The 72089-nt window shown below is 45.3% G+C and overlaps 1 protein-coding gene, 1 long non-coding RNA gene and 1 pseudogene across 3 annotated transcripts; 1 reads left to right on the top strand and 2 right to left on the bottom strand.

Moving 5' to 3' along the window:
• Positions 1-4486: 4486 nt before the first annotated feature.
• Positions 4487-5673, bottom strand: LOC142574336 (uncharacterized; annotated as a pseudogene).
• A 32399-nt stretch (positions 5674-38072) lies between these two features.
• Positions 38073-40875, top strand: LOC142576536 (uncharacterized). The gene is made up of 2 exons (XR_012826868.1): positions 38073-38609; positions 40744-40875. It is a non-coding gene; the product is annotated as an uncharacterized LOC142576536 (long non-coding RNA).
• Positions 40876-46047: 5172 nt separating this feature from the next.
• Positions 46048-51810, bottom strand: LOC142576535 (uncharacterized). Of its 2 annotated transcripts, XM_075686695.1 has the most exons (6): positions 49642-51810; positions 48888-49244; positions 47334-47554; positions 47105-47264; positions 46655-46751; positions 46048-46284 (listed from the first exon to the last, which is right to left on the bottom strand). In XM_075686695.1, the coding sequence occupies exons 3-6, from the start codon at positions 47550-47552 to the stop codon at positions 46257-46259; spliced, it is 504 nt and encodes a 167-aa protein (XP_075542810.1). In that variant the 5' UTR covers positions 47553-47554; positions 48888-49244; positions 49642-51810; the 3' UTR covers positions 46048-46256. The 2 variants fall into 2 exon arrangements, with proteins under 2 accessions (XP_075542810.1, XP_075542809.1); XM_075686694.1 differs by lacking the exon at positions 48888-49244.
• Between the last annotated feature and the right edge of the window lie 20279 nt (positions 51811-72089).

The following is a 72089-nucleotide window of genomic DNA, read 5'->3' as shown; positions in this document are numbered from 1 at the left end:
GCATTTCTCGAGAAACTGTTCGGCTAGGAGGAGGTCCTTGATTCCCTCGTAGGACTTCGGGGCCTGCGAGAGGTGGACCCATCTCTCCCAGTAATTTTCCAGCCGGGCGAAGAACTGCGATGGCATTTCGTCGTCCTGGGGTGCTTCCGTCCCCAATTTCTTCCAGAAGCCCTCTTCTGTCAGGCGGAAGCGACGTAGGAGGGCCCATTTAACTTTGTCGTAAGCCAACGCCTCCGACGCTGGCATGCGGCCGAACACGCTAAGCGCTTCTCCCGTCAGGCACGTACTGAGGGCGGTGGCCCATTGTTTCCTCGCCCATCCGTGGGCTTCGGCCACTCACTCAAAGCGCGTCAGGTATGCGTCCAGGTTGTCTGCCTTCTCGTTAAAGGGGGCCAGTAGTCTTTGGGGGCTGACCCCCGCAAACTGCGCTGTCACTAGGCTCCCATTGGGCAGGCATTGGGCATTGGGTGCTGTCACTAGGCTCCCATTGGGCAGGCTTCGCACAAAGAGTGATTGCGCAAGCAATCACTCTTTGTGCGAAGTAGCTCCATCTCCTTTTCTATTTCGAGGAGACGCCGGTTGCTCCGCGCCTTGTTGCGCGCATCGTCTTCACGTTTTCGCTGCTCCTGTTCTTTAAGGTGCTCGTGATGCACCGCTCATTCCTTGCGCAGAAATTCCTGAAGCGCTGTCCCTTCCAGGCCCAGCTGCTTCCCGACCGCAACAAATCGTTCCACTTCCTTGGCCATATTTCGGCCCCTTTACGCTTTTTGACAGAACGCGTTTGTTCTGCCCTCTATGCCTCGTGGTCACGGCAGATTGTGGTCAGCAAGTCCTGTCGCTGACGCCAGTTGTCAAGGATTGGTGGTGAGCTATTCGCACGCTCAGAACCAGAGGGGATGGGGCGACAACAAACCCACCCCGCGTGCGTTTACTGATGGTTCGACTGCTGACCGGCGATACGGTCCACGCCTGATCGACCGTGAACCAGAGGCATGAGACGGAAGGCGACGTACAACACACACACTCAATTTAATAAAATAAAATCATGTCCTAGACATAATGAAAAAACATACAAACTACAAGCAGTGGGTCCTAGCTCCCGTAAGGCGTGGGGGTCACACAACACAAGCCCACCACGTGAGAACTCCTAACACTCGCGAAATAAAAAAAAAATATGCGACACAAATACAAAATACACGCGACAATAAACGCGGCAGACGCTACCCTAACACGACATACAAGAATCAACACGCGATGAATAATTAAATGAAAGAATAAATGCTATTAAAAAAATACAGTCCGGCGGAAAGTTCTGAGAGCTGCTGAACACGTAGCGTAGGCTTACTGCGGAGTGTCAAGTAGGACGTCCGAGCTGGGGATGCGCCGGGATCCTGGGTCTGTCGTCACCGCACGTCGCTGCCGAAGATCGGAATGAACTTGGGGCCGTGTCTACGGAGGCTCCGGCTACGGGAACTCGGGCTGCCGTCCACACCTTGCCTGACGTCCAATTCACGTGCCGCTTGCCCCGCCGGTTCAACAACTCTGCCCGCTTGTCGCAGTTCACTCCACGCTCATTCTCTCTCTCTTCTTTCTCTCCTGCCGCATGCCGGCTGTCACGTAAGGAACCGGTCTGGATGCCGGCGGGATCTAGGGACAGTGCTCCCCGCGGCGGGGTCTCTTGGCGGCGGTGTGGTGACGCCGAAGAGTACATACACTTTTTGACAATCTTGAAGTGCCGAAGGTCAAAGGCTACGTTCAGAGGGTAGTCAGCGATTATTCCAACGAACGTAGTATTAAGTTCGGCCGCAAGGCAAAGTGAACACACCTAATGTTCTACAGTTTCGCAGCACCTTCCGCCTCCCTCGATCAGCCTGTAACCAGCTGGTCAAACAGTTCGAAGCAAACAGCCGCTGGAGGTGTAGGTGGCGACGGGGTGGTTCCATCGGAAGCCATGGCTGAGAAGACGACGGTGCGGCCGCTTTGGAGCTCCTTGGCGAGGATGGGGAACATTCCACCTCCACTACAATGTTATGCGAAGGATGAATCGGTAAGACTAGCAACTATTTACAGGTTATATTTACAACAGTGGTTGCAGCGCTGACCGGTTAGATTCATAGTGCGAGCTCAGTTCGTTTTTCCTCCTCTTTTCTCGAGTGATGGCACCCATGCGCCTCGTTCAAACAATCAAATACTACACGCGTGTAGCAATATATAGGCGCCTGCTGTGATCTCAATATAGGCCAAATAAGTCAGCTGTGAAGTTTGCACACACATGGAGTAGCTCCTCTTTGTTACCACATGTAGAACTGTATTAGATGCAGGGCACTTTTTTCTGCTAGCTGCTCTCTGTATTTTCATGTAAATTAAGCGTGACAATCTTTCCATGTAATGGTCAAGCATAACAACTCATGCAAATATTTTCTAGGTATCCTGTCAACAAGGCCTGAAGGAAGGAGGTTGATGTACTTTTCAGCATGGCAGAGTCCACGCAGTTTACAGTGATTGATAGGGCAACGTGGCAAGGAGTTAGCTGGAAAGAGTGCCACCTGCCTTGAGGCCGCCACGTGGTAAAGGCAGGAGCGCATGGATCAGTGCCCCTTATCAAGTCTGAATCATGCGGAAAAGGACAAAGGGATGCAGGGAGAGGTAGAAGAGAGTGAAATGGTGATTGTCGCCAGCGACTCAAACCTGAGTAGGTGCTCAGTAGCAATTGTGGACCAGAAATAATTGCACAAAGAATAAAGGGTTAGGGGAATGCATAAGTGCTGATATTAAGGGTTTCGGGAATGATGCTGAAATTATACTATTACGTGACATGAATGCCCACATACAGTATTTAGATGGCTATACCGACAACAACAGGAAGTCAGTGCTAGACCTTTATGAGCAACATAACCTCATTATCATGAATACAGGGCCTAAGTGTTAAGGGCAGATCACGTGGGAAACCGGCAATCCACCATTGATTACTGTCTGATGACAGAAGGAATTCATGATTAGGTTATATTCGACGTGTCCTTGAACTCGCTTCTCCAGCCACGAAACTGACTGCTCACAAAGTGCTCGTGCGCCCAATATTAGAATGTGTATGTGAAGTGTGGGATCTGTATTTGAAAGATTCACTGTCAAAACTGGAGCAAGTTCAAAGACGTGCATTGCAGTTAATTTATTCCCGATACTGCCGCCAAGACGCCGCAACACCACTTTACGCGAGGGCAAACCTGCCCCTACTTAATGTCAGGAGGAAGGAAAAACGACTTAGCCTTTTCTATTTAATCATTAATGAGCTGCTACTTGTTAAGTCTCGCTACATGAATGAATCTAAGACCCGCATAGTGCGAAATAAACATAGTAGACACGTTAAGGAAAATCGATTTCACAAGCATTGCTATAAATAGTCATTCTTCCTTTCGACAGCACGTGTCTGGATTTGTCTCCCTGCAAACATAGTAAACGCAGGGACCCGTGAGCAGTTTTCCGAACTTGTGTCCGAATATTTTCAGCAATAGGACATATATTGCTGTATCACTGTATCCTATTGTTCTTTTGACTGCTTGCTGTATGTTGATATATTGTTACCACTCCTGTCTTGGTCCTGATGTGGACTGACAGTATCTGTAAATAAAATAAAATAAATGAGTTGAGAGAAATGGTCATTGATGAAGAACGGTATAGCAGCATAGGGAGTGACCACAAACGGATCATCTTGAAGATGGGATATGTAGTTAGGAAAGAGAGAAAGGAGTGCAAAATGGCCAGTCCAAACTTGAATGCTGAACAAGTAAGTGTAGTCACTAGAGTCGAGGAAGAGCTTAGCAAATGGCCAAGTAAAGAGTGGGAATATAGTGAGCTTCTACATGTAATAATGACAGAAATACTGAAAGAGGAACATGTTCGTTGGAAAAGAAGAAAGAAACTGAAAAGCTGGTGGAACAGGGAGATACGAAAAGTGATCGCCGAATGACAGAAAACATCCCAAGAGCACAGGCAGGCAAAGAAGGCACAGGTACCACAGGATGAAGTAGCCAGTAAATGGGAGATATTCTGAGAGAAAAAGTCTATCGTTCAAATACTGGTGTAAAAGTAGGGAAACGGCAAAAAACGGAGATGTACAAAAGCAAAGTTCGCAATAGGTGATCAGAAAATTTGGTTGTAGCAGTTCATAGGTTTTTTTTTTTTCTTTTTTAACCTAGGTAGGACATTAGGCAGTATAATAGCAAGAGCTTGGTGGCGCAACCCACCACCCCGTTCCAAAGGGGACACTCATAACATCTGTCCATCCATCCTGTCCCAGAGCAGATGACGCGAGGATGCTGCTTGCGCGCGCACTCGTGGAGACACATTTGGCATTCGTATTTGACATGGAACTATAAAATAAAATTGCACATTGAATTGATGTTTGTACACAATGTTCATCGGAAGTAAGGAACGCAAAACGTGTAGAGCCAGCCCTTCACCAAAAAGCGCCTAACTGTGAGATCAGAGCTCACAGTTTGAGTGTCTTTCGTGACAGCTGTTTTATTTCAAACACTTTAGCCATGTCGTGTTTGTCTGTCGCCTTCATTGCAAAATTTGTGAATATTGGGCGAAAAAACTGTCAGCAACAGTTGCAGCAGGTTCTCTTGGTGACCTGGCATCAAGCACATCGAGGTTTTGCGCTTGCAGAGTATTGCAGTGCCATTATTCATAGCCTCCGTCAAAGGGTGATTCATGTGCCTTGTGAGAAGAACGCAGATAAATTTCTCTAATGTGTAGAGAATCGCTAAAAGTTGTCCAGTTGGGTAGACGAGTCCACTGTGGTCTGGGTGCTTTATCAGCGAGTCTGAGGGCGCCGAGGCATTTGGCTTCGTTAACAGGCTGACGCATTTCTCACAGTTGATCTTTTCTTGTACAGCTCTTGCCAAGTAGCCCCCGACCATAGCCAATGCTGCGACACATGGAGTCTGAAGCAGAGGCTGTCCTCGCTTGAGCCGTTCCATGAGCTCTCTACCTGCATCTGCAGGGAATTCCTTGCTGGTTCCTTCCCTTGTGTTTTTCTGTTGTGGCAACGTTGACAAGCAATTGCTGCCTTCTGCTGCCATTACGTTGCTCGTACTTGACGCCAACGCGATGCCAATCTTCAGAGTCTTCTCAATGCCTGAGAGAACAGCTCGGGCATCCATTTGATCATTTGAGCTTGGTGACTTCCTCAGCCAGCCAAAAACGACTCAGTTGGGTCAGACGACATTTTCCTCATTAAAACAAAGTAAAAGTACATCTCTTCAAGAAGATATCAAATGCACTCAACATCACCAGGCCTATCTAAGTCTCGTTGGTTAAGAAGTTCTTCCCTAGGCACTGGCTTTTGAGATCGGCCAGGTAGTCAAGGAAGCTCATTTCGAGCCATATTAGCCATTCATCGCTTGTACATTTGAACTGCTTGCAGTTGGCATTGTTCTGGTATATGTGCTGGGTACAATTGCTCATGTCCATGAATTCAACCATCGGTCCGACACTCGCAAAACTTGCGTCGCATGTGTGACCTGCTTGCTCTTGCAGGAGCTTCAGTGCAGCTGTCACGGCAGGAGACAAAACTTGAATTGCTCTTTTCATGTTCATTTTTTCAATATTTGTGGGGAACATATGTTTTCTCGTTAGAAATCGAACTGGCTTTACAAGGCTACCTTGCTGCATTTTGTGGAGACTCTTCAAGTGGTTCGCCGTTATTTCACCACCTTTTCCAATGTTACAGGACAAAAACTGCGATCACACATTTTTGACTTAGTGGCACTGATCGAGTGCTAAGAAAAGTTTTCGATTTGGTGTTCCTGGGTGCTCAATGCAATGCGTGAGGCTTCCGTTACATAGAAGTTGGAACGCTAAGACATTGAGTTTGTGGTTGTCGGTGACAATGCACATGACAAAAAATCCTGTCTTCAACTTCCTTCAGGACATGTTCCATGAGCATGTGCAGCTCGCGGCCAGTGACATTTCTCGTCAAAAAGTAGGCCATGGGTATTTTGAACGAAACTGAAAGGCCGTTGTGGACGAAGCACAGAGGTTGGCTAGCACACACTCATTTGTTGTTTCCTTAGGAATGTTCCCACCATAGTCTACTTCGCCGATGAAGGCATCCCTTTGTTTATGGTAAATAGCCTCTGTTTCACGCGCATTTCGTCTAGAATTAACGAGCACGCTCTAGCTTGCAATGAGGGATCAGAAGCGAGCTCGGTTGACAGCCTTTCCTTCACGAGTTCCGTCACGCCGACTTCTCCACGTGATAAGCCCATAAAACGCTCCAGAGTGCTTCGAATAAGCAACTGGAAAATGCCTGTAGTCCTTATATGCTCGTATGCGCAAGTCGAGAGGTTACGTAAAACCACAGCATATGGCGCACTGTCAGGTCAGACCACATGGGTTTCGTTTTCCCGAAATTCTTGACTTGTTTTACTAATGATGACGCAGCCAAGTCTTTCTCCTTCACTTTGTCGACAACTTAGAGGAAGGCATGAACAAAGCACTCTTCGTTGAGCTTTTGTATTTCCTGTTTGCAATTGTCGACGGTATTTTTGAGCCGCTCAATATGCGCATTTAAGTCTCGTTTTTTGCGTGTCCACTTTCGTTTGTCCACTGTCGAAACCGAGAATTGTGAGGACACCTGCACTGCTCTGTGCATCTGCACAGTCGCGGTAATGCAGCGCTCACTAGTGCCGTTTATTACAGGTGGCAACGGTTCGGTACAGGTGCAGTCAGTCCACAGGCGACAAATCTTCAAAGGCGACGTCGACAACCGTCAATTCGTCGAGCGGTTGCGGACACAACTCCATTTGGTTGTCATCAATGACTGCTCGTTGCTTCGGCGGTGGTGGGTTCACTAGCGCAGCAGCCTCACGCTTTTTCACTGATGCGTCACTTCTCTCTCTTTTTTTAGGAGGCTGCAAGTATGCCGGATATTCTTCAAAAATGCTGGGGATAGCGTCTTTTTAAGTCTCCGAATTTTACAACCTTCCGTGAAGTCAGATGAACTGAAGTGTCGGCTGCATGCAGTCCAATAGCACAACGTTGTATTCAGTACCCAGTTTTTACGAGAAATGTCTTTTAGCCATGTTACGCACAGTTCTGGATCGCTTGGTATTTCATGGAATGATATGCCCAGCGTCCGTTTTTTACTGCATGACTTGCAGCATGGCACACAGCAGTACGGCATCTTGTCGGGCGCAGGAGAACAGAACCGACTACACACTGCAGATAGACAACTGATTGGGTATAGAAAAGAAAGTAACGCAAAGAAACGATAAGAACTATGCATCGTAAATCACTGATTTTATAGTAGTAAAGCGATGTACGTTGCAATAGGCGCCAAAAACTAACACATGGTCCCGGAAAATCTAGTAAACAAACGGCCGCTTCATTTGTGTACAGCGCTCACAAGTTCGGTCATGCATCCCTGATATTTCGAGAGAAAGAAAAATATAGATTTGCTGCTGTCGCAAAATGCACACGCTTACCTGCAACCAACACGACAGAAATCGCACAACTCTTGCTTGACAGATCGGTTTGGGTGCTTTGATGGCCCTCGACGCGTAGCTATGTCTGTTATGCGAGAGCAAGTATATTAGCATGGAATGGATGGATGTTATGAGCATCCGCTTTGGAACGGTGGGTTGCACCACCAAGCTCTTGCTATTATACTGCGTAATGTGCTACCTAGGCTAAACAAAAAAAGGGAAAAAACTGAACTTCTGCAACCAAACTTTCTGACCCCCCTATTGTGAAATTTGCTTTTGTATGTCTCTGTTTTTTGTCGTCTCCTTACTTTTCTTCCACCAATCCCTATTGCGGACGTGTTTACTTTTCCACTCCTCTCGCTGAACCCAAGGGCTTCAAGGAGGCCAGTGGGGCCTAAATCGACCACTGGGCAGACGTCTTCACATTCTAATAAAACATGCTCCATAGCTTCCCTAGCTTTACCGCAGCAAGCACATGCTTGTTCTTCCTTCTTATATCTTGCTTTATAGCCGAGTGTTCTAAGGCATCCCGATCTCGCTTCGAAAAGTAATGACATACCTGCTAACCCTACCGATTCGCCCGGGAGACTCGATTTTTGACTGAACTTTCCTATTGTATGATCGCTGTCTTATGTCTCCCGAAAAGTGGTCGCTGTTTGCACAATAATGGTTTTTACAAAACTGGCACCGCGGAATCTACAGCCACATTGTAATCGTCAGCATCACCAACAACGGCCGCACTAGCACCATCGACTAAGCAGCAGACTACGTTGCCGATAGTAAGCCGACCAAAGCCAGAGTCACTGTAGCTCTTGGATTTCATGCATGCCTTCCTCCATGGTGCATCTTGTTGCTGCTGCTTGTGTGTTTGATTAGTGTTGGCTAGGCCGTGTGTGTGCGGTGCACCGTGTAAAGTTAGAATCCTCGTGTGTTTGATGCCATGGCACCATCAAAGCCCTAGAAAAGGTATTTGCAGAAGTTTTTGAGATCTTATACTTCTGAATTTCTGTGCTTTTTGACATCAAGAAAAGGAGAACATTTTGCATATTGTACAACGTGTGGATGCGACGTCAGCATGTCTCCCGGTGGCAGGGGTGAGTTGAAACTGCACGTTTCCATGGCGAAGCATCAAAGCTATGTTCGCACTGCTGAGCAGCAAGACAACATAGTGAACTTTCTCCGGAACAACTGTGACGACAGTGCCATACTTGTCGAGTGCCTGGTTACGGGATTCCTCATCGAACACAACCTACCCCTTAGTGTCAGCGGCCACGTTGGGCCTCTTCTAAGGAAAATGTTTCTGAAATGTGATGAGGCGAAGCGTTATGGATGTCGACACAACTCTGAAGTATGCAGAGGTGGCCAACCTGAAATTTATTTCACAGGCATCGCTCTCGAGTCTTCATTTTATTCAGTTTCCCTCAGCTGCTGCCCCGAGATTCCAACGAATCTGCTGAAGACGCTTTAGATGCTTCTCGAAGCTGAACTTATCCTTTATCCCCACTGCTGTTTATGATGCACATGGTGAGGACGGAGAGAGCACTAGAAGTAATATCGGCTTTAATCTCTCATACAAACAGGCGGGTACTGTAGTAGAGCAGCAGCTTCCAGGTTTATTTTATGCGGACGACATTGTGTTGCTAGCTAACAAGCAAAGTGATTTGCAACGTCTGGCTGATACCTGTGGGGAGGAAGGCAACAATTTAGGTTTGAAATTTAGTGTTACAAAATCAGGTGTTATGGTATTCAATGAAAACAGTGAACAGACAGTGGCGAAACAGGGCCAGAAAATACCTTGGTATAAGGATAAATGAAGGCAACAGATATATGGAAACACAAGAAAAAGCAATAACAGTGAAGGGGAAGAGGAATGGGCAGCCATAATGAAGCACAGAACGCTATGGGGATACAATAGGTACGAGGTCCTCCGAGGTATGCGGAAAGGTGTAATGGTTCCAGGACTCACTTTTGGAAATGCGGCTGTTTTCTTTGAATCATGGGTACAATCAGGACTCGACAGGAACCAAAGGTCAGTGGGCCACCTCGCATTGGGCGCACACGGGAAGACGGCAAATGAAGCTGTGCAGGGTGATATGGGCTGGACTAGTTTTGAAGTGAGGGAAGCTCGCAGTAAAATTGATCATGAAGAACGACTGAGGAATATGGAAGAAAGTAAATGGGTTGGGAGAGTGTTGAGGTATCTATACAGGAAAAGCATTGACTCACAGCGGAGGAAAAGAACTAGGAAGCTTACCAACAAGTATGCGGCCTGTAGGGTGGGCAACAGAGCAACACAGAACGTCAAGTGGAAGGTCTGAGAGGCTGAAATAATCTCATGGGTGGCAGCGATTGAAAAGAAACCTACCATGAGTAACTACTTAAGAAAAAAAAAAAACGAAATCAGGGAAGAAACAATTTACAACTTAAAGGGGCGCTCATCACATACCTGCCAACCTGGGTAGATAAAAAATCGGGAGACCTTTTATTTGCGCCAATGGGGGGGAGGGGGGCAGTTGCATTCACTGTTTCAACTACTGGTGGGACCGGGGCGGGCGGGTTCGTTCAAACTTTCAGACAGTGTTCATTGAGTCTTTTTGCAGGGACCTTGCAGTAGCAGACTTTGCTCACTTCCAAAATTTGTATGAGTAGCTTTGCTGAAAACATGGTCCAGATTGACATCCCTTCACTAGCAGCAGGTGTTGGAGGGTTGTGTTGCACATTGATGAGTGGAATTCAGTCTTAGTTTTTCGCGCCGTGCTAAAAATCCTCTCACACTTTGCGTTGCTATGCGGTATGATTAGTAAATCCAGCATCACTTTAGCAACTCGGTGAAACATGTTTTCCATCAGTGTTTTTCATTTTTCCAACCACAGACTGCTGCACGTTCAACCTTTGTTCATTCAGAATGTCCGTTGGAAGACTACGCCTGTAGTGTGGTAAGTTCAGCTTCGAGAAGCATCTAAAGCGTCTTCAGCAGATTCGTTGGAATCTCGGGGCAGCAGCTGAGGGAAACTGAATAAAATGAAGACTCGAGAGCGATGCCTGTGAAATAAATTTCAGGTTGGCCACCTCTGCATACTTCAGAGTTGTGTCGACATCCATAACGCTTCGCCTCATCACATTTCAGAAACATTTTCCTTAGAAGAGGCCCAACGTGGCCGCTGACACTAAGGGGTAGGTTGTGTTCGATGAGGAATCCCGTAACCAGGCACTCGACAAGTATGGCACTGTCGTCACAGTTGTTCCGGAGAAAGTTCACTATGTTGTCTTGCTGCTCAGCAGTGCGAACATAGCTTTGATGCTTCGCCATGGAAACGTGCAGTTTCAACTCACCCCTGCCACCGGGAGACATGCTGACGTCGCATCCACACGTTGTACAATATGCAAAATGTTCTCCTTTTCTTGATGTCAAAAAGCACAGAAATTCAGAAGTATAAGATCTCAAAAACTTCTGCAAATACCTTTTCTAGGGCTTTGATGGTGCCATGGCATCAAACACACGAGGATTCTAACTTTACACGGTGCACCGCACACACACGGCCTAGCCAACACTAATCAAACACACAAGCAGCAGCAACAAGATGCACCATGTCATAGTCCTTCGTTGATATGAACATTCTCTTCGCTCCTCATCCCTTCCCGTTCTACGTAAACAGTATTTTCTAGGTATCATCATCATCAGCCTGGTTACGCCCACTGCAGGGCAAAGGCCTCTCCCATATTTCTCCAACAACCCCGGTCATGTACTAATTGTGGCCATGCCATCCCTGCAAACTTCTTAATCTCATCCGCCCACCTAACTTTCTGCTGCCCCCTGCTACGCTTCCCTTCCCTTGGGATCCAGTCCATAACCCTTAATGACCATCGCTTATCTTCCCTCCTCATTACATGTCCTGCCCATGCCCATTTCTTTTTCTTGATTTCAACTAAGATGTCATTAACTCGCGTTTGTTCCCTCACCCAATCTGCTCTTTTCTTATCCCTTAACGTTACACCTATCATTCTTCTTTCCATAGCTCGTTGTGTCGTCCTCAATTTGAGTAGAACCCTTTTCGTAAGCCTCCAGGTTTCTGCCCCGTAGGTGAGTACTGGTAAGACACAGCTATTATATACTTTTCTCTTGAGGGATAACGGCAACCTGCTGTTCATGATTTGGGAATGCCTGCCAAACGCACTCCAGCCCATTCTTATTCTTCTAATTATTTCCGTCTCATGATCCGGATCCGCCGTCACTACCTGCCCTAAGTAGATGTATTCCCTTACGACTTCCAGTGCCTCGCTGCCTATTGTAAATTGCTGTTCTCTCCCGAGACTGTTAAGCATTACTTTAGTTTTCTGCATATTAATTTTTAGACCCACTCTTCTGCTTTGCCTCTCCAGGTCAGTGAGCATGCATTGCAATTGGTCCCCTGAGTTACTAAGCAAGGCAATATCATCAGCGAATCGCAAGTTACTAAGGTATTCTCCATTAACTTTTATCCCCAATTCTTCCCAATCCAGGTCTCTGAATACCTCCTGTAAACACGCTGTGAATAGCATTGGAGATATCGTATCTCCCTGCCTGACGCCTTTCTTTATTGGGATTTTGTTGCTTGCTTTATGGAGGACTACGGTGGCTGTGGAGCTGCTATAGATATCTTCCAGTATTTTTACATAAGGCTCATCTACACCCTGATTCCGTAATGCCTCCATGACTGCTGAGGTTTCGACTGAATCAAACGCTTTCTCGTAATCAATGAAAGCTATATATAAAGGTTGCTTATATTCTGCACATTTCTCTATCACTTGATTGATAGTGTGAATATGGTCTGTTGTTGAGTAGCCTTTACGGAATCCTGCCTGGTCCTTTGGTTGACAGAAGTCTAAGGTGTTCCTGATTCTATTTGCAATTACCTTAGTAAATACTTTGTAGGCAACAGACAGTAAGCTGATCGGTCTATAATTTTTCAAGTCTTTGGCGTCCCCTTTCTTATGGATTAGGATTATGTTAGCGTTCTTCCAAGATTCCGGTACGCTCGAGGTCATGAGGCATTGCGTATACAGGGTGGCCAGTTTCTCTAGAACAATCTGTCCACCATCCTTCAACAAATCTGCTGTTACCTGATCCTCCCCAGCTGCCTTCCCCCTTTGCATATCTCCTGAGGCTTTCTTTACTTCTTCCGGCGTTACCTTCGGGATTTCGAATTCCTCTAGACTATTTTCTTTTCCATTATCGTCTTGGGTGCCACTGGTACTGTATAAATCTCTATAGAACTCCTCAGCCACTTGAACTATCTCATCCATATTAGTAATGATATTGCCGGCTTTGTCTCTTAACGCATACATCTGATTCTTGCCAATTCCTAGTTTCTTCTTCACTGTTTTTAGGCTTCCTCCGTTCCTGAGAGCATGTTCAATTCTATCCATATTATACTTCCTTATGTCAGCTGTCTTACGCTTGTTGATTAACTTCGAAAGTTCTGCCAGTTCTATTCTAGCTGTAGGCTTAGATGCTTTCATACATTGGCGTTTCTTGATCAGATCTTTCGTCTCCTGGGATAGTTTGCTGGTATCCTGCCTAACGGAGTTACCACCGACTTCCATTGCACACTCCTTAATGATGCCCACAAGATTGTCGTTCATTGCTTCAACACTAAGGTGCTCTTCCTGAGTTAAAGCTGAATACCTGTTCTGTAGCTTGATCTGGAATTCCTCTACTTTCCCTCTTACCGCTAACTCATTGATCGGCTTCTTATGTACCAGTTTCTTCCGTTCCCTCCTCAGGTCTAGGCTAATTCGAGTTCTTACCATCCTGTGGTCACTGCAGCGCACCTTGCCGAGCACGTCCACATCTTGTATGATGCCAGGGTTAGCGCAGAGTATGAAGTCTATTTCATTTCTAGTCTCGCCGTTCGGGCTCCTCCACGTCCACTTTCGGCTATCCCGCTTGCGGAAGAAGGTATTCATTATCCTCATATTATTCTGTTCCGCAAACTCTACTAATAACTCTCCCCTGCTATTCCTAGTGCCTATGCCATATTCCCCCACTGCCTTGTCTCCAGCCTGCTTCTTGCCTACCTTGGCATTAAAGTCGCCCATTAGTATAGTGTATTTAGTTTTCACTCTACCCACAGCCGATTCCACGTCTTCATAGAAGCTTTCGACTTCCTGGTCATCATGACTGGATGTAGGGGCGTAGACCTGTACAATCTTCATTTTGTACCTCTTATTAAGTTTCACAACAAGACCTGCCACCCTCTCGTTAATGCTATAGAATTCCTGTATGTTACCAGCTATATTCTTATTAACCAGGAATCCGACTCCTAGTTCTCTTCTATCCGCTAAGCCCCGGTAGCAGATAGAAGAGAACTAGGAGTCGGATTCCTGGTATTCCTGGGATTTTCTAGGTAAATCTCTCGCAAAAGCTGTAGACAATTGTTACCTAAGCCTTCCCATTCCAGAATATCCCACAAAATGTTATGGTCTTCGTTGTCATAGGCTCCTGTAATGTCCAAAAAGGCCACATATAGCGGTCTCCTTTCTACTTTAGATATTTCAATGCACTGAGTAAGAACAATAAGTTATAATCTAAATGCCTACCTATTTTGAAGCCATTCTGTAGTTCTCCCAAAGTGCCATTATTCTCTGCCCATCCAGAGTCCAGGCACCCCCGCATCGACCTGGTCCCCAAGGAAACCAGACGAGCCCTGCAGCCTCACCCACGTGGACTGCAATCTCACATCTGCAAATCGCCTCCTGCCTTGCGGTGGATGCTCATTTTGCAAGCACGTTCCCAACGTGCTCCGTCGGCTGACTTGACGCGCTCCGCGCCGTCATGCCCGCCCACGCAAGTGAGTGCGACGCCATGCGCGCACACCCCATCTGTCCTGGAGACTCCCCTCCGCGCTTTCTGTTTTGATGCGCCGAATATGACAGACAGCGGCCACCTCGCTGCATCGTCCACTTCAGCGGACGCCACCGAGGAGGCCCCCACTTCGGCTGCCTCTACCGACAACTGTGCCAGCTCCCCGTCGACTGCTGACACCACCGAGAGTGCCGGAACTTTCTTCCTGACCACCGTCAGTATGATTGATGGCGACACCACACTCTCCCGCATAGACGGGACCAACTCGCCCGCCACAAGTCCTGTCCGGCCGGATTACCCATCGCTTTCGTCGCCAGCGGCCTGCTCGTCGCGCCCACTCAACAACACTGAGCCTACCGCACCTGCGGCGGAGGCTGCTCTCGTCGATGATGAGAATCCCGCCGACGGCCCCTCGTCCAACGGCAACTGGCCGAGTACGCCCACCACTGCCCCAGTTGCTGAGGGAACAGGGGAGCACATCCTGAGCAACTCTCCGCTGCCGCTCACGGCCGCCGAGGACGCCCAAGCCTGCCAGCCCGCAGCGGTACAGCCCAAAAACCCGCAACAAGGAGACGCCGTTTCCGACAGCTAGTGCACTTCGATCCGCAAACCCCACCCCTTGACGGCGGTATCGCTCATGATCCCACCGTCGCAATTTTATACCGGCCCATCGGGCGCAAAGCCACTTTCCTGGCCCTCTCGCCGGACACATCACCGCCCAGCTGTCCTCTATACCAGACGTGAGACGCGTTCGCGTCAATTCCTGTCAGAATGTGGTAGCCGCAGATGTGACGCGCGGTGCTGACTTGGCGCCCCTCCTCGAAGTGCGACATCGGCAACGTGGCGGTGCGCTCGAAGGCGCTCCAGCCTAGTGTCTTTATCACAGTCTATGCCGATTAACTCACTTCCCTTTCCATTCTCATCCATCCCCTCGTCTGCCTTGAGGGACCCTCGGCTCGCTGTCTGCTTTACCAGATTTCTTGCCATGTATTGCACGGCTTTTTCTAATGCAAATACTATAACAATGCAGAGCACGTGCCTTCTGGCAAAAACCGATACGCACAGGATCTAAATCCTTAAAATGTCGCAAAGTTGGTTGGTTGGTTAGTTGGGGTTTAATGGCTCAAAGGCAACTAAGGCCATGCTGCGCCAGTCACAAGACAAAAGGAAACGAAAGGTTAAAGCAGGCAAACCTGCATTGCATTATAGTTCGCGTAAATAACCAGTTGTCTCTAAAAAGTGGATTAGGTTAGTAAATGGCACTAGTGGGTCATCTGCCAGTAATAGGGCAGGGTGTAAAGGCATATTTAAATTATATAGGTTGTGTAAAAGCTTCCGTCGCTGTGTAGTTTCAAACTGTGGACATGTTATAAGGATATGTATTACTGTAAGAGGTTGATTGCATTTTTCGCAAGTCGGCGGGTTTTCTTTACGGAGGAGAAAGTTGTGTGTTAAATGTGTGTGTCCGATTCGAAGTCGACACAGGATAACCTCATAGAACCGTTGCTGGTGAGTGCATGACTTCCACTCACCAATTACGGGTTTAGTAAGATGTAGCTTGTTGCTTAAGCAATGGTCCCATTTCTGTTGCCATTTGGACGTCAAGCCTTTCCTAATAGCCATGATACTATCCCGATATGGAAGCGCCGTGTCTGTTATGTATTTGTGCACTGCCATTGATGCACACCTATCCGCTGCTTCATTTCCCGGTATACCGACATGGCTTGGTACCCAGCAAAACCTAATTGACCGTCCGTATTTGTTTAATGTTACCATTTTAAAATGTCCCCTATCGGGGGTTCACATTCGGATTTTGCGTGTAGAGCCCAGTGTGCTTAATGAATCAGTGTATATTACTGTGTTTTCGTGTTTGTCAGCGATGCTCTTTTTAACTACAGTCCATATTGCGTATACTTCGGCTGTGTAGACAGAGGCATGTTGTGGTAATCGAATACTTGTTTCCCAATTTTTCGTTATGGCCCCAACACCCACGTGATCTTTTGTTTTCGAGCCATCAGTGTAATATTGCATGTTATTTTGATATTTGTCCTGAAGTGCATGGAATTCTTGTATAATGTGTTCGTGTGGGATGTCTCTTTTCTTTAGATGTGTTAACGTCCAATCACATAAGTGTGTGAAATCATACCACGGGGCCAACCGTTGTGGTTTCTTGGCAACCTGAAGGACTTCGTGGGGAATGTCATAGTCCCGACAGTATTGCTCATACCGCAGGACAAGTGGCCTAATCGTGTTCGGTTTATTTGTGTAGTGTAAGCGTGTGTTGCATTGTGTGAGGATGTTGTAGCATATGTGTTGCGGTGATGACTGAATTCTGAGTACGTAGGAAAAAGTGAGTAATGCTCTGTGCTGATGTAATGAGGGTTCATTACATTCGACGTATAAACTTTCAAGGTTATGTACTGGATCAAGTCTTTGGATGTAGGATTGTCTGGCTGAGCCGTAAACAATGGAGCCGTAGTCTAAAAGGCTACACACAAGAGACCGGTAAACACGTAAAAGGCATGTTCGGTCGGAACCCCAGTGCTTATGAACCAAAATTTTAAGGATATTTAGAGCTTTATTTGCTTTAACCTTTAGTGCTTTTATGTGAGTTAGAAGTTAAGTTTGGTGTCAAAGGTTACTCCTAAAAACTTATGGTCTTGTTTCACCGGCAGTATGGTGTTGTTCAATTTTAGGACTGGATCGCTTGTAGCCCTCGTTTCTGAGAGAACAAAACAGTAACTGTTTTCTGTGTGGAGAAACGGAAGCCATTTTTGTTAGCCCATTGTGTAAGTTTATTTATTGTCATTTGAAGCTGTCTCTCACAGGTTGGCAAATTTGAGGCACGGCAAGCCACTTGGAGATCGTCTACATAAATAGAGTGCATAAGAGACGGCGGTATAATCTTATTAACTGAGTTCATTTTCACTATAAACAGTGTCGTGCTCAGAACACAGCCTTGCGGAACGCCATTTTCCTGAGTAAATGTATGAGAATGTACTGTACCCAGACGTACCTGAAATGTTCTGTTAGACATAAAATCAGCTAGGCAATTTAGCATTTTACCACGGATACCGAGGTCAGCCAGGTTTCTTAAGATTCCATATCTCCATGTGGTATCATAGGCTTTTTCTAAATCGAAGAAAACTGCAAGACAGTGTTGTTTGTGTAAAAATGCATACCGAATTTCATGTTCTAGGCAGACAAGATGGTCAGTAGTTGAACAACCCTTTCTATGTCCACACTGGTGGGGGTCTATGAGGTTTCTTGATTCTAAAATAAATGAGAGTCTTATATTTATAATTCTTTCATATGATTTTGCCAAACAGCTCGTGAGGGCAATGGGTCTGTAGCTGCTTGCGGATGTTGGGGATTTACCGGCTTTTAGAAATGGAACAACTATTGCTTTTTTCCACTCTTCGGGCATTATACCTGATTCCCAGATTATGTTGAAAAATTTAAGGAGAGCTTCTACAGATGCCTGCGATAGATGAGCCAGCATGGCGTAGTGAATACGGTCATGTCCTGGCGCTGTGTTTTTCCCTGCAGAAAGGACTCTGTTTATTTCTTGTTGTGTGAGGGGGGAATTGTATGGTTCATTTAACGCGCCAGTAGTGGGCAGCTTCTGTTTTTCAGCAGACTGTTTGTACTGTAGGAATTCCTTTGTATAATTCCCTGAACTGGATACATCACGGAAATGTTTGCCAAGTATATCTGCCTGTTCTTGTATTGTTGTTTGTGTGTCTGGACTTGTAAGTAACGGTTTTGTATAAGATGAGTAATCTCCCCGAAACTTTCTAACCTGTTCCCACATGCGTTTAGATGTGACTGAACTGTTTATGGAAGATACGTATTTCTTCCACGATGATTTTTTTGCCTGCCTTCTGATAAATCGTGCCTTGGCTTTGGCCTGTTTAAAGCATAAAAGGTTGGTATAGGTGGGGTGTCTTCGTAACATACCCCAGGCCCTATTTTGAAGCTTCTTTGTTTCTGTGCACTCGGGAGTCCACCAAGGGAAATGTTTCTTTCCCACAAGGCTGGATGTTTGAGGTATTAATTTTTCTGCCGCTGAAATTAAAACCGCAGTGAACTTCTCATTAATTTCATTTACGCTGAGTTCATTTAAAAGGACTTCTTCGGGTTTTGCATATTTCATAAAAAGCGGCCAGTCGGCAAGATGTGTTTTCCAGCGGCGTGGCTTAGAGTTTATGGTAGGTAATGGCGATGTTAGCTTGATAAATGCTGGCAAATGATCAATTCCATATGAAGTGTCGAAGACTTCCCACTTAAAATCGGTAAAAACAGACGATGAGCAGAAGGCTAAATCTAGACAGCTAAATTTGCATGAGCTTGGTGAGAAATATGTTGTTGAACCCGAGTTTAAAAGACATATGCTGTTAGACAAAATAAAATCTTCGATTACTTGCCCTCTTTGGTCTGTTCTATCGCTGCCCCAGAGGCTACAGTGGGCATTAAAATCTCCTACTAGAATAAAAGGCTCCGGCAACTGCTGTATTAGATTTTCCAGTTGTCTAGTAGTAAAATGAGTATGGGGTGGGATGTAAAATGAACAGATGGTGATGGTTTTATGCAATAGAAGGGTGACGGCAACAGCCTCGAAAGAAGTATTCAGCTGAACATTTCATGTAGGGGTGCCACCCTGAACGACTATGGCGACTCCTCCTGACAAATGGCTAGAGTGTTCGCGGTTCCTTCGAACAACGGTGAAACCTTTGAGAATGTTACTATTTTTTGGACCAAGATTCGTTTCCTGAAGACACACTGCAACTGGCGAAAAAGTGTTGATAATGTCTTTGATGTCACCTATATTGTGTATAAGACCTCTGCAATTCCAGTGTACAATGAAAGCGATGGTTGTAAAATGAGAAATGTACTGATGTTTGCGAACTTCTTAAAAGTTAAAGGTGACATGCGGTATGGGACAGTACACGTTTAATGGGCGGTCGCCGTTCAGGTTGCCTGTCCCTTTTTCTGTATAGTTATAAGGACCTTGTCTTTCTTGGAGCGCTCAGAAGAGCGCTGTTCCTTTGGCGTCAATGACGCCGGGGTTTTGGTGTCGACCACCATCGCCTTCTCCGAGGCGCTGGATGATCGAGAGCCAGGCGCCGAGACACGCGCCTCGGGCCTTGGCGTTCTGTTTAGTCTGGGGACCTGCGGAACAAGTGTCTGCAGGGCCGTCTTGGATGATGGTGGAGTAGCACTAGCTGCTGCCACCGAGGGGGCGGATGGAGTTGCTACAGGACCAGACTGTGACCTCTGTAGACTCCTGAGACCGATGTGGTGCTGCCCCCTACCGCGCCACATTGGCATAACTTATTTGAGGTAAGAGTGAGAGCCTCTTCCTTGCTTCGAAAAATGAAATCTTCTCTTTTACTGTGAGAGCAATCACTTCTCCTTCTTCATGATCATGATCGTGAATATGCTGGATGATCCCCTTTGCAGTTCACACAGCATGGGGGAGCGTTACAGTTTTCAGATGGGTGAACGTTGGCGCTGCATTTCGCACATGCTTCTTTGCCTCTACATGATTGTGATGCGTGGCCGAACCTCTGGCACTTAAAACACCGCCTTGTGTTCGGTATGTATGGTCTGACATTTATCTTTAGATATCCTGCGTCAAGAGAAGTGGGGAGAATGCTGGTACCAAATGTGAGGATTACATGTTTGGTGGGTAGTTGTTCGTTGTTCCTTCGTATTGTAATTCCTCGTACTTTATTGACATTCTGTTCTTGGAACCCCTCGAGGAGTTCCTCGTCACTCAAGCTGAGAAAATCTTCCTCTGAGATAACGCAGGCAGGTGTTTAGGGAGCGATGGGGAGAAATCGTGACTTTGATTTCACCAATACTGGCGAGTTCGGACAGCCTTGGCACTTGTTCTTTGTTTCACAATTCTATAAGTAGGTCACCACTGGTCATTTTCGAGGCTTTATAGTCTTTGCCAATTTTTTCTATGAGGCATTTCGCCACCAAGAAAGGGGATAGCTTACGCATACTTTGTGTTCCTTCACTATGCAAAACGTGGTAACATGGAAAGTTTTCTAGGTCGCTTCGGAGGGCGAATTGAAAAGGTGCATCGGTGCGGCCTCTTTTCAGAGGCCGATCCGGAAGTCGCGGAAAAGCTTCTGCCATAATATGGTTTAAAATTCGGCCGCGGTGGTAGCCACCCACCACCGAGCTCAACAAGGGGATGCTACAGGTTGTGAGCAACCTGCACACGCCAGCTATGCACCGCCACTATAACCTAATGCATATGACCAAGACTGGATATAATACACACGGTTAACCCTTGCTGCCAGGAAATTTGGAAGTAAGAAGAAGTGAAAAGAAGACAGGAAAGATGAAAAGGCTAGAGAGAAAGACGAAGATTGAAGAGGAGGACAGGAAAAGGCGACTGCCGATTTCCTCCAGGTGGGTCAGTCTGGAGGTGCCGTCTGCGTGAAGCAGAGGCCAAAGGGGTGTGTTGCCTCCACCGGGGGGCCTTAAAGGTCCAAACACCCGGCATCGGCTCAACCCCCAGGATCCCCGTTTCCCCGGACACGGCAAAGCCGCGCACGGCTACACGCGGGAGGGTCCAACCCTTGTGTGCTCGGGTAGGTGGTGTTGCAACACACCAAACGCCTGCTGACGCAGACGCCCCTGCGGGGAATGTCGCAAAGTGATTCTCACCAATGTTTAAGAGCAATCAATGCCACAGAGACTTAAGGTATGACACGTTTTTGCCTGTGTTTAACCATGCTGCCACGCTCTCACTTTCCTACCAACTCACGCACAGTAAAACCACTACTAGCTACAGTAGAATCCCGCTGTTACGTTCCTCACTGCTGCGTTTTCCCGGCTGCTACGTCATTTTCATCCGGTCCCGGCATAGCTTCCATAGGATCCAATGTATAAGGAACCCCGCTCTTACGTAGTAGCATTGAAAACGTTCCCGCGTGATACGTCGCAACTTAGCACCCCGAACCCGCCTGGGCTTAAGTAGGCAACACGCTCCAACCGCCATTTTGGCTTTTGACGAGTTTTGGCCAGGCTTGGCCGGGCTTGGCTATAGAACTGGCTGCAAGAAACCGCACGCCAGTTCGAGAAGCCGCCACTAATCATTGGTGAAAAATGCTCTCACTATCATCACTGTGATTACGGTCACCGCATGGTTTTTGGACGGGTCGACTCACGGAGGAAGGAAACTCGGGAGAGGCCCGACATCACTCTTTGTGAAGCTAAAGTGAAGCTGGAAGTTGGCGTTGCTCGTGGCGTTGCTCTGCCTATCAGGCCAGCTCTTCTCTCTTGTTTACATTTCTCGCGAAACCACGCCGCGCCGCGCACAACCGGGCTGCTCGAACGCGCGCCCTCCGCAGCAATACTAAACAATCGTTAGCACGTTAGCATGACTACGCCAAAGAGGGCAAAATTTCCTGCGGATATTCCTTTGTCCGTTGCCATTGCCGTGGAGCGGTGACAAAAAGGAGCACGAGCCGCATGATGGCGGGGAGTTGCCAAATCCTAGCTTTGGAGAAGCCGTCGCGGCTCTGGACCTCCTCCGCAGGTACGTCGCACCTCACAGTGACGCTGACAGCAACGCGGCCTTCCAGGTTATTGAGAAATGTGTGGTTATTTCTAGCTAGCGAAAGAAACGGCAAACCACCATTCTAGACTTTTTTAAGTCCTAAGCGCACTCTGTGAAAATAAATTGTCTATAGTTGAAGCTGCACTTTTTTCATTCATTTTCGGAGCTTTCCTCACTGTTGTGTTTTCCCGGCTGTTACGTCTTTTTTCCCCGGTCCGGTGAAAAACATTTGAACGGGGTTCCACTGTATTAATCTTGCCACTCCCAAGCTACTATTTAAAGGCTATAAAGACTCAACGTCCCACCCAGTTGCACATGCTGAAGCATGTGGCGTGAAAGGGTGCTCTGGCTATCCTGCAAAACCAAGTGTACATAAAACACACCCGCACACATGAAAAAGAGACAAAAAAGACAGAGAAAAGAAATAAAACTACCCAATTATTTAAAGGCCAAAAAAGTCAGCAAATCAAAAACAGAAGGAAGCTCAAGGCATGTACAAAAACTTATGATTTTGTCACCGCCACGGAGCCCTAAAAAGCACGTCCATCTGCCACAAAATCTCACCTGATCGATCAGTGCAAGTATGGGGTGCAAGCGCCTCTCGCAGAGACCGGAGGCGTAAATCAAGGAGGGAAGGAGAGTGCAACGGACGGTCTCTGCAGTACGTGCCAAATGGCTCTACACTGCGCATGCCCGGCCGTCGCCTAGCAACGGAGACAATGATTTCCAATGCATCTTTCACTTGCCATCTCCATGGCAGTAGCGATGTTGCAAACACAGTCTCAGGTGGGCTCGGTATCTGTCATGGCCAGCAACCAACAATGAACGGCCTCGGGATAAAGACCGGCTATCAGGCAGTCCCAAAGTTCTTGTTCCAGGAAGTTGCCGAAATCGCATGAGGCTGCCAGTTTCTTGAGCTGGACCACAAAGTTTGTGATACCTTCTTGAGGTACTTGCTTCCTTTGATGAAAGTGGTATCTTGCGCTCACGATTGAATGCCTTGGCGAGCAGTGCTTCCGCAGCATTGACACAACTTTCTTGTACGTCAATGTGCGAAGCTTTAAATGAAGATATCCAAGCTTACGCTGTCGAGATCAAATTCCAGTAGCTTGCCGACCACCGTTGCCATCTTCAGTTCTTGTTCAATCGCACCCTCATCGCCTGTTTGTTGTACCCATAGAGGTAGGCGTAGACTTAAAGAAACGACTGTATTGTCTGTGCTGCATACTGGCAGCATGAAAGCAACCATCTACAAGATTACAGTACATGAACAAGAATATATACACGCGAGGATGCACTTGTGCATGCACATGGTGACAGCACTATCACTTCATCATCTAACAACGGTAAATGCACATGCCGCATTCCAGATACCGACACAACAATGGGCACAAATTGCCAACCACATTTTGCCATTGCTCTAATGGCATTTTGCTTCTGGCACATTGTCCTTTATGCTTCTACTTAGGGCATGGACTCGCTTTGTTTTTTTTTTTTGTTGGTCGTCCGGCTGGGATCCGTCCTGAACCCCTTGGCAAGCCAGATCGACGCCTTGCAAGGCTTGTTGGCTGCACTTCAATTTTTTTGCCGTGTCTCTTTGTTGCCACAGCAGAAGCCTTCAATCTTAGCAGGAATTCGTGAATGGCACTTGTGGTTGTGATCCCATCCAAATGTGCACTCGCAGAGTGCAAATTTGTTGAATGATGACCGCTCGTACTGTTCTGCCAGGTCCTGCAAAGGATTTTTTTGTCAGCTATTGTCCATCCATTCTAGCACAAACCTGCTAGGTGTGAATTTGCCATGTGCTTAAAGATGTGGACACTCATAAGCCAAAACGCATCTTGCCTTTTTATAAGATAGCGGGCCGAGGAATTGGTCATGATGGCAAATTTCATTTTTTTATGTGCCCTAAGTTGTTGCAGATCTCAGAGAGCAGATGTTTGCAATTTGACCAGTAAATTATACTTCAGTATTCATCACATACATGCACTCGTAAATGAAAGTGTGTGTGTGTGGAAGACACTACAGGTAAAGCTACTAATTTAATCAGTTCTGTCCAGTCAACCAGCTTTCATCTGTAAATGCAGAAAAGTAATCTTGCAACAACAGCTATGCAATGGTGGGCAGCATGAGAAAACTCACCTGTATCAGGTTATCAGTGTGCTGAAACATGGAATGTAACACACCTCAGGCTGTAGGCTGGAGCCAGTATGTGGCTCTGGTGGACTGCGCAGTGGCTCACTGCAGTTGGCACTTTCTTGTGCAGCTGGCTCACTGGCCCCAGGAGAAAATGAAAGTGCCATGTCATCTTTCTGAGCAGTAAATGGCATGAAAAATTGCTCTGGGAGGCATCGATCCCCAATTGCCAGATGAGCCAGCTCTCTGCAGTCTCCTGGAGTAAGTCTGGGCTGTTTGGGAACAGCCCACCAAAGGCCCGCTGCACAACTGCTTGATACTTGCAGAAAGCTCCCTGGCTCCTCTTCCAGCAGCTGCAGACTCCTACATCAGCCCCTTACCTCATACATCACATTACCCAAAGAGTTGGACACATTGTAAACATTCTCTTCAACATGGACTATGGATTGTGATGGGATTTCAGGCATTATTTGGAGGAGGTGCTGGAAATCAATTTTGTGTGATTGTTCACGATAATTTGCATGATGCAGCAGCTGTGTTTCGATACACTTTTCCCAATTAGTCATTACAAATTCAGTTAGGGCTACTGCATTGTAAGCTTTGGTCCAGCTGAGAATGACGTCCTTGAGGATTCGGACAAATGCCTCAGAATAGTTGTTAGTATTCCGTCCTCTTGTGACAATCCCAGCACAGTACAAAAGCACCCACTCATATTCACATTGATGGAATGGCTCAACTCTTTGGACGTAGGATAGATGAGGCAGGGCATGTAGGTACGCTTTGGCTGCCTGAAGTTCACCTTGATCTTTTGCGTAAAGGATCTGAAACATAATATGAAACATAGACGTGCATGAGTTCGTTTTCAACATCCTCATTGTCTTCTAGTGGTGTTTGTCATATAGTTGATTGGGAATTTTAAAGAGCCCGCTTTTGCCAGAAATTTTAGTATGCAAGAAATAAGTTAGGCCAAATTATTGCTGTATCTTGTGCACATTGTGAATGTTATTTCTTTTGTTTTGGTTGAATAACTCCATTATTCAGTGGCTGTCAATTTGTGGCAAATGTCATGCATTATAATGATTGCATGTCTTATTTGTTAGAATTGTTTCATATAAGTGTTCTGAAAACATTTCCTTCACTATGTATTATGCAATAGTAACATAGCTAGCTAGCATGATATTAACACTAATGAATGAAAAAAATTGCCATGACAAATGGCACTCACTCGCACAGTGAATTAATCACTGTGCTAGCATTAAAGACCTGTGTTTCGCCTTGCTTGTTCGCATCCAAAATGGCCAGGAATTACTCATAACTGACACCACAGGGAATAAATCCGTGCACTTTAGAATAAGACCCTGATAAAAAATTCCAGACTTAGCAGTCACAGCCCTAGAAAGCACAAATGAGTAAAAGGAAGGTCAAATTGAAGATTTTCTTTATTTTGGAACCGAATGGCACTACAGATATAGAAGAATTTTACACCTCCAGACTAATCAATGAATCAGTCTTTTACCTGTGACATTCTTTGATGACTTCAAAACAATGTGCTTCACATGTGGCCAGTGATTGCCAAGCTTTGATGCTGCAGCATGACAGTGTCCCATGTCATGTGGCACTTTCTGTGGTGCAGTTTCTGGCACCACAAATAATCACATCAGTGACGACTGTGGAACCATGTCATCGCTGATCTGATTATCTGATCTGATCATTTGCAACTTTCGGAGAAAAAAGTACACATGAAATATGTATACTTTTTCACCGCAAGTTTCAAATCGATTCAGTGAAATGACATTTCTGGACCATGGACAGCATCCTCTAGCTCATGAAAGACCAAATTACTGTGACTCCACCAGATGCTTTCCAGTGCTTCCATATACTGAGTAGATGGAGCAGCTCTGAAAGCACATGATTTTGGAAAGAAGATTGTTTTTAAAGGAAATATCAATAGTGCACTGCTTACAAGCAGTTTGTCTGGTGGATACATGGAAGACTGGGCCAAGGAAGGAGGGTGGTCATCCCAAGCTGTGTGGTTCAGAGATTAAGAGAACTCCCTTCAAGAAGTGGACAATACACCAGTTACTTGCACCCATGATTGTCGTCCAGCAAATAAACACACAGATGTGAAATTGTCTTCGAACTGATTGCGAATTGAGACCAATTTACTTGGTACAGAATGTCAGTTGCACACTTTTCACTTTGGATTACTCAGTAATGTGGAGAACAGTTGATCTAAGAAAAATAAATAGGCTTGCAAATGCGCACCATCTAGCTGTACATCTTTGCAAGTATACAAATACATGTGCAATCTAGTCCCAGGCATTCATAGCGCCTCCTCTCTCCAGAGGATGCCACTGCGATAATTGTTTTGCATAGCACATGCCTCGAGGCCCTTGTGTTTCAAGGGCTCTAAGGAGGCAGCAGTGCTGTAGCATTTCTTATAATCTGATGTATTTTACCTATCGTACATTCTTTTTAAATGCATCTAAATGTTCATAGTACAAGTCATCTCTATAATTTTATTATACAGATTTTACGCACTTTAGAGCGTATATTTACGGCGCCTATACAGCCACGTCACACCAACTTCATAGTAATCATAATTACACTGCAAACTCATTACCACAGACATGGCACTCTTTGGCCATACCTGGCCCTTGCGCCATAAAACCCCATACATCATCATCATCATCACATGTGCAATCCTCTTCGGCAATGTGGAAACCGGTTTCCACAAAACATTATCCAAACAGCAATCCCGCAACAATTAATCACCCTGAAAAAAAGAAGTGCAGAAAAATACTTTGACAATACATTTTGCTTATATGCACAGAGGTGGGCTGCAAATCAGAAAAGAAAAAAAATCCTTGGGAGCTGTAGGTAGATTATAGTTTGCCATGGTCTTTTAAATAATGTGTTGGTCTCCGAGATGCATGACGGCACCTACCTCCTGCTTTGTGTGTTCGCATTCCACATACCACTTACCCATATCTGTACTTGTTCAACTGAAAGCTGCTCAATGTGGCTTTCAATGTCGCACAAGTTGCAGATTTAGTTTTATTTGCAGCCATTTGTGCAATATGACAAAGGGCAAGATTAGTCACCTTAGCACCTTGGCACAGCAAACCATGAGATGATAAAAAATACGCCTCATTTAGGCAATTCCACTTTCTCGCTGGTGTGTACTGGGAAGGAAATATGTTGCTGCAGGACACCGGATTTTTTCTCATCACTGTCCATCTTAGCACTACAAAAATAAATGGACCTCATTGGCGCAGTGATTTTTCACCTGGTCCATTGTCCAGGCTGAGAGTTTTATTATTAATGTGGCGTAAATGTCCTGGAAAGTTTGATCCCCTGAAAAAGCTGCCAACAACCAAAATCGTTTGTGTTGGTGGAGGCCATATCACAGAAGCACAGCTGTACTAGTTTCTCCCTACACGCCACACGCCACAAACTTCAGGCTGGTTGACTGGTTGCACATGCACCACTGCTTGATGCCACTCAATGATTGAATCGTTCTCTCCGTGCGGAAATAAGGGCGTTTTTGTCGACAGGCTCGAAGTGGCTAGACAACGTCGGTGGCACTGTAATGCTAGCCTGTCACATGGCTTCCTTGAAGGAGCTCGTCGCCATGCACTGCTCAACTGTGCAGTCCATGAGTTCTTTCACATAATCTGTAAGAAGAAATTCAGTTAATGTGTGTTGCAATTTGTAATGCACCGTCTAGTACCATATGTGCAAGCCTTCTTGATAGGTGCCAGCAACAGGCACTTTCGTGGACTTCGGATACTTCACCAGGTACCTGTGCTGGCCTTTGGTAGTGGCGTGTTCACGTGCACTATTTTCAATGTAGTGCAGTGCTGCAAGGAGAGTCCTGAAAAATAAACATGCCGTTGGCAAACACACCGCTCAGCTAGCATTTACGTACATGCCAGTATTTACCTTGCAGCCATGCTTTGGTAGTGGAAATGTATTGCTTTAGGAGCAAACCAGATTATTGTACTGTGGTATGCCTCAACTGCAAATGTCTGTACCGATGTAGACAACTTTGGAATGTCCTTCAAGAGAGCCTTGTTGAGGATAATGCTCTTAATCTTTTTGTGTGCTGGAGAGCCTGTGGTAATTTGCAAAGTAAACTTAGTAATAATCTTTTCTGTAACAAAATCGTGCAGACAGTAGTACCTTCTTTGAGCCGTTTCTTTTTTGACTGCACATCGTGTTGGCATTTTTCATGCAGGGGGTCATCGGGGCAGTGCAAATCAGCAATATAACATGCCAGCAAACCACTTCAGCAAAATCAAATCTGGTCTGCCTTCGCTTGATACTGCACACCAGTATACGTGGTTAATAATGCCTTTTATCCAAGGCTGAATGTCGTTATATTTATTTAGCTCACCAGCGGCAGTGAGCTTCTTCTTTAGCGCTGCGTGAATGCAGAGAAAAGCGTGAAACAAGCAGGTGAACTCTGAAACTGATATGTTCTCTGACGAATAAGTTTTTTTGTAATGCTTTGTATCAGAAATCTTACATTTAGCAATGTGTCAACAGTCATAGTTGTGATCAAAAGTTTCCTCTTTAGCAGCAAACGCCTTAATTTGGGAATGTCGGTCAGTCACCATGACATCAATCACCATGCCATTTGCTTCAAAAATGGTGAGAGCCCTTTAGGCCCTCGAGCTCCATGTTGCTGCTGCCCTTTGTTTCGTTAGACTGAAAAATTAAGAGAAAACAGTGAATGACTGCACCCATTCACCTCAGTGAACTGTTGAATGAACAAAATACTCATTTCAGTACAAAACGTTTCAACTGCAAAAAACAGTTCATCCAGAAATATGTAATTTCTAGCACTAAGCTGTTGACGCCTGTCTCCCCAGAACTGCTTCCTATGTAGTTCTGAAGAGTGCTTCTGCTTGGTAGTTTGAGCAGCAGCTCCCTCTTTGCAGGCTCATAGGCCTTTGTAGACAGGTGGCGCAGTGTCGCACATCTTCAGTCCATGCTGGGTTCTTGTGTCAGAAGTTAACAATTTGGTCCCCTTAGAACACTGCCGATATATGCTTATCTTCTGCCTGTTCGTGAATGTACTCTAGGTCACCAAAATGGCAGTCATTTTTCATTTTCTCAAGTTCCTTTTTGTAGCTATCAACTGTATGTCGAAGCCGTTCTATCTGCTTTTTCAAGTCTCCTTCTTTGCGCTTCCACTTTCCTGAAGCCTTAAAGGGACACTAAAGGTTACCAGAAAGTCAACGTGGACTGTTGAAATACCACCCCAGAAACCTCAAAACGCTTGTTTCGTGCCAAGGAGAGACTTATTTTAAGAGAAAATGCGTTCTGAAGCGTCCGCGTACCTCTAGCGCAGTTTAAATCGCCCGCCCTCCGATCCAGGAGTACTGACATCACGGTCTCATAGTGACGTTGCGCCGTCGGTGAGTAGAACGGCGTCCGCAGACGGCGCTACGGCTTTTCTGCGCAAAACGCAAACGCGCGTCCAGAAACGGAGCCAAGACAGAGCCAACAGCAGAGCGAAAGCAGTATGATGGCTAGCGGAACGAGAAACGCGCGACCATAAGCTGGTACTTCATTATATGACGCAAACTTCGACACTCGTCGCGATGGACCCTGACGACACATTGGCTCGCGATGCTGGGCTCAACTTCAGCGATTTGAGCACTGACGAGCGCGACCTGCTGCTGAGGGCTCGCGCTGCCGGCGTCGTTGCGTACTACGACGGCGCCCTCGACACCGGCTCTCCGGAGCAGGAAAGCATCGAGGGGAGCAGCGATGCGACCTCGGGCGAAGAAGACAGTCTGGACATGCCGTTGCGACTCTCAAGCACGGACTGGTACGTACAGATGCTTGTTATTACGTGCTGCATCGGTCGCTTAGAAACTTTACCTGCAATTCGCAATGCGCAGTTAAATCTAACCGAAACCTGCTCGTTTTCTCCTTCGCGGCCAGCTATGACGCGGCGTGTCATTTTCGTGTTTTAACAATTGAAAGCATTTCAGGGCCAAGCCCTAAACAAGCACGGTGCCTGTAGCTTCGTGTTGGATGGACCTATGAGTCGAGCTGTCAACAGTTCCGGACGCAACATTGCGAATTGCGTGTGTAATCTGTACCGGCTTCTGGTTCGTGCATTACTGTTACTTTTACATTACACATTACAGGTGCGAATGTGGACACTGCCAGGTGCTCGCGAACTTCCTTGAGCACGAGTGTCTGTGCTGTCGCGAGATGGGTGCACCCGTAAGTCTCGCGCAACCGCAGGGTTGCATCACGGAACATCCAGACTTCAGTATTCTGTGTCTGAACATTGCCGTGCTCCGTGTGGCCTACCTGGAACTTCGTTCATGGGGGCACACCATGGACGATGAAATGCACAAGTAAGTTCTTGTTCTTGCACAGCTTTCTTTGGACCAATGAATTAAACGTGCATTGCTAAAACACATAGCTTATTAAACAAGCAAACACGTCAACTTTTTTAAATGCTGTTCGCCTACTCGGGTTGTTTTGGAAGGGACAAACAGAGAACATGAAGTATTCCTTTCAGTATGTTAACAGAATTAGTTTGCAAACACAGCAAGGTCAAGACTTCCAGTCGACAATTGTTGGCATCAGAAATGAAAATTTTGTGCACATCAAATCTCTAGGTGTGTGTAGGGCAGGAGAGCATACATCAGGCACGTACCCAAGGAGGGGACCGGGGGGGGGGGTGCCCCCCTTTCTCCTCCCGGCCACGCCTAAAGCACCGCCAAATCAATCTTGAGACTTGCCAGCTATTCCGTGGTCAACACTGGGCTGCTGTTACAGTATTGTTATGGCCAAAGCATAGAAGCGATCCCTGATCAGGTCAAGGGAAAGGTAAATGTCACTGAACTGAGGGCGTGAAATAGACTGATATTCTCCCACCTAAAGAATGGCGGAATGTTTTCGCCTTTCTCATTATTTCGATGTTTGTTTCGAAATCTGAAGGTGCTGCCATTAGAAAGGCCCCATTGATATATTTTCAACGATCTACATTTCCTAGTCATCCCTAAAAATTTCAAAATTTGAATCAAACCTTGCAATAACTTGAACCCATAAGCAATATGAATGTCACCCGTTACCTCGTCTGGTTTTTCCCTTAAATGTAGAGTATTTTTCGTGGAAAAGTGGCAACGGGAAACAAGAGTTGCAAAAATGGAAAAATTAAGCCGTTGTTTATGAAAATATTTATGGATGAAAATCTTTTTATTTGAAAAGGAAGTAGAGAAAACGCCGCCGGAAGTGGAGAATGATTCCGTGTGTTTTGAATTGCGCTTCTGCAGTTATCAGTCAAGCCGCCCAATGTAGGCACTTATTTGCTGTGCCTATGTGGGCGCTTTTCTAACCTTCCACGGCGTGCCTCATAATCAGAAAGTGGATTTGGCACATAAAAACCCCATAATAATAACCTTCCACGGTGGGCGCAGTATGTCTAGAACCATAGCGTCCTGTGCTCCACACGGTTGTATGGGACTAGCGGCCACGCATCATTACACAACTTCCCAAATAACACTACGAGTCGGTTTTGACATAGAGTTTCGAACAATAAGTAACTCTGGTGCTTCAATTGTTGAGCCACCATGGAAATGATGGGAAGTACACGTATTTGTCTGATCTTCGTGCTTGTGGATTTGTTTACCACGCCTTGTATGCATTCATTGTTATAAATTTCAAAGCAATGTATACTTTTCCAAGTGCAGAAGACGCTACAAATGCAAACAATCACTGCTAATTGCAACGGTTCAGCTTGTCGAGGTGGCCAAATCGAAACGCGCCTAGCATCTCAAAGTACTGGCGTGCCCGCAATAAATTCATAAGGGCGTTGTCACGTGTCGACGCAGGCGACCGCAGCATAATGATTTCAGTATCGGACGTCTATGCCTAGCGGTCCTGTGTTTGAGTCCTGCGGTCGGACAATTTTAATAATGTTTGTTTGTTTAATTATTTACTGTGCGGTACATTGTTAAAAATGATGAGTTTGCAAAGCCGTATGAAGCCGAAAGAATGAAGTTTAGACAAATCCGTGTACTTCCCATAATTGCCATGCTGGCTCAACTGCTCCCATTGCAGCTCCCTTAGACACTACCGCCAGAGTTCCATCTAGTAATTATTGTATGAAACTCCAAGGGCCTTAGTACTTCACTTGGTAGAGCAGGAAACGAGGGACCTAAAAGAACTGTGATTGTTCTGCAAACACATCTTTCACTATAATTCATCCAGAGCTACATAGAAAAACACTACTAGAAATCTTCATTTTGCTTGTTCTTGGCAGTGCCCTTTCTGTGCCTCTTTCCTGCGTGAGTCAATGTGATGTGGTTCCTTGTTTGCTTGCCAATTAAAGCAGAGGTGTATACCACAGGCGTACTTGTCAGATGCACCTTGTTTCTTTTCCATTTTGTGGGTTTGCGACGCGCCTTTATAGTGAGCGATGGAAAATTTTTAAGTTTGTACTAGTAAAAGTCGACCCGCCCCCGATTTTGCATAGAAACCTTGGGGGTTGCCCCCCACTCCCCCCCCCCCTACGGTAAAAGAAAATTCCGGTTATGTGCCTGGCATACATATAGTTTGATCAAGCTGATGCTCATCCAGGAGGCCGCAGGTACCATCGGCGAGACGTTTATAGTTTTTTGTTGTAAAGTTGATCTTCCAAATGAATCCAAATATGTTTTCGATGCTTTTAATGCAATTCATATTGCATACAGTTGTTACACCCAGATTGTTACTCCTCTGGTGCACCTAATTTCAGCATTGGTTAAGAAACAGCTGCACATCAAAGCATTGTCTCATTTATAATGGTCATGCATACTGTTTTGTTAACATTATTTGCCATAGTGGCCTCATCACACACTTTGGAATTGTCAAACGTTCACTCAGGAATACTTAGTCGGTTTGTCTGTAGGCATCATTTTTCTATTTTCTTTTTAGCCAGCCTTCTCATTGTGACATTGTGCCACTAAGCCTCTTGATGTACACATACTGCATGACATATCCCAACAGCAAAGCTAATAGATGTTGAAACAGCTGTTTGGCAAAACACTTTGTTTATTCATGCAGTGATGGAAGCAGTTCAGGATGGTTAGGAATTAAGAAGGAATCCAACAAACAGCAGATAAGTCTGTATTTATTTACAAGGACTATTGATCTAGAATGACAGTTACAATGCTAGATATACAAAATAAAAATACAAATGGACAGTTGAGTATGCTCATTCATAAAGTAATGTAGCAAAAGAGGTCAAGGTTTATGCGTACAAAATATCTTTGGGTTGAAAGTGGCAAAATGGGTGGCAGCAAGATGTAGTGGATGGGTAGAAGAATAGGTAGTTCGTGTTTTTAAAAAATTACTAATACACATGGTTGACATGGATGGATTCACTGACACCAACAGGAACCTCCTAATACATCTGTGAGCAACAAATTCATGTTATAGTAAACATACAAACAATGAAACACTGATATCACATTGGATTTGTACACTGGCTGTCGACTGCTACCTAATGTTGAAGTAAAGTTATGGCACATTATGTAAGGTAATATATGAGCAGGGAACTAGCTGCTTAAAAAGACATTATAAATGTATTACATTGAACATGGAGCAGTTTTATGTAAAAAAATAATTGTAGGGAGAGAGCACCCCCAGCTAGGCTTGTGAAGTAAAGCCACTATAGTCCAGCTGGTTGACGAATAGATCTACAACTGTGCTTGTTTACTTTCAGTGCCTGGTGGGCACTTATTTAACATGGGATGCAAGTTTAACTGAGGCCACAAAAAAATTGTCTTAATAATATCAATACAAACATGCTTGGGGGCCATAGCCTGCAGCCTCTTCCACAGAGGCTACTCACAGCATCAATCCATCCAACCAAGTGAAGTGCCTTCAATTCACTCAATGTTTCTAAATGCAAGTGTGTAATAATTGTTTTTTTTTTCTTTACAGAAGGTACCGGTACACAGCATACAGGCAATTTGTGCGCTGGCTGTGGGGGCGGCTTCGAAAAGGCGAACGTTTTGTGTTGCCATCGTGTGCTGTCGTGAAAATTCGGGTGACGTTCCCCACAGAAACACCCACAGGGTTCAAGTACCCCGAGTCTTAGAGGGAAAGAAAATTGTGGAAGCAGCGCAGTGTCATTGATAAATCGCCGTGCACATTTGAGTTCCTCATCAGATATCGAAAAATGTTCTGCTTACCTGTCAGCAGGTATCACTAGTCACAAGGTTGTCAGTTTTTTAAAGCTAAAGTGCTGAGCAGTAAAACATTCTGTATTCTTGTTGATGATGTGTTTCGTCACTGAAGACATAATGGAAAAGTTAGTGATGACTAGAATGCCAGCGATATGGCAGAGTAGGAAGAATCATGTGTGCATGTTTAACTCTTTTCTTACCAGGACTTAGGAAATCAAGCAATTTGACATATTGTTTACACGTTGCATCAGAACAGGAAATAATGTTCTCTTCTGTCTGGCCGTTTCCTTTGTTTTTGGTTTTGGCATTGTTTTGGTCCCTTTGTTTTGGCATTGTTTTCTAAAGCGACACAACAAAGTCATTTCTTACAACCACACTAACGGTGCACTCGCTCAAAGTGAAGCTAAATTTGCCCGTCTAACTAGCATATAAGCTAACATTTTTGTATCGTATGGGTTGCGGCTAGTGCTTTTTGAAATGAAATGATCACTTTGAAAATGAGCACATTGTTAACGGTCAGGGAAGAGTCAAGAAAATGTGTGATGCCGATCTCTGCACCACATCAGAACTTGAGGAACCGTGCTTTGTGTGCAGCTACAAGGTCTCTCTTGGGCACTCTTTGGTCATCCCGAGATGAGAATGCAGCTGGAACACTTTCCTCCACTTGTGCAAGTGCTTTGGAGAATGTTTCATACTGTGCGCACAGCCCCATCACTTTCTTGTGCAGGTCTTTCATATAGTCTGAAAAAAGAAAAGTTGAACAGATTATTGCATTTCTTCCCTTTCATACCTGCACACACCTAAAAGGGGGGATGTCCTATGACATATACAAACACTCCATATACTAGAGTTGATCCAGAAATAAGGTTACCATCAATTTCACAAAGAGACAACATTGTTTAATCTCATAAAAATTAACATCATTGGAAAAGTGAAACTTTTCTCTATTTTTCTATATAATCGCCATCTTTTTTCTACGTATTCTTGTAGACTGCTCCAATTTCTGTACCCCAATGTCATAGACCTCCGCCGCCAGCCCGTTGAGGAAGCGTTTCACCTCTTTGACTTCATCGTCGCTCCGGAGGCATTGGCCATTCAAATGTTCCACGTTCTGTATCGTGGAGTGTCTGTCATTGCACCCTTTCAGTGAGACATCTCTATGATGTATAGCTTTTGGCAGTACATGGCAATCTTGAGCAAAATTCCACTGATCTGGCAAAATGTCTTCATTGGACAGGCTGTCATGAAGGTTCAGAAAATGTCTGAAAAACAGCTGTCGCAGTGACTTCACTCTCCATTGCAAAAGATATCGATGCTTTTGGTAGACAGTACAGGAGGACTAAAACATTCCCTTTTTTACAAACACTGCTGCATAACATATTGCAATAATAGGCAAAGCATAGCACAGCAAGTATTTTCAAATTGACTTGCCAAATGTGGGAGCTTCCTTGAGTGCACATGCTGTCGAGGTACTTTGCCTGACCTTGGAGGACTTTATGCGCCACTGTTCTGCACCATCACAGCTCCTTGCTTGCTCTCGCTGGGAGTTCTCGTTGAAGTGGAGCGCAGCAATCAGTGTGCTAGAAAATTATTTTGTCTCAGCATTAATAATCCACTGTAGTTTCATTGCTAGAACATCAGCTTATGCAAACTCACCGGGCCTTCATGCCTTCATATGTGAATGCAGTCGACTTTGGGGCAAAACCATTTAGAACACTGTGGAAGGACTCCAGGCTGTATGTCTGAACAGATGGTGACAACTGGTGGATGTCTTTCAGCAACAGTGGTGCTGCCACAATGCGCTCAATTTGCTTGTAGGCTGGAGAGTCTGACAAGAAAGGGAATTATAAATACAGCTCTTTTATGCACTTTATCTTGGTGCTCTTTGGTTATTTATGCCTACCAGCAGTGAGCCATTGCATGCGGCGGGATTGTCCGTGAAGACAGCGGGGGTACAGGCCACCATGTCCTTCATGTCTGTTCTTAATGTGGTTCAGCATGCTACTCCATGCCGCCACCAGCATGTCCCCGTTGCCACCGCAAGCGCATGCACACCAGTACAGGTGGTTGGTGATGGCTTGTGTCCATTCCGTAATGGCACTGCATCCAGCCCTTCGTGAAGCTGCAGTCAGCTTTTTCCTGATGCCTGCAACAAGGCAACAGCACAATACACTATTGCTCCATATCAGGTGTATCTGCACTTTGCGTACCATAAGCCTCGTAAAGATATAGCAGCACTGGTAGGCATTGTACAAACCAAGGTTGCAAGCAAACTCATTAAAGGAATCATCTGCCTAAGAATCTAACCAAGGCTGATACAGCTTGAATACTAAAGAGGTATGAACAGAGGAGCCAGGAGGGCAGTGAATAGCCTACCGTGATAAAAGCCATAACACTCCTTCAAAATCCCAAATCAACTTCCTGTAGGAGCTGAACGAACAATGCGCACACAACAGACATGTAGTAGTATTTATTTATGGACTAGTTCAGTTTCAGGAAATTTTAATATAGTGTAAAGAACAACGCAGACAAATGGGCCAAGTGCTGAATAAGAAGTATGACTTCTTACAAAGCACAATTGTTCCTCCTTATCCGAAATCCTTTTCTGGTAAAATTTGACATGCTAAAGAATTTATGCTTCGTGCTGAAATTTGTTTCATCACCAGGGTTAGCCATGATCATGATCGCATGACAAGTGTATGACGACACTCATGAGACATGGACGATGAAATTATGAATAATGATGCCGATGGAATGATGAAGGCAGTACAATGAAAGTATGATCACGATGGGGTGACGAAAGCAGTATAATGAGCATATTACGACAAACATGACCATGTTGCAATAACCATCACAGCAGTGGCATGATCGTGATTGTATGAATTTCCTTGTCTTAGCATACGTATCCACTGAACAATCCATTATACAATTGCATGTCCATTCAGTAAGTGCACTAGGGTACACACAGGCCATCTGTTGCAGGCGAACAACATGAATTTCTTCGTACCCTTTGCAACATGCCACACATCGAAGTGATGATTGATCTCCGGACGTTGCAGCCGCATGTGCTTCTTAATTCCCGAGTGGCGGTCCGTAGTCAATGAGCTCACAGACATGCCTTGCTCAGAAAGAAATTTGAGACCTCTTACGAGGCCCTCTTTTTCCATCTGGGCACTTGCCTGCACTTGTTCACTCTGCAAAACAGGAATGCACAGAAAGCACCGCTGGTATTGATATCATCATCAGCCTGGCTATGCCCACTGCAGGGAAAAGGCCTCTCCTATACTTCAACCACCCCGGTCATGTACTAATTGTGGCCATGTTGTCCCTGCAAACTTCTTAATCCCATCTGCCCACCTAACTTTCTGCTGCCCCCTGCTTTGGAGTCTTTGGAGTCCCCTTTCTTACGGATTAATATTATGTTGGCGTCCTTTCAAGATTCTGGTACACTTGAGGTCATGAGGCATTGCGTATACAGGGTGGCCAGTTTTTGTAGAACAATCTGCCCACCAACCTTCAACAAATCCGCTGTTACCTGATCCTCCACAGCTGCCTTCCCCCTTTGCATAGCTCCCAAGGCTTTCTTTACTTCTTCCGGCGTTACTTGTGGGATTTCAAATTACTCTAGACTACTCTCTCTTCCATTATCATCGTGGGTACCACTGGTACTGTATAAATCTCTATAGAACTCCTCAGCCACTTGAACTATCTCATCCATATTAGTAATGATATTGCCGGCTTTGTCTCTTAACGCATACATCTTATTCTTGCCTATTCCTAGTTTCTTCTTCACTGCTTTTAGGCTTACTCCGTTCTTGAGAGCATCTTCAATTCTATCCATATTACACTTCCTTATGTCAGCTGTCTTTCGCTTGTTGATTAACTTGGAAAGTTCTGCTAGTTCTTTTCTAGCTGTAGGGTTAGAGGCTTTCATACATTGGTGTTTCTTATTCAGACCTTGGTATTTCAGGTATTATTATACAGCCTGAAAAATATAATCGTAGCAATACCCAGTTTAGAAATCTCGAAAGAAGGACCACCTCTTTACTGCGATAAGCCACTGAACGGCTCGGATTGCATGTCAACGTTGCATGCCATATTTTAGTTGGCTGGGGTAAATATTGCTTGCATAATAAGACCTATCATGAAAGCATCTGAACTGCTCCTTGCTTGACTTACCTCCTTCACTTGAACTTGCTCTTTGTGTATGATTTTTCTCTTTTCAGGGCACAGGAAGGAGCACGAGAGGAACTTGGCGCAGTGGCCAGGGAAATCACATCGCCCATCCCCGCAAAGCTGCAGGCTGGTATCGCTGAGCTCTGTCAGCAAAGTTTTCTGATGCTCATCCCAGACCTGTAAGGAATTCACGAGTAGAGTTCAAGCACAAAAGTGGCACAGGGGACAGAGAGATTTGCTAAAAGAATTCACGCTGTTAATGAGCATGGGAAGGTTAAAACTGCGCAAAAAAACAAATACAAGTAGAAGGAACACACAATACATCACGAATGCAGACTTGTGTATTCCTTTGCTTCCCCTAGTTTTTTCATGCAGTTTTAACCTTCCTTCAAGTGTGAACCAACTAGTTAGCAAGAATGTCCTAATGAGTGTGCTTCAGAGTGATTCAAAATGTGACTGGGGACGAGGACATAAATAGATGCTTGAAAGAACGGAACATTGGGCAAGTTGGTTGCATTCATGGTAACGGGCAGGTCGTACGATGAGGACAAAGAACTGCGCAGGATGAGCACTGAACTTCAACTGCACTTTATTCACAGAAATTGCTTGTTTTAATAGAAAAGAAGATACACGAACCCAGCTATGACACGATGATAACGACAGTAGAAAGAGATACAAACCTTGAGGATAACACAGACTTATAAATGCAACAAAACTTATCAGGTACATTAAAAAGTGACACACTAGTTAAAAATCATTGCTTGTCAAAAACTATGCAAGGTTACTTGCTTTCTAGATGTGATACCGATGTCTGCCTGATGCACGCGATCCCTCTTTTATGTATGTGCTATGCCTCGACTAGTTCACATGCGAATTTTTAGTGATGCTGATGTGATTTTGCAGCACGGAAATCAGAGGACCCACAAGCTGGCAGAGGCATGCAACATAAAGAAAAGAGGAATCATGCGTGTCAGCCAGACATCAATGTCAGTTTTACAATCCAAAGTAACCTTGTCGCACAAGGACTGGTCAGGTGCATAGTTTTTGAGAATGTGATTTTCAACTAGTCTCTCACATTTTCATGTACCTGGTGTCCACACATAAGTTATTTATATCTTTAAATCCGTGTTGTCCTTGCGGTTTGTTTCTTTATATCTTTAAATCCGTGTTGTCCTTGCGGTTTGTTTCCATCTGTCTTTTTGTTCATCTTGTGTAATAGCTGGATTTACTTCTTGTGTAATAGCTGGGTTTACTAACTTTTTGTTTGTATTCCAACAGGCGTTTTCTGGGAATTAAATGTAGTTATATCAGGGATCATTCCGCACAGTTTGTTGTCCTCATCGTTTGTGCTGCACATTACCATAAGTCGACAAGCAGAGAAGGCCATCCTGTGACATTACATTGAGACGGTCTATTACAAACGAGAGTGTAAATGCATTGTACACTGGAAACAAAGGAATAATGAAGTGCAGCACAGATAAATTAAGCACCAGTGAAAACATGACTTGCTATTGCCTGCACAGCGTGCCCATGATCGTCGAACACAGCATTTATTTCTGCAGTAATGAGATAGGTGGATTGCTCATTCACAGTGTGCCTTCCCACACTATCTGGGCTTCTTCAAAGATTGCACCCCACAGGCATGACAACGATTCACTAAAATGCCTAGTTCATCATTGTGCACATTGTTATTCTGCTCATGCAGAGAGTCATTTAAACATAATGCATCTGCTGCTTGGCAACACATTTGCATTTTCTTTTATGTTGCATTGGAAATATAGTGTTCATGCGGGATGGAGGAAGGTAACTATTTGCACTCCTACATGCTGTTCGATATTTCTTTAAGGCAGGAAACAAGATGCATGTAGGGTGTTAGTAATACCTTGTCATACTTGCAAGTTACCCTTTCCGCCTAACAACCAGAAACATAAGCTTGTCATGTTTTCATTGGTGTTCTATCTATGCTGCACTTCTTCAATTCTTTGTTTCTAGCATACGGCATGCACATATGTAGCACATGTATAATACAGAGACCCATCAGAAAGGCAGTGCCTGTCCTCGCCTACTCATTGATTTTTGTTCTTGTCCCAAGTAGTGCAGTTACATTTTCAATTATGCAGGACAAACTTGCTGAATTTCTGACGTTACGAAGTTACATTCTTCAGCCATACTCATCTGAGCCACCAATGCATTACATTAGCTTACACAGTACTACGAGGACCAGTTTTCACCGAATAGCCTTATGAAAAAAATATATCCTTTGGCTGAAGGAAATACTTTCCTGCAACAATCAACACTTACAATTTTTTTCAGTTACATTCCTGGCAGCAATAAAAGAAAGGAAAAAAATTGATGTTGGTTCCCTTGGCGTGGAATGCCGAAGTCTGTAAAAGCTGTAATGTCAGCGATGTAGAGGTTCTGAATAAAATGAAAATGGCAACCCAATTTACTGTTCTTTCATTACTGATGCAATGAACTGCACAACATCATAATAATGTATGTTCACATTGGTGAAAGTAATACGCAACCGTACGTTAAAACACTGGACCCAACCAGATCGACGACACAAGCGATTACACAAATGGGACCAAATGAAATTTCGTATGCCTCACAAGTTCAAAAAAAGCCACACGAGCATGGTGCACCGGATTCGCGTTGGTGTCGCATTCACCAACTGTTATAGACATACGATAGGTGCCAGTGATACTAGCAAACTGAATACTGCGCGGTGCCAGAAACACTTGAACATATATTTTGTTTGCGTGTGTCCCGCGTACACGCAAGAACGACAGCAACTTGTCTCTTCCATTGCAGCGATCCATAAGAGACCGCTATCAGACGAGTTTCTTTTAGGTCCTTGGCCTAATGCAAACAGCGCAGCCGTGGTAACAAGTGCCGCTATAGCTTTTCTCCAAGCCACTGAGCTGGACCCACAGCTTTAGAGATGCCACAACTCTGTGAATTTGTCTATACGCATCTCTTCCTTATACCATCATCACTCATCAGCCCTTTCCCTTCCCGTCCCTTCTCCCCAGTGTAGAGTAGCAGGCCAGAGCAAGTTATAGCTCAGGCCGACCTCTCTACCTTTCTGTAAATAAATTTCTCTCTCTCTCTCTTGGTGAAAGTAAGCACAGAACTAATACTCAGGTTCGAAATAAAGTGCCTTTTGAGCATATTTGAATGGTGCCAGAGGTACTGCAGGTTGGCATTATGAAAAGTGGAAGCTGTGCAATTACCATGGTGACTGAAGGAAGAAGGTATGCCTTCTGGTAATTGAAGAAAGCCTGGTCGCTCATGACTTGCACACCCATCAGCCGCATCATCCTGAGAGCACTACTAGAACCTGAGCCAGAAAAAAGCTGAGCCGTTGCCAGGTCAATGTTGCCTCTCGGCTTGGTTCCAACAAGTGGCTGGCTGGACCACGTATGCACATGTGCGTGTGGACATTCAGTTTCTGCTGTAATGCGTGTGCCAGTGTAAAACAGCTTCACTGTGCATGAAGCTGACAAACAAGTGCGGCACTGACTCAGAAGGGTGACCAGGCAGGTGCTGTGGACAAGGAAGTAGTCCTTCCGGTTTGCATGCGCATCTTCGTCGCTTCTGGAAAAGGAAGTGCTCACTGTCAGGTTTCACAAATATATGCATTTGACAATATACACTGTTTACACCATGATTAATAAATTGCCTCACTATATCTGGGAGGTACTGTTCCATAAGTTATGCTGCACCAATCACGCCAGAAAACACTTCTTGTGATGACACTCATAATAGAAAGCGCTAGAAATAATTTTGTGAAAGTTTCATCCAGATTGTGAGGTTTTTTTTCCTTATAAATTCTAACGGTAATCTTGAACCTTGCTCTCTAATTTGTGTTGATTAAAGTTGCAGAAAACACTGTCCAAAGTCAAGCTCCAAGACTTATGGCATTTGAGCTCGTTTTTGCAAAGGGGAATGGTTCTAAGAAACGGAATTAGTGTCGGGAGTTGCTACTCCATGTCTTTATCATTGCATGTCACTATTTTTGAGCATGGCTTCCTATGTAGTAAAATATGAGTCCTGCTCACTCATCAGCTAATGTTGCATCCAAGGTACAAGTCGAGTTGTCTGGCTCATATGTCGTGTCATGCCTGTCAGCTTTGCAAGCTACCGGTGATGCATCAGGTGAGGCGAGAAAGCTGGCCTCCTGTCTAGATGTTTGTCGCCGTCGTTTGGCTCCATCAGCTCTTCGAGCACTACAACGCCTCTTCACAGGTGTTGATGTCACGGGCTTCCTTCTCCTGCAAACCTGCGTTCCCTTTTCCTTTGTTTCCTTCATTGTTGTGTTAACTTGAACTCCTGCAATAAAATTCACGTTGGAAAAAAGCTATTCAACTGACCATTGTAGGTGAGGATTGCTTTAAATATTACTGTAAATGGAAATGAGACTACCTGTGATCAAAATGAACATTCCTTGAATTTAAGTGCTGATGCCAACATTACCAGAAGCAAACTCACCAATGCTCGTGCCGGGCAGACGAACTTGTACAGATTTCGTATTTCCAACGCTACTGCAACTTTGTTCGGCAGTGCTCGACGAGAGGCTTGCATCTGTCCCCGCGTCACGAGTCGCCTAGAAAATAACGCACACGTCAGGTGCAACAAGTTTGTGCAGTGACTTCTGTAAGTGCAGTCATCGAGCGAGAGCGCCAGTAATAGCCAGTTTTCGCGCATTTTGCGTACCTGTACGTCGCTTTTGTAGGAGGTGTCGACTGTCGAAGCGCTGGCTTGCGATTCGCTACGTTCAGCCTGAAAATACAAGCAACTTTATGTCATGGCTGTACATATTCGCACATTTGTAGCTTTTCCTTCGTGGAAACAAAATGCCGCACTCACCGCCCCGTCTTCGTCCTGCAGTTGTTCTTGCGCTTCGGAGAATGCAGGCAAGACCGACGGAACAGCGCTACGGGAAAGCATTGCTCTGATAGGCACTCCAGACGACTTCAGTAAGTCGGCGTTCAACTCGTAATTCTCTGGACGAAAGTGCAGCGAGCACACTACGCGATTTTTCGGCTCTTTGCCAACGAACGAGTTGTAGCAGAGGTACGGCACTTAACCACTTCGAACGGAGAGGTTCACTCCTTGGCACACAGTGATAAGTAACGTTGGATTCGCCGCTGCGACTGCCCTTGGCCAAGTTCCGCGGACCGTTCGGGCATCCCACGACATCACATGGACGTGGCATTCTCGCTGCTTGTTCCAAATGAAAGTTTCACGAGCCAGCAGAACCCGCACAGCACGACGCGATAACGAAACTACTGAAACTCCGAAGCGTGCGCGGCGCAGAGTCGTCCCTAGTAGCACGCTTTGTTGCCTCAGTGTGGCCACAACGTTAGCTTCTAACATTGCCTTAACGTGGCTAGCGTCCTCTTTTTGCAACGTTAACGCAACATACATAAGACAACGTTGAGACAATATTGCTCCAATGTTACATCAACTTTCAGTCAATGTTAAAGCAACTTCTGGAGACAATATAAATGCAACATTGCTACAACTTTTTATTTGCACACACGCAACGTTCCCACGACAATGTCACTGCAATATTGCCGCAATGCTGTCATAACATTTCAGAAACTTTGAGACCGCATTCTAAATCACTGAAATATTTCAGCTATCAATGGTTGCTGGTCAATAAAATAATCTCGTGAAAGGCTAAACAGTCTGCAATGGTATCCTCATACCACAACGGTTACGGCAGTTTAAGGTCGCAAGAATGAGCAACTGACCATTACTCCTTGCTACACAGTGATGCGGTGCTGTGCTATAGAATACAAATACTTACAAGGCTGCACAGCACAACACATTGTTTTTCCATACTTTTCAGACCGCTTACTCTAAACAAGTTCTTTATGTAATATTCATCAGCTCTCTACTAGTGCTCTTGATCATCTAGATGCTACAAGCTGCCGTAACCTGAAGATACCACTGCACGTGGTTATTCTGACAATTAGAATGATTTATATATATGGGTGCACATCACAAGTAGCCATCATTTGTTTCTGATAACGCTATTTTATTTGTCAAGAACTGAATCAACTACACTAGCATCAAGCTTCAGACTGCTGTATAACTGCACTTTAGCTTGGCATACAGCTAGTTTCACAAATATAACTTAGAAAAAGGAAGCAGACATATAATACACTTAATATTACATGAACACATTAGCACAGCTTGAAAAATGTGCCATGTGAGCTTACATTTCACTAATATGATTTATATTATTTAATTACTTTATAAATATGATTATATTATTTAATTACTTTACAAAGAAACTTGCAACAATCTACAAAACAGCACACATGCAGCCTATTTTGGCTACTCAGGAACAAAAACCATAGCTAATGTTTTGAACAGTTACTAGGCGCATTATCATAGCATGAAAACACACACACCTCTGAACTTGCATGTTACAAATATCAAACACTTCAGTAAACTATTTACACAACAAGAATAGCATACCTTGAAAATATGCAGTACCTAGACTTTGTATTTCACAATATAAGGAATTCATTACGTGCAGAAACTTGCAAAAAATATACAAAGTAGGAGTGCAACCTAGTTGGCCATTCAGAAACAAGCAGGGGTATTATGAACAATACAGTTAATTGTTGGGCTAGTTAACATCCTAAATTTAAGTTTATAGTTTTCCAGCACTACGGCATACACAACACATGAGCCGCCACGGTGGTTCAGTGGTTATGGTGCTCGGCTGCTGGCCCGTAAGATGCGGGCTCTAACCTGGCTGAGGCGGTCACGTTTCGATGGAGGCAAAATGCTAGAGGCCCGCAAATGCAATCTGCACACAAGAAATCTAAAGAATGAAGGCAGGTTCCAAATTTGTCGAGCACTGCAGTGACTGCACACAGATTTTCAAGTGTGAAAATCATTAGCAGAAGCAGACCACAAACCACATGTGAAGTGACAGAGGCGCATTATATTAAAAATGCTGGTTCACAATATGTGAGCAATACTTCAGTTGCATTATATAACATAGAAATAGTGTTTCTTTAACGTTTTTTTTGTGATAAAGTTGTGATATGTTCCTTTTTCCTTGTACGGTGTGCGCCTGCGCTGGACTGAGGGCATTTAAGTAGTGTCTGCATCATTAAATAACCAGTTGTCAGTGAGCGCCATGTTTTATCCTTCTTCCCAACTTAAGTAAAACGGCGAGATAAGCGAATTTGTACATACTTGAAGAAAACAGTGCAGCAACAGGGACAAGACAGAAGACTGTACAGGTGCTGACTAGCAACTGAAGGTTTATTGAAAAGGAAAACATAAAATATACTCCCTTTACAACCTAGAGCACGCATGGTCTACACCAACAACTCTGATAAGCTGTCAACTTCAGTCATGGTGGTCAGCTACAACAGGTAACAGTCATGAACGAGGACGGATGGGGTGATTACGCATGTGTTGCGGACCCCATCCGTCCTCGTTCATCACTGCGAACTGTTGTAGCTGACCACCAAAACTGAAGCTGACAGCTTATCAGAGTTGTTGGTGTAGACCATGCGTGCTCTAGGTTGTAAAGGGAGTATATTTTATGTTTTCCTTTTCAATAAACCTTCAGTTGCTAGTCAGCACCTGTACAGTCTTCTGTCTTGTCCCTGTTGCTGCACTGTTTTCTTCCAAGTCTCCTTCATCCCTTGTTTGGCCATGTGCCGTTGCACTGGAAAACTACAAATTTAAAGTACTGTCAACATTTGCCTCAAAAATTCAGCACATCTAGAAACTTCTTGTCCCCTTGTCCCCTGGTGGCCTCCAGCTGCTCATGATGATGGTCTGATTCATGACATCAAAGGCGAAGCTGCATCCCTGCAAAAAAATAAATAAATATGTAAAGAACCAAAAATTTTCTATCATAAGCATCTTGGTGGACACACTTCCAATAGCAAAACCTCTAACAACAAAAAGTGCAACATTAAGTGCAGGTTGCTGACACTGCTCAAAAATATGGATCAAGGATGAGGAAAAGTAAAATAACATATATACTTGCACTAAGATATCTTCCAAATTAACAAAACACTTCCTATTTTGTCTGCCCCCAACTTAAAACCAGAGGTTATTTAAACTCCAGTAATGCATGCAATAAAATGCACATATTTATTAGGAAATATTTAGTGTTGGCGCCTCTAAATTGCTGATCTATAACTGCCAATCATTAAAGTACTGAACTGTCTCTTACCGTTTCTTCTGTCTTGATGGTGCATAACGGAGCCATTCGGCAATCGAAAGATGTATTTGTGACTCCGTGGCCTGTGCGAAATTGCTTTTCAGCGTTTCTGAAAAACAAATGAAAAAAAAAAAGAGAATGAATCATCAAAGACAAGGCTACATTGGTTGGCTTGGAGAAGAGGGTTAAAGTAAGATAAGAGAAAGCCTCATGGCTTGTGCTGAACAACGGCCTCATCACCCTTCGCTATAATAGGCAAAGCAGAAAACCAGCAGGGTGATGGCATGCCAGGAAAAGCCCATGCTATCAGTATAAAAAAATATACTGCTTATGTTCCTTACACAGGAAATGCATTCAGTGCTTCAAGCCTATGCATTGTTAACTGACAGCTAAAAATCATGGCATGCTGAAATGCGAATGTGCGTATGCATGCTACACATGAGAGATATATAAATATAGCACCTGTGAGGACTTGGAGCAGGTATAGCCCAATAAATGGCCTTTTTCCTTTTCTCCCAGTCAGAGAAAAGTCCTGGGCCAACGTGTCACACATGCATCTCCGCATAATTTTGCGTACAGAATCTTGCACTGATGTGCCACCGATTCGCGATAAATGGGCCATCTAGAAAAAAAAAAGACATCCACATAAAATTTCATGCATGTGTACTTGCAGAGCAAAAATTTAACTTACGAGGTCTGTCCTGTTTTTTTCATCATGAAGCTGCCACTCCAATTCTTCCAGCCTCTGATGAGTTGCCAGGGGAAGCAGTTCAAGAATGGCACTGCTGACAGGTTGTGCACACGGTTGTTTATTTTCTGTGATGGCTTGCTCTATCCTTTGGATGGATTTTTCCAGGCCATCTACCTGAGCTCTTATTCCCTTCACCTCCTTGAGCAACTTTCCAAGCATGGCTAAAACAAAGAAGAGAAAAGTAACTTGACCAAGCTAAAACATTTCACTGTAATGGTTTTAATCTTATGTAAGCAGTAACCTAAGTATGTCTTCATTCTTTCTACAAGCAAAGCAATCCACCTAAGAAATAGTAGTAACAGTTAAATAAAGGATTCCTGCCATTTCTTTCTTTAACCAATAATCTGCAAAGGGCCTAACTTAAGTTGCATGAATAACACTTTGCATTTCCAATACAAGAACACCATGCAGAAACATGCACACGTAACTTCACAGGATCCTTAACACAGCCAGAGTACTCGTGCTGCAATGAAAGGTATAAGAAATGCAGATATAAAACAAATTATTCAACAGTCAGACTTAAAAATGGTGAATTAAACATATGCAAATATTCTACTGTTAACATAAGTGCGTTTTCCCAAAAAGTATTGACTAAATTTAGGGGATCTACAATAACAGTGAACATATTTGCTTGTAAACGCACTGAAATAAATTAAAGACCTATTGCACTTTGAAGACTTACTATTTACATTCCACTCCCACTTTTGCTATAGCTCCACATGGAGCTGTAGAATATTTAAGTAAATGAATAAAATTAAATAAGATTAACTTATGGCAATGACCAATATGTGATCATGTGGCTGCTACAACTGAACAGACCAACTTTTCCATGCTAAATTGTAACACCATGGTTGGATGCAACCTAAGTGCAGTGAAGCTCCGCCCACATTTGGGACCCCCACACCGAATTCCACTGCAAAAAAATGTAGTCAACTGTTAAAGCTTTTGTGACCTAAACAAGAAGCTAATCACCAGACGAAATGATAAGACCAAGAATTTTGATGCTCATGCTTGCTTGATAAATTAAAACACTAAAAGCTGCTCTCATTTACTGTACTGATTGGCCAGCAGAGTAATATAGAGAATGTGAACCATGGCCCAGTGTTACCAACTTCTTTTTAAAATTGTATCCTACTACGGTAAAGCTCACAAATGCGGCAGGCACCTGCATATGACACCAACAGATGCATCACCAAAATTAAACACATTCAGTAAGGCAATGTTAGAGCAACACTGTCTATAAAGTGCCTAATGTAGAAACATTCGCATGATCATGCAACCTGCACCTTCCCTGTATGGCGGCCAGAAATAAAGGTTTGCTGTCGTCTATCTATACGCTCCACTTATGAAATAATCAACTATAGCCCTTCTATAACCTTTACAGAATTAAAAAGCACCTGACCAGACTGTACATAAAGTTGGACAAATTCTTGCGACCTGCAACTCATGTCGCAAGCATAATAAATGATTCCAAAGGCTGACAGCAGCCCCTACCATTTTGGTCAAGCTTCCTTTTTTCAGCAAAAGAATCGCCATCATCTAAAGCCACTTCCCGGCTAGGTGGGGCCTTTTGTATCTGGGGATCCTGTGAAGCAAGTGACTGGGGCTTGAACCGTGAAAATTTCACAATTTTTGGCGGTGGTGGTCGTGAAACAAACTTCGCAGTTTGTTGCGAAGAATTAAAGCACTGTCCTCGTAGAGGAACAGGAAAGTCGATGCTCTCTTCATCTGAAGACTCCAGGCGCGCTGGTGGCCGCCTCTTCCGCCTTTGCTGAATTGTTTCAACATCTGAGGCCAAATCTGATGTGAATTCTGCTTGCTGCTCTTTTTGTCTAGCACTTTCATAGCTGCCTAAAAAGAATGAATGTAATATTTATTGCCCAAAAAGAAATGAAATGCAAAGCACTAGTTTTAAAAAGACAAACAAAAAAATTTATAGAACTGTTGAACACTGAGTGGTGAAAGAAATAACAGCATAATATAAAAATGACATGTCCAAATTAATATGTTTAGTATATTCATCTACTCAAAATTTGCCACCTTCACTAGTTTCAATACAAAAGCAACCAGTTCTGGTACTAAGAGTAAACAAATTGTAGATACCTTAATTATAAGGTTCAACGAAGATAACTTTCAAGCTCAAAGTTTAGCTAACAATACTGCCAAAAATTTACCGATCTTACTGATAGTACACGAACTTAAGCTACCAACTTGAACATGTTTTTAGAAACTTGGGCAAGAAGCTTACCACATGTCCACAACACTCGACATCTGTAGCTAGTCCAGTCGCTTGATGGTGGTTGTTGCTCTTTGATGGCAGTAGTTATCTTTGCGGTGCTCTTAAATGGTGGCCACCTAACTGTGTTTTCTGAAATCCACGAAGTGGGCACGACGGAAACTTCATCTTCATCTTCAAAAAGAACGATGCTGTATGTCTTCCCCCCTGAAATTATAAAACAAAGAAAACTGAATTAATGCGATGGAATCCTAGCCACGGTGGGTGCAGTTTGATGAAGGTGAAATGTGAAAAACATGTATGTGGCGAGTGATGTCAGTGCAGATTAAAGAACCGCTGGTGGTTAAAATTTATCAGCAGCCCTCCACTATATGCCTCTCGCCCGCCTTTAAACTCACGTCATTGTGAATCAATTCATGTGCCTTATCTACCCTGATAGGCAAGTTTTATATTTTACGAAATCAACCAGTGATCCCCGAAAATATTGCCTTTCCTATTATTCAGCAATGCAACTGCTACACTTGTACTGCAGGTAATGATATGGTGGAATGAGAGGTTTAACATTTCGAAGCTGCACATGGATTTTTTAGAACACAAAAGCGGAAGGCTGCCAATTAATTTTTGACCACTCAGTGTTCTTTATAACATGCACTGACATCACACACATTTTCACTCCATCAAAATGTAGCCACTGTGGCAAGGATTCAATCTCATGACCTTGAGAAGAGCAGGTCCAATGAAATGAACAGTTTAAATTAGCAAGTATACCAGCACAGGCTATACTTGTCTCATTTAGTCCATTCATTTCAGTGGACCAAACCATGGCATGTGTGCAATAGAGGAAATACTGCATAATTATCTCCTCCGCTTGGCAAGCACATGCATTTATTTCTAATTTCATCAACAGGCCACACAGAAAGATCTTGTGAAAGGTCTTTAGCAGCAAAAACCAGGAGCTCTGAAGACGGCAATGGTTGCGAATACAAGTCAGCCAAAGTTGTGAAATAGTGCCCACAGATGCTGGCCCCCGACACCGATTGCAACATATTAGTTACTAATACAATGTGACCTTCTTTAAGCTGGACACAATTATCCAGCCTGCCAAGCTTTAGCACAGTTCCTTCAAACTCTAGCAAAGAGTACTGTCTGCCTTGAAACCCTGGTGGCACAGGTCCATTAGAGTGCTCTCCTGACAGTCTTGGGTATGAATTGAGAGAACCTGTGGAAACATTACTAAGAAAGCGTTTCTCACTGAGGCGCTTGATAACCTGCTGAAGAGCTCGAGCCTTCGTCCTTACTAGGGTCTTAAGTTTATAAAGGAAGTTTTCAAAAACGAAGGCTGAAAAGTCATCAAGAGGGCCAAATCTTCTGGCATCGTCAGCTAGATGCAACAATGAGTGCACGTTATAGACATAGATCCCCTTTCCATATAGGGAGCCAGCCTCAGCTACAAACTCTTGAAGAAGGTGCTCCGCCAAGTCCACGTTGTGCACTGCGTAATCTGGGCATGCAAGGATAGCAATAGCAGCACTAAGCTTCATAAAATGGTCGTAAAACTTTCTTTCCAAATTTCCTTGGAGGACAAGTGGTCCATAGTACAGTAGAAAGTTCCTAAACTCAACCGCTTTCCACTGCTCCAAAAATTGCAGTGATCGTGGCCTGCGCTTCATGTCACTTGGAACATACAAGTTAAAACTAGCAAGCATCGTGGATACATGAAGCTTTGACTGTGATGACATTTTTGAAGCTGATGGCTTTTTAGAAGCCCAATAACAAATGAGTAGTTTCTTCATTACTCCCAAACAAACCAGGTGCATATAGTCTAGTGGGAACTGTGTGACCATCCCAACACCAAAACACTGCAGCGGAGACTCGCTATGGTGGTGATGTTCTTGGGCAAAGCTCCTGAAATCTTCATCAGTGCGCAAGGGACTGTCATGGGAATCAAAAATGATTTTCCTGTCAAGTGCAGAGTATGCACCCTTTTGAGTGCACCTTTCACATCCAAAATAGGCTGTATGGCCCTTAATGCATTTGATGTAAGCCCTTGCTGGGGCATCACACACAAATGCATGGATTTTCACAGCATAGACCTTGCCATTGTACATAAGGCCCTCCTCAAGCAGCTTCCTTATTTCGGAGACAAAATCACTTAAGTACAAGGTCACATCTCCAGGCTTGCTGTCACCTTCATCCGATAAACAAGTCCGAAATATCTCCCCTTTTCTAGTTTCCAAGTCCTTAACTGATGTCCTTGGTCCAGGCTACAAGGTATCAAGGCTGGCAAGTGGTGATCTCCTGTTAGAGCTCCATGATCAGAAACAGTACGATAAGTTGCCCAGTCTAGTATCATTTGGAGATGTTCCATTAACAGTGACTCCACACCGCACTCTCAACACCACCCGCGGCGTTGTCTGGGATGACGATTTGCTCCAGCTGACAGAGGCTGAGCTCCTGGAGGGCTTCAGTGATCAGAATGTTGTCAATGTGAGAAGAATTAAGATAAGAAGGGATGGAAAAGAAATTCAAACAAAGCACCTGATACTCACATTCGGTTCAAGTATTCTCCCCGAGTCTGTAGAGGCCGGGTACATAAAGCTCCGTGTCAGACCATATGTGCCAAATCCCCTAAGATGCTTCAAATGCCAGCGTTTTGGCCACAGCTCGCAGAGCTGCCGAGGCCGCCAAACATGCGCCAAATGCAGTGCCCTTGAACACGCCACTGAAGCTTGTGCGAACACTCTCCACTGTGTAAACTGTGATGGGGAGCACGCCGCGTACTCGCGGTCGTGCCCATCGTGGAAAAAAGAAAAGGAAATTGTAACAATAAAAGTAAAGGAAAATATAAGTTTCAAGGAGGCACGTAGGCGGGTATCGTACCTGCCCAGGAAAACCTTTGCCGATGTGGCGCGTCAGGGGGCCGCGTCACAACGGCCTCCGGCGGCTGTTCGACCCACAGTCAGTGATTCGGCAGTCACGCCATCTGCCCCCACGGTGGTTGCAGCTAGCGCTGCTCCGCCAACCGAGCAGACGGAGCCATCGACCCCGAAGGTGGGCGCAGCCGAGGCTGCCCCAACTTCCGAGGCCCCCTCCAGCGCTGGCAACGGCCAGCGCAGCCAAATCCCTCAGGGAGCCCCATCGACCTCCGGGCTGGTGGGCGCAGGGGTCTTGCCCTCCAAGGCGGGACTCCCTCTGAAAACCTCTCGCTCGCAAGAGCGCTTGTCCGACGTCTCACAGGAGGCAATGGACACTACACCTGTCCCCAAGGCGCACCAAACGCCTAAGGAGCGTCGAGACTCGCTCGAACGCTTCAGAAAGAACAAAACACCTATTACAGGGCCTCGAAAGGGCTCTGTAATGTAAGGCATCCCTTCCGTTTCCGTAAACACAGCACCTATATTTCTTTAAATATGGATACACAAATCATTCAATGGAATGTCAGAGGTCTTCTTAGGAATCTTGTTGATGTGCAAGAACTCATCCATACACACAATCCAAAAGTGCTGTGTTTATAGGAAACACACTTAAAATCAAAATACAGAAACTTTCTTCTACAATATTTTACTTTTCGGAAAGATCGCGATGATGCTGCCGCATCATCGGGCGGTGTTGCAATTATAATTAAAAAAAGCGTAGCCTGTCAAAGTTTACAGCTACGAACGCCCCTTGAAGCAGTGGCGGTTCGAGCTGTTCTTTTAAATAAACTCGTCACCATTTGCTCGCTTTATGTACCCCCACACTTCAAATTAAACAAGCATGAATTTCAGTCATTTATAGATGAATTGCCAGAACCTTATGTTGTTCTTGGCGATTTCAATGCGCACTCTCGTACAGACGCGCGAGGTCGTCTTGTTGAACAGTTCCTCTTTTCTTCCGGTGCGTGCTTGCTGAATAAAAAGGAACCCACATATTACTCTCTAGCAAACAGAACATTTTCTTCAATAGATCTTAGTATAGTTTCCCCGTCTATACTGCTCGAACTTGAGTGTGAAGTTACGAAGAATCCTTACGGGAGCGACCGCTTTCCCATACTGATAAGAACATCTAAAGAAAACGAATATCCTCCGCAAGCTCCTAGGTGGAAGATAGACACAGCCGACTGGGAGAAATTTCGAACTCTCACTAACATCTCATGGGCCGACATGTCTTCTCTAGAAATTGATGCTGCTGTAGAGTATCTAACATCATTCATAATAGATGCCGCATCAAAATGCATATCCGAAGTGAGTGGTCTGGCATGCAAACGACGTGTACCGTGATGGAACAGCGAATGTAGGATCGCCCGTAAGAATCGGAACAAGGCGTGGGGGTTGCTACGCGCTTCTCCCACTGCAGAGAATCTTATAAACATTAAAAAAATAATGTCCCAAGGCAGGTGAACCCGCCGACAGGCCAGAAGAGAAAGCTGGCACAAGTTTTTATCGAGTATTAACTCGTTTAGGGATGAGGCCAAAGACTGGAACAGAGTTAATAGGATTAGAGGGCGGCAAACACATTCACTCCCCCTAGTAAACACACAGGGCGATACACTACAAGACCAGGCAGACTTACTTGGGGAGTATTTTGAGAACGTGTCAAGTTCATCAAATTATTCACAATCCTTCCTCAAATACAAACAAATAGAAGAACGTAAGCTTTTCAACAGAAAATGTCGTCAAAATCAACCATACAACCGTCCTTTTAGTATTGCAGAGTTCAGAGCTGCCTTGAGCGCACGCAAGAGCTCTGCACCGGGATCTGACAGAATCATGTATGAAATTCTGAAAAACTTACACAATGACACGCAAGTTACACTACTTACACTTTTCAACACTATCTGGGACGCAGGGTACCTTCCGACTGCATGGAAAGAAGCCATTGTGGTCCCTGTTTTAAAACAAGGCAGAGATCCTTCCTCAGTGGCAAGCTACCGCCCGATAGCCCTCACAAGTTGCATGTGTAAGGTATTTGAAAAAATGATAAATCGGCGCCTCATCCATTTCCTTGAACAGAACAAAATACTTGATCCTTATCAGTGTGGCTTCAGGGAAGGGCGCTCCACAACTGATCACCTTGTACGTATTGAGGCAAACATCCGTGACGCATTTGTACACAAACAGTTTTTCCTATCCATATTCCTCGATATGGAGAAGGCGTACGACAACGTGGCGATACGGAATCTTAAGAGACCTGTCAGAAATGGGCATTCATGGTAATATCCTAAACCTCATAGAAAGCTATTTGTCCAATCGCACATTCCTTGTAAAAGTCGGCAATGTACTGTCACGTCCTTTTACACAAGAAACTGGTGTACCCCAGGGAGGCGTCCTTAGCTGCACGCTCTTTATAGTGAAGATGAACACGCTCCGTGCTTCATTACCTCCGGCCATTTTTTACTCTATCTATGTGGACGACATTCAAATAGCTTTTAAATCCTGTAACCTCGCAGTGTGCGAGAGACAGGTACAGCATGGTTTAAACAAAGTATCAAAATGGGCAGAGAAAAACGGATTTAAAATCAATCCTCACAAAAGTTCTTGTGTACTTTTGAAACGAAAGAGAGGCCTGGTCCCGGATCCTTGCTTAGAACTGTGTGGACAACAAATTCCTATCAACAAAGAGCACAAATTCCTAGGTATTATACTTGACGATAGACTCACTTTCATTCCACACATCAAATATCTCAAAGAAAAATGTCTAAAAACAATGAACATAATAAAACTTCTATCCAAGACTGCGTGGGGTAGTGACAGAAAGTGTCTAATGAATCTCTACAAGAGCCTAATACGGTCACGATTGGATTATGGGGCCGTGGTGTATAACTCTGCCGCCTCGAGCGCGCTAAGGATGCTGGATCCTGTCCATCATCTAGGTATCCGCCTAGCCACTGGTGCTTTCAGAACAAGCCCGATTCAAAGCTTATATGCCGAATCGAATGAGTGGCCGCTCCACTTACAGAGATCATACGTCAGCTTTACTTATTTCCTTAAAGTGCATTCCATTCCTGAACACCCATGTCTTAATACCATTACCGATATGACGTATGCTACACTTTTCCGCAACCGTCCGTCTATAAGACAGCCTTTCTCGCTGCGTGTGAAGGAGCCTAGCGATGAAATGCATGTCCCACTCCTGCAGCACCGCTTAATGCGCCCAACCAAGCTATTACCTCCTTGGGACTGGCAGGTCACAGAATGTGACGTATCCTTTCTAAAAGTTTCAAAGCATGCTCCAGATGTAGAAATTCGAAGGCATTTCCTAGAACTTCAGTACAAACACTCGTGCACAGAGTTCTACACAGACGCTTCCAAGTCACATGCCGGAGTATTCTATGCAGCCGTCGGTCCTTCTTTTTCGGAATGCGATGTACTACATCCAGAAACAAGTATCATTACGGCAGAGGCCTACGCTATATGGTCGGCTGTAAAGCATATAAAGAAAGCAATACTCCAAAAAGCCGTAATATATACAGACTCTATAAGTGTGGTGAAGGCCTTAATGTCACCCTACAAACATAAAAATCCTGTACTTACTGAGGTCTATTCCGACATGTGCAAAGCTTATCTATCTAACCAGGAAATCATCATATGCTGGGTACCCGGCCACAGGGGAATCGAAGGTAACGTCTTGGCAGACCAGATGGCTACGTCAATTGCACTCCCTGCTGTTAATAATACTGATTTGGTGCCTCTCACACATCTGAAACCTTTCATACGAAAGAAACTGCGAAACCACTGGCAACGCATGTGGGACGCAGAGATAAATAATAAACTGCACGTTATAAAGCCGCAGTTAGGTTTTTGGCCCTCCCCAACAAAATCTCGGCGAACAGATGTCCTATTCTGTCGCCTCAGAATAGGACACACATTTGGCACACATAATTATCTGCTTACTGGAAGTGAACCTCCAATCTGTGGTAGATGCGGTGCGATGCTTACTGTCCTCCACGTGCTCCTGGAGTGTCGGGAAACCGAAACGGAGAGAAAGAAAAATTTTCCGCTTGCTTACAAACATCACATCCCCCTACACCCGGTTATGTTTGTTGGTAAGGAACCGCTTTTTGACACCAAGACAGTCCTGAGCTTCTTAAATGATGTCGTACTACACGTTATATGCCCAAGAAATTCGTAGAGCATCCTCGCTCCAGAGGATGCCGCTGCGATAACAGTTTTGCCTAGCACATGCCTCCAGGCCCTTGTTTTTTCAAGAGCTCTAAGGAGGCAGTAGTGCTCGAGCTTATCTTATAACCTTAGATATTTTTACGCATCGTATCATTCTATTTAAATGCATCTTAATGTTAATAGTACACGTCATAAGTCATCGCCATAATCTTATTATACAGATTTTGCGTACTTTAGCGCGACCGTTTTTAAGGCCCCTCTACAGCCACGTCACACCAACTTCATCGAACTCATGATTTCACTGCAAGCCCATTAACACGGACATGGCGCTCTTTGGCCATACTTGGCCCTTGCGCCACAAAACATCAAACATTCATTCATTCATTCATTGCTAACATGTCGGCGAGGGTCTTATTTAGGCGCTCCGTGAGACCATTCGTCTGCGGATGGTAGGCAGTTGTCCTGTGACTTGTCTGGCTGTATTGCAGAATGGCTTGCGTGAGCTCTGCTGTAAAAGCCGTTCCTCTGTCGGTGATGAGGACTTCTGGAGCACGATGTCGCAGCAGGATGTTCTCGACGAAAAATTTCGCCACTTCGACTGCACTGCCTTTAGGTAGAGCTTTAGTTTCAGCGAAGCGGGTGAGATAGTCCGTCGCCACAACGATCCACTTGTTTCCGGAAGTTGATGTCGGAAACGGTCCCAACAAGTCCATCCCGATCTGCTGAAAAGATCGGTAAGGAGGCTTGATCGGCTGTAGTAATCCCGCTGGCCTTGTCGGTGGTGTCTTGTGTTGCTGACGTAACGGGCGACATCGGCGGTTAGATGCGGCCAGTAATACCTTTCTTGTATCCTCGATGGCGTCCGGGAGAAACCGAAGTGCCCAGCGGTCGGATCGTCATGTAGGGCGTGCAGTACTTCTGGACGCAGTGCCGACGGAACAACAAGAAGGTAGTTGGCGCGGACTGGTGAGAAGTTCTTCACGAGTAGGTTGTTTTGAAGCGTGAACGAAGACAATCCACGCTTAAATGCCCTAGGCACAACGTCGGTGTGCCCTTCCAAATACCCCGCAGGGGCGTCTGCGTCAGCAGGCGTTTGGTGTGTTGCGACACCACGTACCCGAGCATACGAGGGTTGGACCCTCCCGCGTGTAGCCGTGCGCGGCTTAGCCGTGTCCGGGGAAAGGGGGATCCTGGGGGTTGAGCCGATGCCGGGTGTTCGGACCTTTAAGGCCCCCCGGCGGAGGCAACACGCCTCCTTGGCCTCTGCTTCACGTAGACGGCACCCCCGGACTGACCCACCCGGAGGAAATCGGTAGTCGCCTTTTCCTGTCTCTCTCTTCTCAAACCTTCGTCTTTATCTCTCACTTTACATCTTTCCTGTCTTCTCTCTTCCATTTACTTCCTTTCTCCACGGCGGCAAGGGTTAACCTTGTGTGGATATCCTACCTTGGGTACACCATATTGGGTTATAGTGATGGCGTACGGCTGGCGTCGTGCAGGCTTGTACACAAGCTGTGCCGCGTCCCCTCGTTGGGCTCCGTGGTGGGCGGTCGGCGCTGTTGCCGAACATACACATTTTCCTATGGCAGCGCAAGCCTCTGTTGTTTATGATCGGCGTCTGAAGAGATGCCGCACCGAAGTACCATTTCAATTTTCCTTCCAAAGCAACGCCCCAACATTTCCAAAGTACTATGTAGTGCATAGTGAAAGCAACATTCCGGTAAGGAAACTCTCTCCTTTCCTGGTAGCGAAGTGTCTGAAAGACAAAATCGGACCAACATACAAAGCATCCAAAATGTCTAGCGGGGACCTCCTCCTAGAACTGAATAACAAAGATCAAGCAGATAAGCTCTCTGAACTTACCAGTATTGGCGAAGCGACAGTGACTGTTTCAGCCCACAGAACACTTAATACAAGCAGGGGAGTAATATCTGAAGAAGACTTCATTGGTTTAAGCGACGAGGAACTGCTGCAAGGTTTCCAGGAACAAAATGTCACCAAAGTACAAAGAATAGTAATCCGACGAAACGATCAAGAAATCCCCACCAAACATGTTATACTCACCTTCGGAACAAGCGTAATGCCCACTTCACTCGATGCAGGTTATGTCAAAGTCAATGTGAGACCGTATATCCCGAATCCCAGACGGTGTTTTAAGTGTCAAAGATTTGGACATGCTTCACATGCATGCCGAGGACAAACAACTTGTGCTAAATGCAGCTCCAACGATCACCAATCAGAGAATTGCACTTCTTCGCCACATTGTGTTAACTGCAAGGGAGATCACCCAGCTTATTCGCGGTCCTGCCCTTGCTGCAAAAAAGAAAAAGTCATTGCACTAACTGTTAAAGAAAAAATCTCGTTCTTCGAAGCCAGAAAAAGACTGTCGTACCTTCCCCGAAGAAGTTATGCCGAAGTGACGCAGGCGGGGGCAGCGTCAGAGAGGCCTCCGGAGTCCTCCGAGCCCACGCGCAGTGGTGCCGCAGTGACTCCTCCCGCCCCCGTGCTGGAAGCAGTCAGTACTGCTCCGCCCTCTTCAACGGCCCTGCAGACACCAGTCCCGCAGGGTCCTAAGATCAAGCGAACTCCAAGGCCCGAGACACGTGTCTCGGCGCCAAACTCTCGGTCCTCCAGCGCCTCAGAGAGAGCAATGGAGGTCGAAACAAAAACCCCGGTGTCCTCGACACCGAAGGACAAACGCTCCCTCGAGCGCGGTAAGAGGGACAAAATCCCAATAACAACTCAAAATAAGAAGGCGATAACCTAAGGGTTATCGCTCTGTTTGTATCTGCCTTCTTCAGATCCATGTCACCTAACATCTTTCTTATCTCCCATTCACTCGTTAATATTACTTTTTACCTTTCAATTTTATAATGGCTTTTATGATCCATTGGAATTGTAGAGGTCTCTTACATAACTTAGGTGACATAAAAGACCTGTTAATAAACTTCTCTCCTGTGGCCCTGTGCTTACAGGAAACCAACCTAGGCGAAAAACATTTTGAAAGGTTTCACTGTTGTACGGCGCGACCGTACTCAGGCGAACCGGCTCTCAGGTGGTGTAGCCATTGTCCTGCCAGGTGGTATAGCAGCCAGAGAAGTTCCCATTAACACTCACATAGAAGCCGTTGCTGTCACCGTTTTAGCTCACAAAACCATCACCATTTGTTCAGTATACATTCCGCCGCATTTACATTTTACCGTAAGAGACCTAGAGTTAATTTTAAACCAGCTACCCGAACCATTTTTATTAGCCGGTGATTTTAATTCACATAACACGTTGTGGGGTAGTCAAACAACTGACACCAGGGGTCAAACGCTTGGAGATTTTATCCTAACAAATAACATATGCCTTTTAAACACCGGTGCGGCAACTTACTACTCCCCAAGCACAGGCGCTATGAGTTGTTTAGATCTGGCACTATGCTCTCCATCTCTCTTTGACGATTTTCAATGGAGTGTTATTGACAACCCCTATGGTAGTGACCATATGCCTGCTATTATTAAAAGAAAATCTCCTTCTCCTACCATACCATTAAGACCACCCCGTTGGAAACTCCACCTAGCAGACTGGCCTCTCTCTACTGAAAAGGCCAGTCTAGATAACATATCAGATGAGCTAACCATAGATGAAATGAATGATAAGATCACCGCCTGTATACTTGCTGCAGCAGCAGAAACAATCCCACAATCCTCTGGCCTATTAAGAAAAAATCTGAAACCATGGTGGACGAAAGAATGTACACAAACAAAAAAACTACAAAACAAAGGGTGGGGTATCTTCCGGCGATACCCAACACAAGACTATCTACTCTCCTTCAAAAAAGCAAAAGCGAAAGCCAGGTACACACGCAGACAAGCCGAAAGACAGTCCTGGAAAAATTATGTCTCGTCTATAAATAGTTCAATAACATCCAAACGAATGTGGGATCAGGTTCGTAAGTTTAGAGGCGACTACGCTTCTTACACTATCCCCATACTATCACCTCCAGGCACGCAAACAAATATAGACGAACAAGCAGACATATTAGGACAACACTTCCATACTATATCAAGCTCGGTAAACTATTCAGCTGCATTTCTAAAACATAAGCAATTAGCAGAAAAACTAAAGCTTCCGACCACAGGAAGTTCAGAAAGACCGTATAATGCCGCTCTAACACTACCGGAAATCAATAGAGTACTAACAACTGACAAAAAAACAGCACCTGGTCCGGACAGAGTACATTACGCGATGCTCGCTCATCTACCTCCTAATGCAGTTGAAACCTTGCTTCGTTTCTTTAATAAAATCTGGGAAACGGGAAAAATGCCGAAAGAGTGGAAGAAAGCTATCATAATCCCGTTCTTGAAAGCTGGAAAACCTCCCACAACAGCAACCAGTTATAGACCCATAGCACTCACAAGTTGTCTTGCAAAGTCCTATGAAGCCATCATCAACATAAGACTGACATACATCCTTGAAACAGAGAACATGCTAGATAACCATCAGTGTGGATACAAGAAAGGTTGCTCCACAACAGATCACCTAGTCCGGCTAGAAGACGAGATACGTGCGGCCTTTCTACACAAACAATACTGTCTCACTGTTTTCTTTGATTTAGAAAAGGCCTACGACACAACATGGAGGTTTGGTATCTTAAGGGACTTAGCAGATTTAGGAATCCGAGGTAGAATGCTCAAATGTCTAGCCGATTTCATGTCGGACCGAACATTCCAGGTGCGTTTAGGAACGGCGCTGTCACGTATATTCATCCAGGAAAATGGAGTGCCACAACGATGCGTACTAAGTACAACACTCTTTATAGTAAAAATGAACTCTGTTAACAAAGTCATCCCCCCCTCTGTTATGCACTCCATATATGTGGATGATCTGCAAATAGCGTGCCGCGCCTCAAACTTACAAACATGTGAAAGACAGCTCCAGATAACAATTAATAAACTAACCGAGTGGGCTGAGAAAAATGGCTTCCGCTTCTCTACTCAAAAAACCGTTACAGTGCTATTCTCGCAAAAACGAGGATTGTACTTAGACCCGCTTCTAAAATTGAATGATGTCGCACTGCCGGTAAAACAGGAATGTAAATTCTTGGGAGTAATCTTTGATAAAAAACTAAACTTCCTAGCCCACATTAAAACACTCAAAGTTAAGGCAAATAAAGCATTGAATATCCTAAAAGTTCTGGCTCATAAGCACTGGGGTTCCGACCGAACCTGTCTTTTACGTATTTACCGGTCTCTTGTGTGTAGCCTTTTAGACTACGGCTCCGTGGTTTACGGCTCAGCCAGGCAGTCCTACGTCCAACTCCTTGATCCAGTACATAACCTTGGATTGCGACTGGCAAGTGGTGCCTACAGAACGTCACCCATTCAAAGTTTATATGTTGAGTGTAATGAACCCTCATTACAGCAGCGCAGAGCCTTATTAACATTCTCTTACCTACTCAGAATTCAGTCATCACCGCAACACATATGCTACAACATCCTCACACAGTGCAACTCACGCTTACACTACACAAATAAACCGAACATGATTAGGCCACTTCTCCTGCGGTATGAGAAATACTGTCAGGATTATGACATCCCCCATGAAGTCCTCCAGGTCGCCAAGAAACCACAACAGTTGGCCCCATGGTACAATTTCACGCAGTTGTGTGACTGGACATTAACACATTTAAAGAAAAGAAACACTCCACACGAACACATCATGCAAGAATTCCGTGCTCTTCAAGACAAGTATCAAAATCACATGGAATTCTACACGGATGGCTCCAAAACAAAAGAACACGTGGGTGTAGGGGCCGTAACAGAAAATTGGGAAACAAGTGTCCGTCTACCAATACATGCTTCTGTTTTCACTGCTGAAGTTTATGCTGTATGGGTTGCAGTTAAAAAGATTATCACTGGCAAGCACAAAAACACAGTCATATACACTGATTCCTTAAGTACACTGAAGGCTCTACATCTGAAATCTGAGTGTGAACCCCTGATAGGAGACATTTTAAACATGTTGGTGCTTAACGAATACGGGAGGTCAATTCGTTTCTGCTGGGTCCCGAGCCATGTTGGGATACCAGGTAACGAAGCAGCTGATAGATGTGCATTGATGGCAGCGCACAAAGATATTACAAACACGACACTCCCATATAGTGATAGCATCCGTGCAATTAGAAAAGCCTTCACGGTAAAATGGCAACGCGAATGGGACCATTGTGCTGACAACAAGCTACATCTCACGAAACCCATAGTTGGCGAGTGGAAGTCGTGTTATCATCAAGAGCGGTTCATCGAAGTAGTTTTATGCCGGCTACGCATTGGGCACACACACCTCACACACAATTACTTACTTACGAAAGAAGGCACACCAACATGCGAGAAATGTCAACAGCCACTAACAGTTATGCACATATTACTCACATGTACGCAGACTGAAACACACAGACAAACACTTTTGCACAAATTATATCAACTACACATACCTTTACACCCTGCTCTGATTTTAGGTGATGAAACGCTAGTCCCATTATGTGACGTCCGTAAATTTCTACATGACACTGGATTTTTACATAAAATATAGGTTATTAACAAAGCCTTTTCCTTCACAAACAGGATTTTAAAATACCTCGTGTTTGGCGCAGCATAGCCTTAGCTGCTTTTGCGCCATTAAACCCCATTTAACTAACTAACTAACCTTCCAAACACTCGACTAGGGCTTTTAGCTTCGGGTCCCGTCGTTGTTGTTCGGCGATGTCTTCCGCGCTTATTATTCCAAGGAAGGCGTCGTCGCCGTCCTGCGGCGGTGGATCGATGGGGGCGCGTGATAAGCAGTCGGCGTCAGTGTTTTCGTCCGGACTTGTATGTTACAGTGATGTCGCATTCTTGTAGTCTAAGGCTCCACCGTGCCAGCCGTCCTGAAGGGTCCTTTAAGTTAGCTAGGCACCAGAATGCGTGATGGTCGCTGACCACTTTGAATGGCCTGCCATACAGGTGAGGGCGAAATTTCGCTGTAGCCCAAACGATGGCGAGGCATTCCTTTTCCGTTGTAGAATAATTGCCTTCCGCTTTTGACAACGACCGGCTAGCGTAAGCTATCACGTGTTATGTCCATCTTTTCTCTGGTCTAGGACGTCACTGAGGCCTAGGCTACTGGAGTCAGTGTGGAATTCGGTATCGGCGTGCTCGTCCAAGAGCGCAAGTATGGGCGGCGACGGCATGCGTCGTTTGAGTTCTTGAGATGTGTCGGCCTGCGGCGTTTCCCACTTGAACTCGACGTCACAGTTAGCTGTGTCAGCGGCTCAGCGATGCGTGAAAAGTCCTTGACAAATCGCCTGTGGTAGGCACACATGCCAAGAAATCTACGCACTGCCTTGTCGATGGGTTGCGGGAACTGTGCGATGACAGCTGTCTTTTGCGGGTCTTGACGGACACCAGATTTGATGATTACGTGGCCTAGGAACAGAAGCTCATGGTAAGCGAAGCGACACTTTTCTGGCTTCAGAGTGAGCCCTGATGACTTGATGGCCTTTAGTACTGTTGCAAGCCGCCTAAGGGGATAGTCGAAATTTCCGGCGAAGACAACGACGTCATCCAAGTAAACGAGACAGGGCTGCCACTTCAATTCTACTAAAACCATGTCCATCACGCGCTGTAACGTTGCAGGCGCCGAGCACAGTCCAAATGACATAACCTTGTACTCGTAGAGGCCGTCTGGGGTGACGAAGGCGGTCTTTTCGCGATCTCTTTCGTCGACTTCTATTTGCCAATAGCCAGACTTGAGGTCCATCGACGAGAAGTATTTGGCGCTGCAGAGCCGATCCAATGCGTCTTCTATCCGTGGGAGGGGGTATACGTCCTTCTTCGGTGATCTTGTTCAGACGACGATAATCGACCCAGAAACGTAGGGTTGCATCCTTTTTCTTCACCAGGACCACAGGGGATGCCCACGGGCTTTTCGACCGCTGGATGATGTCGTCACGCAGCATTCCTTCGACGTGTTCTCTTATAGCTTCACGTTCTCGCGGCGAAACTCAGTAAGGGCTCTGGCGGAGTGGTCGAGTGCACTCCTCGGTGATTATGCGATGCTTGGCGACTGGGGTTTGTCGAATCCTCGATGACGTCGAAAAGCAGCCTTTGTATCGTCGGAGCAGACTTCTGAGCTGCTGCTGCTGCTTAATCACGGGGAGACTTGGATTAATGTCGTAGTCTGGTTCGGGAACCATGGTCGTCGGGGTAGATGCGGCGGAATCCGAGAGCACAAACGCATTACTGGTTTCCAGAATTTCCTCGATGTACGCGATCGTCGTGCCCTTGTTGATGTGCTTGAACTGCTGGCTGAAGTTTGTCAGCAACACTTCAGTTTTCCCTCCATGCAGTCGAGCGATCCCTCTTGCGACGCAAATTTCACGGTCTAGCAGTAGACGTTGGTCACCCTCGATGATGCCTTCTACGTCGGCAGGTGTTTTGGTGCCGACGGAAATGACAATGCTGGAGCGAGGCGGGATGCTGACTTTCGAGCACGCTTAAGGCATGGTGACTACGAGAGCTCTCCGGCGGTATCGCTTGATCTTCAGACAGGGTTATCGACTTCGACTTCAGGTCGATGACTGCGCCGTGTTGGCTTAGGAAGTCCATGCCGAGAATGACGTCGCGTGAACATTGTTGGAGGATAACGAAAGTGGCAGAGTAAGTCCGGACATGAACGGTAATTCTTGCCGTGCAGATTCCAGTCGGCGTAATGAGGTTTTCTCCAGCGGTTCGAATTTGAGGGCCTTCCATGCAGTTTTAACTTTCTTGAACTGGGCGGCCATGTGTCCACTCATTACGGAGTGATCGGTCCCTGTGTCCACTAAGGCGGTAACTGCGTGGCCGTCGAGAAGCACGTCGAGGTCGGTGGTTCTTTTTCTGGCCTTGCAGTTAGGTCTCGGCGTCGGATCACGGCTGCGTCGTGTTGAACTGAAGCGGTCAATAGGTGAAGCGCCAATAGTGACGGCACACAAGAAGAAATACAGACAGGACAAGCGCCTTGTCCTGTCTGTATTTCTGCTTGTGTGCCGTCGCTATTGGCGCTTCACCTATTGAAAGCTATGCACCAACTAACCCCACAACGTGTTTTACTGCAGAACTGAAGCGGGAACGTCAGGTCGTCTTTCGTCGTCGTATTATTTGCTTCGAGACTTCGTCGGGACGGTGGCGCCTCGTTATGTCGTCGAGGTTGTTTCTTCGGTGTGTTCGTCGGCGGCGGAGGATCTTCGTCAGTTCGACGAACAGCAACCGCACCTCCATCGGTTGCTGCTTTTAATTTTCCGGATATGGGCTCGTAGAGCGGCCCCGGGCTGGGCCGGTGTATGGTCGGCGCTGCGGCGACAAGTAGCGGCCTGGTGACGGCGAACGGGACGGTCGTCGAGGGCTCCACTGAGTGGCGGCGAGGTAGTCGGCGATATCGCGAGGTCGTTCGCCAATCTGAGGTCGCGGCGCGTTAACGGCGAACCCTCGAAGTCCCATCTCCCGGTATGGGCATCGGCGGTAGATGTGCCCGGCTTCTCCGCAGTGATAGCTAAGCGGACGGTGGTCGGGAGCGCGCCAAACGTCAGTCTTCCTTGGAATGCCGCGTGTGGTGACGGGTTGGCGTGCTGGCGGCGGGGGTGGTGGTGGACGACAGAACTGTGTCGTCACTGGGCCCTGCCGTGGGCGCGGAGGCGGAACGTGAAGGCGGGCTACAGCGGCGTATGTCATAGCTTGCGGCTGAGGCTGCGGCGATTCCGGGGCTACTCCCAGTTGCTGTTGGAGCTCCTCACGTACGACATCGGCAATCGAAGCCACATGAGGCTGTGATGACGGGAACAGCTTCTGTAGCTCCTCCCGCACGACCGCTCGGATAGTCTCGCGCAGGTCGTCGGTGGCCAGTGACTGAACCCCGGCGTAGCTTGTCGAATTCGTGCGGTGGTTGAATTGCCGGTTCCGCATTTCCAGTGTCTTCTCGATGCTAGTGGGCTCGCGAAGAAACTCGTCGACAGTCTTCAGTGGGCTTCGTACCATACCGGTGAAAAGTTCCTCCTTTACACCACGCATCAGTAGCCGAACTTTCTTTTCCTCAGACATTTCCGGGTCGGCGTGGCGGAATAGGCGGCTCATTTCTTCTGCAAAAATCGCGGTGGTCTCATTAGGCAGCTGCACTCGGGTTTCTAGTAGTGCTTGGGCTCGTTCTCGGCGTACGACGCTTGTGAATGTCTGCAGGAAGCCGCTTCGGAAAAGGTCCCAGGTCGTTGAGGTGGCTTCTCTGTTCTCGAACCACATCCTGGCAGCGTCTTCCAATGCGAAGAAGACATGCCAGACTTTGTCGTCGTTGTTCCAGCTGTTAAATGCAGCGACCCTCTCATACGTCTCGAGCCAGGTTTCCGGGTCCTCGAATGTTGAACGGCGGAACGTCGGGGGCTCCCTGTGCTGCTGCAGCACGACGGGGGACGCTGGGGCTGCCATTGGGGTGGACTTGGTGGCAATCTTCCTGCTCGTCTCAGGTAGAAGTCCGTGCTCTGGGGGCAGTCCTTGCAGTCGGCGGCTAGCACGCTGGTCTTGGGCGATGTTGGTTTTGTCCTCGGGCTTCGGGCTTGGATCGCGGCTTTGCGGGGGCGTTCGGTACATGAACGCACAAGCACCTCCACCAGATGTCACGTGGTGGTGACGTTGAAGAACACAGTAGCAATACTGTGAAAGACAAAACTAACTTTTATTGGGCGAACCTGTCCCCACAAAAACAGGCTACACTTATAGCACAACGATAGCGGCGAACACGGTCGGCGATCGTCGAAATTCTGATCAGCGGGTCAAGCGCGTCGGCTTTTATACAGCAGTCGACGAATGTTCCAGAGTAATCGTTGGGAGCCGCATGCCTTCCACAAAGTTCTACACCATTCGAGTCACGCGATGAAATCAGATAACACAAGGTTCGGCGAGAACAGACAGCGGATAGAAGCATCGATAACTTTCCAGAAACTTCGGATAAATGCAGGCGCATTCCGCGCTGTGCGATAACATTTGTGAGGCGGCGAAACGTGGTCGCCCGATAAAGATAAGTACACGTGTCAATATAAAGCAGGCGTGCAGCTTGTGAAAATGTTGATGCCTAGGGCAGCAAAATGCACATATTCTGGGCAAAGCTCTATTGGCACGTGTATTGTGGTACACCTCTGCAGGTGTGCATGCTCCGCTTAAAAGTTAGTTAAATGGGGTTTAATCGCGCAAAAGCGGCTAAGGCTATGCTGCACGAAACACGAGGTGTCTTAAAATCCAGTTGATGAAGGAAAAGGCTGTGTTAATAATCTATATTTTATGTAAAAATTCAGTGTGAGCTAGAAATTTACGGACGTCGCATAATGGGACTAGTGGATCACCTAAAGTTAGAGCAGGGTGTAAAGGTATGTGTAGTTGATATAATTTGTGCAAACGTGCTCGTCTGTGTGTTTCAATATGTGTGCATGTCAGTAATATCTGCATAACTGTTAGTGGCTCTTGACATTTCTCGCATGTTTGTGTCTTCTTTCGTAAGTAAATATTTGTGTGTGAGGTGTGTGTGCCCAATGAGTAGCCTGCATAAAACTACTTCGATGAACGGCTGCTGATGATAACATGACTTCCACTCGCTGACTATGGGTTTAGTGAGATGTAGCTTGTCGGCACAACGGTCCCATTCGCGTTGCCATTTTGCCATTCAGGCTTCTCTAATCACACGGATGCTATCTTTGTATGGAAGTGTTGTGTTTGCTATCTCTTTTGTACGCTGCCATTGATGAGGTGCTTCGTTACCCGGTATCCCAACATGGCTTGGAACCCAGCAGAAACGAATTGACTGTCATTATTAATGTCATGTTTAAACATTGTTTAATCTCATAGAAATTAATATCATTGGAAAGGTGAAACTTTGCTCTATTTTTCTACATAATCGCCATCTTTTTCTATGCATTTTTGTAGACTGCTCCAATTTCTGTATCCCAGTGTCATAGGCCTCTGCCGCCAGCCCGTTGAGGAAGCGTTTCACCTCTTTGACTTCATCATCGCTCCGGAAGCGTTGGCCATTCAAATTTTCCATGTTCTGTATCATCATCATCATCATCATCATCATCATCATCATAATTTATTATCCCTTAAGGGCCCTGAATTGGGCATTACATAAGGGGCGGTTAACAAGAGAAGTATTCACATGGTCATATAATTATAAAGCGAAATAAAAAGGCAGACAGGCAAAGTAACATTATACATTGTTATGGAACCGTGGTTGAAGGCAAAGACGGAAAAAAAAGATGAAAATAACACCCATGCAGTTGATCTCCGCATATGTTTGCAATTGAATAAAAAGGTTACAATACAATTCAATATAAAATTCAATTCAATACAACATTCAATTCAATTCAAAAATACAATTCAATACACATATATATACACACAAGTTAAAGCAGAAAATGTGACATATATGTTATGTCCCATCTTAGGGAAGAGCCACAAAGTGAAGTACGCGTTGGATATATGAGAGAAGCAGGAAATGTTTACCGATTACGAGATTATTTGGCAAAGTGAGCCCATATTAGCTGCCTGAATTTTGAGTTGTCACGTTCATTGACTAATGGTTCTGGAATCGAGTTCCATTCTTCAATCGCCAATGGTAAGAAAGACTTATTAAATGTGTTTGTCGAACCAGTTATGCGTTGTACACTCATAGAACTGAAAAGACGACGTGATGTCCGTACAGGTGGCACTAAAAGGGAGGTTCTCAGGTCAGGGCGATTATAGTATAGATTTTGAAACAGGCATAGCCGTGAAATCTTCCTTCGATGAGCTAACGATTCAAGATTAATGGATGATTTAATGGCACTAATGCTAACCCGTCTATTATATTCGGAAACGATGAAGCGAGCCGCCCGATTCTGAATGCTTTCAAGTGATTCAATTAGATATCGCTGGTGAGGACTCCATATAGCGCTGGCATATTCAAGTTTCGGCCTAACGTACGCCTCATAGGCGAGTTTTCTCATATAACTGGGGCATAAAGAAAGGGCACGCTTAATGAAACCAAGTGTTTTGGATGTCTCTGCCACTAATTTCGTGATGTGTTCAGACCAGTTGAGTTTGTCGGTGATAACAACACCTAAGTATCGGTACGATTCAACACGTGATATGGCAGTGGAGTTTAACGAGTATGAAAAGTTAAAAGTGGAAAGCTTTCGAGATACTTGCATGCTCTTGCATTTGGATATGTTTAGATTCATCAGCCAGGTGGTGCACCAAGTTTCTATTATTATCAAGGTCTTTCTGGAGGAGTCTCTGGTCAGAGGTGGTAGTTAGGCGACGATAAAGAACGCAATCGTCAGCGAAAAGGCGAATTGTGGAGGAGATATTTACAGGAAGGTCGTTGATAAAGAATAAAAATAAGAGTGGTCCAAAGACAGAGCCTTGGGGTACGCCTAAAATGACTTTGGAGGTTTTGGAGCGGTGGTTGCCGATAACAGTAAACTGGGTGCGGTCTGAGAGGAAAGAAGAAATCCATGACAATATTAAGGGATCTAAAGAGAGAGAGGAGAGTTTAGCCATAAGACGTTGATCTGGAACCCGGTCAAAGGCCTTAGAGAAATCCAGGTAGATGATATCAGTTTGAAAAGATGAATCTAAGTTCAGGTGAAGGTCGGTAGTAAACTCGAAAAGCTGGGTATCGCACGAAAATCCAGAGCGGAATCCATGTTGTTTGGTAAAAAGGAAGGAGTTCCTGTCCAGGTGAGAGCAGACTTGTGAGTATATCATGTGTTCCAGCATTTTACAAGCAATACATGTTAATGAAATTGGTCGATAGTTTGATGGATCACAGCGGTCACCAGCCTTGAAAACCGGGACAACCTTGATTAATGTCCAGTCATTTGGAATTGCTGAACTTGAAAGTGATTGACTAAAAATTATTTGTAATATCTGGCATGAAATATCTCTTGTACTTTTTAGTATCTTGGTCGTTATGTCATCTGGCCCGGGAGCGCTTGATGGCTTCAAGTTATCCATGAGTTTAGCTATGCCTTCGACTGAAATGGAAATTGGAGGCATCTGGCTGAAATTATGACTGGGATAGCTGGGCACGTTTAGCACTGGTTCCCGAGTAAAAACTGAAGAAAAGTAAGTGTTCATGACATCTGCGTAGAGATCTGCGGCGACGTGGGAGCCATCTTGGTCGTGCAAGATTATATTTTGAGGCGAGTTTCGGTTTGGCAACAGGATATTCCAGGACTTTTTAGGGTTATTCCGAATGATGTTATGCAAGTCTTTATGGAAAAATTTCTTTTTGGAATGCCTCAAAAGATTTGTATAACCCCGGAGGCATTCAAAGTACTTGTCCCATTTCGAAGCAGAGGCAGAATTTTTGGCAGCTCGGGAAAGTCGTTTTTTTTTCCTTAACAACCGCCGAAGGCCGTTAGAAAACCATTGCTTATCAGCACCTCCGCGAATACAGATCAGCGGGACATATGTTTCCATGAGCGAAAGTATTGTTTGCTTGTTATGTAACCAGTTACTATTAACGGTTCGGTTGTGAGCAGTTTTACTAAAGTGATAAAGAAACGCCTCCAGTTCAAGGTTAATTTGCGCATAGTCGCCTTTGTTATAGTCGCGAATATATTTTAAAGATGGCTTGCGGGTGGGTATGGGAATAGCCAAATTAAAAAATAGTAGTTTGTGATCACTAAGGCCACTACTAGTACACGAAAGAGACTGACATAACTCAGGCTTTGAGACAAATACTAGAACAGGATGTTGGTACCACGGGTTGGGATTCTAACAGACTGCAACAGATTAAAGGTGAGAATTAAGTCAATAAATTTCTTCGACTGACGAGAAGATGCTGACAACAGTTCCCAGTCTATATCCGGATAATTAAAGTCTCCGCATAGGACCAAGTTCGCTCGCGGAAAGCGGGTTTGGAGGTGGAAAAGGACAGAATACAGCTCATCAACAAAAGAGCAATCTAAATCTGGCGGGCGGTAGCAGGCGATAAGCAAGGTGTTACCAAATTTAAATTTCTGTATCGCTGAGTGTCTGTCGTTGCGCCCTTTCAGTGAGACATCCCTATGATGTATAGCTTTTCGCAGTATGTGGCAATTGTGAACAAAATTCTACTGATCTGGCAAAATATCTTTATGGGACAGTCTGCCATGAAGGTTCAGAAAATGTCTGTGAAAAACAGCTGTTGCAGTCACTTCACTCTCCATTGCATGAGATGTCGATGCTTTTGGTAGACAGTACAGAAGGACTAAAACATTCGCTTTTTTTACAAACATTGCTGCATAACATATTGTAATAGTAGGCAAAGCATAGCACAGCAAGTACTTTCAAATTG

Source organism: Dermacentor variabilis, chromosome 3 (assembly GCF_050947875.1).
Source record: "Dermacentor variabilis isolate Ectoservices chromosome 3, ASM5094787v1, whole genome shotgun sequence".
Taxonomy (NCBI): domain Eukaryota; kingdom Metazoa; phylum Arthropoda; class Arachnida; order Ixodida; family Ixodidae; genus Dermacentor; species Dermacentor variabilis.
Note: the sequence above shows the minus strand (reverse complement) of the source record. Positions and strands in the feature narration are given on the sequence as shown.

What these genes read in the sequence shown, in the direction of transcription:
- LOC142576535 (XM_075686695.1), bottom strand. Translation starts at nt 47,552, where the DNA reads ATGCTTGGAAAGTTGCTCAAGGAGGTGAAGGGAATAAGAGCTCAGGTA. An exon ending in CCTGCTCCAAGTCCTCACAG is followed by an intron (nt 46,752 to 47,104) that starts GTGCTATATTTA and finishes TTTGTTTTTCAG; the next exon opens with AAACGCTGAAAAGCAATTTC. An exon ending in CCATCAAGACAGAAGAAACG is followed by an intron (nt 46,285 to 46,654) that starts GTAAGAGACAGT and finishes ATTTTTTTGCAG; the next exon opens with GGATGCAGCTTCGCCTTTGA.